Here is a 72089-nt window from a genome sequence, read left to right on the forward strand (position 1 = left end):
TTTGCAAGCAAGAAATTCTTTGTAAGTGCAACCAGACGTTGCAGCTTTTATTCTTTTTAGAAGTGGGACTTGTTGCGGATCATGATTGTTATGATTGCCGCCTCCATTTATGATGTTACTGCCGTTGTCTTCCAGAGTACGTTTACTAGGATTTAATTGTTGTGGTTCGGCAGGTTTATGAACAGCAGCCACAATTGCTGGAATAGCATGGGCTATCCCTTGGGCGATAAAGTGCTCGATATCCTGTCGAGTTATATATTGATCTTCCTGTTCTTGCTCAGATTGATTTACTTCATTAATTGGTTCATTGTTAGCGTTTTCCATCTGCTAATTGGTAGGAATTATTAGTGTCTAACTTATTAATAACAAAATTCGCACAGATGAACACATAGATTATTGCAACATACAAGTATAACCAAAATTGTCGATTTCTCGACTTTCACTTTGTTATGGTATATTGTATATGCATCCGTACACACCGTATCTTACAGAGTTTTATTGCCCATTTTACAAAGTTTTAAGTTACTATTTACACTAATATACAATACGGGTCCCTGACTTTTTCGTTGGTTTTGACTGACAGTCCTAATAACGATGTTCCCTCTCGTCGTACTTCCAAGTTAGATGCTCCCCCATTCCCTGATCCTATTACCCGTACCTATTAGTTCTTCACCGAACTGACGGAGTTCAGCCAGGTTTTCATTACTCATGGGAGGATTCGGGATTGGTTCTGGGTCAAATTGTGGAAGGAAACTATAAGGACTATTGACTATGTTTTGGAATTGCCAGTCGTTTGTCCACCATTCCTCCAGTTCGCCTAGGGGTCGGGTGTGGATTAAAGGTTCAGGAATAGCTAGTGCTATGTTTAAGGGAAATTGGACTGTAGCCGGGTAAGGATACAAATTTGTGTGGATTGGACTTATGACTTCACAGTTTCCTAATAGACGGTCTATTTCGTCTTGGAACGTAATTTCTTCTGGTTGTTTAGAACTTTCGCCAATTTCTATTCCTTTTTGCTTAAGATTTATTCCTATTTCCTTTTCTGGTGGTTTCGGACTTTCTCCAGTTTCTATTTCCTTTCCCTTGCTCATGATCACAGGATTTTCTATTTTAGGGAGTCTCCTAGTGGCTGGTTTCCTACGGCGTACTTTTCTCCATCCTACGTATCTTCTCTTCTTTTTAGGTTTGGCTTTTTCCAGCGGTGGAGCTTGGAATTCCACAGGTTCTTCTATGTCAGCAATGTAACCAGTAAAGTCGTAAGAGACTTCGATAGGCACTGGATATAAGTTGAGATTCTGAAATGCTTCCGATATCTCACTCATGCTGCATAGTATATATGCAAAATACAAAAATGCAATGTTAAAACTTTGGAACAAAGTTTAACAAACAAACACTGAAGTTTTATTGCATTTTAATTCATACAAAGGACAACAGAAATAAACATACTAGAATTTTATTTATTTACTGGATAGTGATTTTTCTTACTAGCCCCAACTTATCAGATATTTAGAGATTTGCATTTTCTGCTATAGTAGCTAGCATATAGAGATTTGCCCATTTCCCGTCTATTTTATCTTCCCAAGGTGCACTATTACCCAATTCTTGGACTTCTGGGTTAAACCTAACTCTCTTGGTTCGGGGTTTCTTTTTCTCCTGACTCTTTTTAAGTATCGAATCCCTTTTCTCTGGGGAAAGAGGATTTTCATAGTTTGCCTTGCGGACAAAGATTCCTTCTTCTAAGTTTACTGGGTTTTTAGAAGAAGATGCAACATCTAGTTTGTGATAGATGGCAGACAGCTTTTGTTTACCCATACTGTAACTAACAAATAATCAGTTAGTAAAACATATAATCACAGAATAACAACTAGTAGAATTAAGTATTTTTGTAAAATACTTAATCTAGTATTAGGCTTAATCAGCGGCTCGATCAGTGGCTCAATAGTTATTAATTATTAGCTCTGATACCACCTTAATTCTGTCACGGCCCCCGACCCGGTTTGACCCGTTCCAGGAGCCGCGGGACAGAATTCCCGTGGTATCTGTTTTATGCGACAGCGGAAGTCTTTTATTATAGGATCTTTTCACCGTAAAATGCTCGTTTAATATATTAAACAAAGTTTAAGGGATGAATCCCATAATTTACAATAAGTTGATTTCACACAGAAATCTTTATTTTCCAAAACATGTTTTATTGATTTATTCACACTGACCCACTTCTCTGAGCTTGATAGTGCTTTTACTGCACTTTTCCTGGATCACACAGATCACCTGAAACATGTTTGAAAAAGGTTTTGTCAGCGGGGAAATACTGAGTGAATCATTCCATTTTCTAAAACGACCCGTTAGTTATAAATTTACAGTATTAAGAGCGATTACAATGTTTCTATCAACCAATTATCAAGAATGGGTATTTGTCACTCGACCGGATCTGTGACTGTGGTCATACCACTATTGGGTCCCGTCGCCCCAATAGTGACGAGTATCAGGCTCACTCACCTAGAGTGATAAAAATAGTAATGTGCACAATACCCCACATACCAGCTGTAATTTGGTGATTACAAAGACTTAATCCCTGTAATTATAACTTTGAAAATAATTTGGAGTTTTGTAATACTTACTCACAAACTGTGAGAAACAGTTTAAAAAGAAGAATGACTCACATTGCAGATTAACGAGCAAATAGATAAGCCTACTGATTAGCCTTGATAACACCTAGTTTAACATAATGCACACACAGGCAGGTTAGTAACTAATACAGCAGTTACGTCAATTCACGAGATTAAACCCTCACAACGATTAATCAGTGCAATACTCGATAATTCAATCGGATTCACAACGAATAACAGAGCATAGTCTGAATTCGAACAGTACTCTAATATTCAAGTCGAAATCACGACGAATAATCAAAGTAAAAGCTCAATTGAGCAGCACCCGGACTATCGTTGGATAGTTATAACCGATCGGACGTTGAATCGTAATAGCGATCGAGTTATTACCCTGATTGTGGCAGCACCTCGTGATCGTGTGTGTGTGTTATGAACTGATTTCGAAATAAACGAACGTCCACAGAGAATTTGTGAATCGTTTTAACATCACAGTTTGCATGCCAAGGTCGGCTATTTATAGCAAAAATTTCGACATGCTTACGGACCGTATGCCGAACCCCTTACGGTCCGTAAGGCTGACCGGTATTCTTACGGTCCGTAAGGCTAATCCTTTACGGTCCGTAAAGGGTGCAGCCTACTTCCTAGCCTAGCTGAGTTCGGTTGTAGCCTAGATGAATCATCGATTTTAACAAATCAGAATTGTGCAACGAATTAATTAGGATAATTATCAACTAGGGTTTGCCCCCCTTGAGTTTTAGGGGCTCTGATCCTGATTCCGATTATTCCGGAAATTTCAGGGTTTATGCCAAATTACTTGGGTGTCTTAATTAAGGTTTTCTTATTGGATAATTATTAACCTAATTACCGGTTTTATTGACAGTTGTTACAAGTTGTCACCAACCAGCCGTAACCCGGTTTGTCTCCATCGACACGTCACCAACTATACTAAGTTATCGAGCGAACGGTGGTAAAAAGAACAATTTCTAGATTTGCCTTTGTGAACATGGGTGATTCTTAGTTTAGTATGAACTAATCTGAAGTTGTTCTATTTGTAGGGTAAAGGAGAAAATGGGAAACAACCATGGCAAGGGGTATATATACATCTTATCCCTTTTTCCTTTTGTAAAATAGATTCTACGAACACTTGATAGTTATAGTATAGGATAAAAAACATTTCAAACATGATCATTGTCGTTGTTAGGATTTTTATATACTATTTGGCAACTTTTGACGGCAGTTGAGGGAAAGATGTTAAAGCGAGTGGAAAGTGTTTCTAATATGGAATGGGTTGATAATGTAAAGGTTGTATTTCTATTCAAACATTTTGATTATAGTTCTATAATAATATTGTTTCTGTAATCGTAAATATTAAGTTAGTTACCTGATTCATGTTAACGCTGTAATCTTTATGACATCATGTCTTTGAGTACTTCACTGGACGAACATCACGTGTTCGATCACATTTCGAGCTTAGGGAGACATCACTTGTTTGGAACTACAAGTGTCCAAGCGTTTTCAATTTTCTTTATTCAGGTTTCATGTTCCTTTGTTATAATTATGTTCTTTTTTGGGTCATGAAACCAGGAATGCAGGTGTTGAATTTGGGAGGCTTCAACCAGAGACATGCTGCAGCATTTGTGGACAGGCCGTTATCTAATGCATCTGTTGATGTTGTACAAGAGAGCCATTCTGTTGATGGTCGCAAGGTCCGGTGGGTTGGGTAACTTTTGCTCAACAAAGTTAATTCTTTGATGTTATTAGTTTGTGTAACACCCCGAAAATATAAATCTTTATATTAGAAATTTAAGGATTTCATAAACAAGAATTAACCATCTAGAAATTTTAACCTAGTTAAAGTTACAAGCCTAGAAATAACTAACACTAGGTTAAAAACACTAGTACTTAAAGCTAGATGATAAGTGAGGGACTAAACTTGCCAAAGAATGAAAGTTAAATGCTGATTTGTAACAAAACTCACCAAACACACCATTTTGGGCGTGTCTGGTCGAACAAGAGGAAGGGGGGCGACCAGGGTAATCTCCAAACCCTAGCTTCACACTAAAATTTGCAAAATTGAAGCCTCAAATCCGTCCCAAATCGAATTCTAAACACAAATTAGTAATCACCTCGTCGTAAGGATCAAAAGGTATGTAAAATCTTGGTACTTTGATCCATCATGAATTCTAGGTTAATTGTGAAAAACTGAAATTGAGCCTAGATATGCCACGCATGAATGAATGTTGAATTAATATGATGTCTAGATGTAAGACCCAGTTTATATTACCAGATTTAACAACATAAAACCTCACATTTAACGCCAAAATGACGACTTAACAAAAACTTTTAACATTTTAACCATATCGTGACACATCATACATATATTGTTGTTACAAAACCACATTCAAGAAGGTAACTACCATTAGTTTACATAGTTTTTAAAACAAAAGTTCGGATGCGGAAGCGTTCTTAAAATGTGTGTTCGGTTCGTCTCGCTTGCTTGATCTTCATCCTTTACTTGGGTACCTGAGAACTAACATTTTAAACAAGCATTAGCACTATCATTCTTGGAAATTTACGTGTTCGAATCAGGTCCGACACTTGTTCGAGAAAATGATCAAAACAAATTTTATCAAACAGGGCTCCACCGTAATTTACGGTGTCACCGTAAATTACGGTGGCTTCTGGACATTTGGAGCCTACCGTAACTCAGTAGGAATCCACCGTAACAGAATTGCAGGCCACCGTAAATTACGGTACTACCGTAATTTACGGTGGACTCTGCACAAAACTCCCTTGTTTAAAATGCAGTTTTCTTGCTGATTCATTATGAGTCGAAACAGCATAATTTCGCATACTTCGTTAAGCGACTGGGCTAATACTTCATACTTGTATTTTGTTTATAACAATACTCAACTATATCTTAATCGAGCTTGTTTACGGAACTAACTTACACGCTAAATTACAAGACTTCTAGCTAATTGTTTGTAATATTATCATGCATCCAATCCAAACCTTAACTCCTATAATAAGAACAAGGCTTTTAAATTTGACTATGGTATTCACTGCATGGCCTACACCTCATGTAATATTCGCATAATCTAATAGAGTCATGCTTCGTGTTTACTACCAAAACTTGTTTGACCCGTTTGGGTGCGGAGAATAAGCACCTTACGGACGCTCAACTCCATGTTTATAACTTGTTTAGGGCAATAGCCAAATTCATGACATAATGGAAATTCTCGGTCATCATGCTTTCATTCCTTTTTAACAAACGCATAAAGCTAACGATATGTATAATGTAATGAAACGATAAATTTCATACCTTTAAAGCGCGCCTTTTCCTCGTGAATCCCCTCCGGCTTGCCCGCTAGAGGAACCGGACTCTTTGCCTAGAAAATTCAGTTTTTAACATGTTTAGAATCATTTTCATGACCATTTTCACATCAATTATGGACCATTATCAAATCTGCGTTTTTATCCAAAATTTCACATTTAATCCTCACTTAGGCATTTCAACAAACACCTAGTGGGTCGGATTTTTCTACATTCAAAAACAAGTTCGTGACTTGCGATTCAACATCTAATTTCACTATAATAGTAATTTTTGCATGCATCTTGACATCATCTTTTCAGAACTTATTTCCTAATTTTCAGATTATGCAAAACAAGAGTTATAATTTCAGCATTAAACAAGCTTCTTAAAGTTCTCTAATCACCTACAATGGTGATTATGTGACCCTACAAGTATCATACAAGGTTATGTCAAGAAATTATCTGTTGGTGCACTTATGTCTGTACTTTGTCTGTTTTCGGTCATGATGTAAAACGATGTCTTTGTTAGTCTGTAAGTTGACCAAGTCAACCGTCCTCCTGGTTTGACTTGGCCGAACAGTTAGAAAATGGTTGTCATACATCTCTGTCGAAGGATAGTTCATCGAAGGATAATGTAGATCCTTCGATGACCACGAAAGATATGCTTCGATGGATTCTGATGGACCTCGAAGGATACACCATCCTTCGAGGTATTTGTGGATCCTTCGATGGCTTTGACATCGATAGATGATCCTTCGATCATCTATCGGATCCTTCGGACAGGTAACCATTGCTGGGTATATATATACCCATGCAGTGTGTGTTCATTGGAGCAGAGTTGACACAAGAGAGAAGGAGAGCATTCTGTGAACACACACACTTTGAGAGTTTGCAATACAGATTTGTAAACATTGAGCTTGTAACCGAACCCTTCATTCGTATTAATACAAGTTGTGTTAATCGGTGAACCTTGTGTGTTTGTGTTTGTGCTTGTTTCATCCCGGTTTGCTCACTAGCTTGGATTCCGCACTTGCTAGTGTGTTAGTATAACAAGGTTAAGGTTGAACCTCATCCTCCGAGAGGGACCTACAAGTGGTATCAGAGCCTTGGCTCTTTACCTTGTTTAAAACCGGGTTTGTTCAAGTTCTTGGTGTGTTTGGACACTTGGTTTAGATCCCGTTTTTAGTGTTTTTCTTGGACTTCTTAGCATAAAAACGTGTTCTAAACCAACTGGGAGTGTTCAAGGTCGGGTTGGGTAACTTAAAACTTTGTTTTAAAAGGTTTGCTATTTTTCCGGCCAATATTCCGGCTAAACTCCGGTGCTTGGTTGTGGATAAGAGGCTTCCTTTTTGGGCAATTTTTCAAAGTTAAATCTGAAGTTGGTGAAAAGTTGGTTGCAGAACATCCCTTCTGCCGAAAGTTGGTTCACCAACCACATCAACCTGTCACCAACCTGTCTCCTTTTTGTCAGTGTGTCAGATCTGTTCGAAAGATATCCTTCGAAGTCGAAAGATCATCTTTCGATCAAGGAGTTTCGACAGATATTCATCTTTCGATCAAGGAGGTTCGACAGATACCCATCCTTCGAACATCTTTCGAAGTCAGTGAGTAATCTTTCGAGCCAAGGAATCTTTTCGAAAGATACATCGTTCGAGTTACTGTTTCCCTTCGAAAGATAAGGATCCTTCGTGTAGGAGAATCTTTCGAAGTTATTGTTCGAAACTCAACAGTGATCCTTCGAACACTGTTGATCCTTCGAACAAGTGTCATCTTTCGAGTATCTTTCGAGCCTTATTTGTTTAAGATTAACAGTTTGTGACTTTCAGGTCTTTCGATCCTTGATCCTTCGGCTGTTTGTTATACTTCAATTTTTAACATAGTTTGTGAAAATCAATATTTCTAAATCAATTTTCACTTAGTATATTAATTTTTATAAAATGGGAACAAACGGTCGGTGGGATCCATCTGCGTGGACTACAACAACGTTGACTCCACAATCATCAGCTACGCAATCTACATCAGATTTCGACAAAGCTGCGTGGATGCGAGCTATTGCCCCACCTCAAGCTGCAATGATAACTGCAAATCAATGGGCATTGGTCACAAATCAAAGCAGCAGCATTCAAGCAATGATGCAGAACGACATTGAAACTGGTACAAGCACAAAACCGCCAAAGCTAAATCACATAAATGATTGGGGATGGTGGAAAGAAAGGCTGAGAACTTATGTTCAGGGGCAAGGTCAAGATCTATGGATGTGTTTCTTTACTCCATTTGAAAATGAGTTGGAAGTTGCAGGATCTAATCCGGAAACTTACAGCACTATGTCTAATGATGATAAGAAGAAATATGAGTTAGAAAAGAAAGCATTCATGATTCTTACACAAGCTCTTCACAGAGATATTTACCACCAGTTTGTTTACTGCACAACCACTAAAAGCTTGTGGGATATGCTCACGCTACGATGTGAAGGAAATGCTCAATCTAGAAAGATCAAGCAAGAATTACTGAAGAAAGAGTTTGAAGGATTAACGTGTTTGGAGAATGAGACTTTGGCAGAGTTATCTACAAGGTTTCATCACTTGTTGAGCGAGATGTTCGCCTTTAAAGTCACTGCCACTCCACAAGAAATGGTGAAGAGATTTGCTGATAGCTTACCAGCAAAATGGAGCGGTTATCTTGAAATTCTCAAGGAAAATGGTGTTTTGGACACAATCACCGTTTATGAGCTAATTCAGAAATTGGAGAACAAGGATGTGGAAGAAAAGCTTAAGGCAAAAAGAACACTAACTCCACAAAATCCAGAAATGTACTTTGGGATTGCAGGAGGTATCAGTGGAGAAAAACCAGCCTCTCAACACGCGAAGCTTCAAACAGCCTTCATCTCAAACACCGGACCTTCCACAACTAATCAGTTTGATCCTTCAGCATACACGAAGATGTATTCAAGATCAGATTCTTCTTCTCAACAACAGTATGTGCAACCGCAACAGCAAGGGTTTTATGGAAGTTCTTCAAGCTTTCAAGCTACTTCTAATCCGAACACTGTCAGATTGGACACTTCCAACTTTTCAAAAGTCAGTGTCGAGATAGCCAAGGAGCATATGGAGATGTTGAACACCTTGGTTAGTGCTTACTGTGGGTTGGTTGCAGGTCAGATTGGAAATATCAATCTAACCAATGAAGATTATCAGCAAGTTGATAAAGAAGAATTTGAGATGATGGATATCAAATGGGCTCTTGCTAGTGCTATTCGAAGAGCAAAAGAGTTCATGGAAAGGACGGGGAGAACCAACTTGGAAAGCAACAACAACACCAAGTATGGTTTTGATAAAAATGCTGTCACCTGCTTCAACTGTGGTAAAAAGGGTCATTTCAAGCGGGAATGTCAGAATCCATCTAAGCAAGGCAATCAGAATCCTTTCAGGAATCAAAGACAGCCTCAACAACAACAGAACAACAATTCTGACAGACAAATAGTTCCTGTGGGAGGAAATACATCTGGATCCAAAAACACTAATTCCCACAGAGGGTTAGTGGTCCAAGCTGATGAGATATGTAACTGGAGTCTTCAGCTCGGAGAAGGAGGAAATGGTGGGACAGCATGTTATGCTAAAGTGGTTGAGAAGGTAGTTGAACCCGTGTCTGCTGGTGAATCTTCGGAAGATGAAGATAGCTCGGGTTACAGTGGAAGCATGAATGGGGAATCACGTGATGCTGGTGAAGCTGGTGATTTGTCAAGTGATGCTTTGGATTTGGAAGTTGAGGAGCTTTTGGTTGAAGCTGAAGCATTATGCAAGAGGAGATCTATTCTCTGCCAGAAATCTGCTGGAACTTCCGAGAAACTTGCTAAGTTTTTCTCTGAAGATGGATCTTTTTCTTTCCATACAGCCTTTATGGCTCACGCAGAAGGTCAAACTTCTCAGGTATGTGATACTAACTCTGACTCTACTTCTGCTTCTGTTGAATGTGCAAAGTGTTTAGAATATGCAGAAAAGGAGAGTTTGTTTGAAATCACACACAAACACAATCAAGAATTGATTGTGGATCTTTCTAAAGCAACCGAAGCTAACTTGTTTTTAACCAGAAATGAAAAGGAGTTTAAAGAAACAATTGCGTCATTAAAACATGATGTTTCTGAATTACAAAAGGCTGTTTTGCGGAAACAACATGCTAACAATAATCTTATTGACACAATTGAAAAACAAATGGTAGAGTTAGCAACAGCTCGATGTGAATGTGAGACAATCAAGCAGAAATTGGAAAGCTATTCCAATTCCCGCTATGTATTGGATCACATCATTGATGTTCAAAGGAAAAAGGGGGATACAAAATGTATTGGATACAAATCATGTCCTCCCCCAATGAATCACAATTATTCCAAATTGCCTAATGACGAGGATATGCCCCGTTTTGAACCTACTGTGCCACTCAGTCCAGATGACTTTGCAGCAGGCCTCGGGTTCACAACTGGTACATCATCCTCGGGGCAATCAGAATCTGAGAATGTGTCAGATCCATCGTGTGTTAAGGAACAGAGTCCTCCCATTATTGAGGATGTTGATTCTTCGGACGATGAATCTGAAGAAATTGTGAAACAACAGTCTAACTCGGTTAAAACAGATATTCCTATCGAGAATCACATTCTGTGTGATCCACCAGTGAAACCGAGTAAGACTGAAATGTCAAAGGCAATGGAACCCCTTGTAGCTAGCCCTGAAGGGAATAACTTGTTGTATACGCTCAAAGGAGATAGCAGAATCTACTCTGACAAAGATTTTTCAATTAAAAATGTAAATCAAGATTTAATTGAGCAAATTTTTGAAGTACGTACTGATAAGTTTTTGGGAAACAAAGGTAGCAAAGTAACCGTCACCCAATGTGATCCAATTCCGTGTGAACAGATCAGAAAACAATACGGAAACCAAAAACTACCAGTTGAGCGAAAACAACAAGTCAATTCGGGAAAGGGTAAGGGCCAGGTACAGGGAAAGAAGGCTCAAAACAAGAATGCTCAAGCACCAAAAATTCAGCAGCCTAAGACTGAACAACCAAAGGTTCAACAACCCAAAGTTGAGCAGTCTAAGGCTACTCAACCTAAGGCTACACAACCTAAAATTCAACAATCTAAGGTTGAGCAACCTAAGGTTCAAAGGGTGCAAAACAAAAGAGCTCCAGCTAAGAAAAGAGATCAGAAAGTGAACTTTGTTGGATCAAAGGGTACGGACAAACTTGAAACATTTCAAAATAAATCTAACATTGATTTTGTAAAACAAGTTAGAATTTTAAAACGAAATGATCAGAACAACTATACCCAACACACTAATGGATGTGACTTAGGTCCAAGCACATCTAGATCACAAAGTTCATTGTCTGGTTCTTCGTCTGGTCATCAACATGTTTCTCCGAGATTTGTAGAGCGGAGAATGTGCTTTGAATGTGGCACAATTGGGCACATTGTAAAATACTGCCCATATCTGCAAAAGTTGAAGGCAAAAATGAGTGCTCCCCAAGAAAACAATTACCAAAAACGACCTGTTTCCCCGAAACAAGACCCACGTGTCTTGAAAGAAAGGGAAAAGAAGTTTAAACAAAAGAATCAAAAGGTAATTGAGAAGGCCTTAAAATCTGAGGTCAAAGAAGAAAAACCTGTACAAGCAAAATCTACAAATGTAAAAGCAGTAAATGCAAAAACAATTAATACAAATACTGGTAAAGGACAACAAGCTTGGAAACAAAAACAGGTAATTCAATCAGGGGGAGCACCACAAATTCTTTTTCCTAGTCATCAAGTGATTGAGATCACTTTCCTTGATGATCAAGGACGACCCAAGTCCACAAAGGCTTGGGTCCCCCTCTCCAACTAATCTCTGAATGAGTGTGCAGGATGTTCCAGGAGGAACTATTGATAGTCTTAGGATTGTTGATAGTAGAGCGTCCATGCACAAGTTTGGCGACATAAGGATCCAAAATATTGATATATCTAGGAGAATGTTGTTGCCATTGATGGAGAGAGAGGAAAGAAAAAGAAAAGAAGAAGGATATGTTGGTGAAAGAATGTGGTTGAATGAAGTTGCAAAATTCGACAAAATGAAGAACGTGCCAAAAGTTGGTTGTTATTAGTTTTTGATCGGGTCTTCAGGAAAGAATACAATGAAATGTGTGCAGAAGCCCTGGCATGGATTGTACATCCGCACACCATTTCAGAAAGAGAAAGTCAAAGACCTTCGCTGGTGCAATATGGAAGACTAGCCGGACCCGGAGGTTTATGATCTTGTTGCTGTCAAGAGATTTCTCAGTAGCTGCAGATTCGACCTTGAAGTCCACACCGGGTGGATATCAAGTTTGGGAGAGCACTCAGATTCCTTGCAATGCACGAAGCAGTTGCAGGATACGGTTTTGAACTTCTAATCTCTCTTATGCTTGTCTCTTTATGAAACTCGTCAATGTTGTCATGGTCCACACCGATGACCAACGTGCCGACCTTTTTACCAAAGCATTTGACAAATCAAGATTTGACTTTTTATTATTGGTAAACGGCATTAAGGTCAAGCAAGAGTAAAACCAACATCGGAAAATCATTTTTGTAAATAACTTTGTGTTTTAAATTTATCTTAGTTTATTGATTTTAGGGGGAGTAAATCCAAAAATCTGAAAACCCAAAAACATCGAAAAATTTCAAAAACACAAAAACAATAGAAAAACAAAAATGAGTTTCCCGGCGAGCAAAAGAGAAAATGATAGTACATCAGTGGTCTATCCAAACCTCTTTAAACCTTAAATGAAAAACGATAAGCAGCTCTATATAAGATGTATCGGTAGGCTCACAATCATTTTAAAGGATGCAGGGCGATATAAATCTTAAATCGACTGAAGATCAGGTGGGAACCATTCATTGGCATATGGTCTTAGTACCGAAATTTCGTTTGATAGATTGCCGAGGTTCTGAGATATTCGGTCTTTATGCTGCTTATCATCTGGGTATCATGGTTGTATCTTTTACCAAAAAATAACGGGGACGCAAGTCTAGATCTTCCATGATACTATACATACGTGTACATATTACATACTGCATTCGACCTTAATAAGTGATAAACAATCACATGTCCATACAAATAAGTGATAAAATATCACATTCATCCGGGAGTCAAGTTCGTCTCTCTGCTGTACGGAAGTACTGACCTGTTCACGGACTTGCTCCTGTGCCCTCATGCATATGAAAATCAAGTTCCTCATCAATAAGTGATTATATCACATAGGGCTTGTTTTCAAATCAAAATAAGTGAGAATCTCACATCATATATGGTCAAACAGATGATAATCGGTATACTCACCGGTAAGATGAACCCTCGTGCATACCTTGATACGGGAATGTGTCGTGATGTGGATGAACACCGGTCGGTAAGTATAAATCATACCTTAACGTATCCCCTAAACATTATTACATCTGATAAGTTGAGCTTAAGTGGACAACAATACCGATAATTGTTATAGGATGCTTATCTTAATGTTAACTAATTGAACAACAGGAGCGTTTGGCATGACCGTACACTGATATGATTCTATTACCCTCGAAACTCGCAAAAAGAATGTCTGTATATATTTATTTACTGCTTTCAGTCTTTACATTTGAAAAAGTCAAAAATACCAAAAAGATTTTATTTCTGCTTTATTTTCGATCGTACGATGTTGGAACTCGAGTCTTTGCTACCTGAAACCTGAACAAAAACCGAATTGACAAAATCTTCATAAACGGTCGAAATTTGCAAGTTTTTGAAAGTTAAATCTAAATCTGACAAATTTATTAAACTTTCAAATTGTCGGACGTGTTTGATTGTGACATGGTCATACGTGTGTCATTTGTTTATACTAACTATATTCCAAGCAGTTGTTCTCATTACGCGTTTAGATTTCTTGCATGTGCAGATTCTAAAGGCAAGGAGAACATGGTCGATGACAAGCTTCGGAATGAAGACACGACGTGAAGGCACTCAAATGATGAAGTTGATCGAGTTGCTGCTGACCATCATCAACACCACAAGGATCTCAAGCTATAAAGATCAAGTCATTCACAAGCATAACTCAAGGGGGAGCTTATGTTAAGGGGGAGTTTGTCAACACACTTCCTACATGATATGGGTAGTTTGTTGATACACTCTCTGCTTTCAAGACGTGAAGACTTTGAAGATCCTCCGACATTGAAGACTTAAAAGGACATCAGAGTCTTGAAGACGCGAAGATAAAAGATGACCAAAATCGAGACAAAGCTACAGCCAAGGGGGAGTTTGTTGGTGCACTTATGTCTGTACTTTGTCTGTTTTCGGTCATGATATAAAACGATGTCTTTGTTAGTCTGTAAGTTGACCAAGTCAACCGTCCTCCTGGTTTGACTTGGCCGAACAGTTAGAAAATGGTTGTCATACATCTCTGTCGAAGGATAGTTCATCGAAGGATAATGTAGATCCTTCGATGACCACGAAAGATATGCTTCGATGGATTCTGATGGACCTCGAAGGATACACCATCCTTCGAGGTATTTGTGGATCCTTCGATGGCTTTGACATCGATAGATGATCCTTCGATCATCTATCGGATCCTTCGGACAGGCAACCATTGCTGGGTATATATATACCCATGCAGTGTGTGTTCATTGGAGTAGAGTTGACACAAGAGAGAAGGAGAGCATTCTGTGAACACACACACACTTTGAGAGTTTGCAATACAGATTTGTAAACATTGAGCTTGTAACCGAACCCTTCATTCGTATTAATACAAGTTGTGTTAATCGGTGAACCTTGTGTGTTTGTGTTTGTGCTTGTTTCATCCCGGTTTGCTCACTAGCTTGGATTCCGCACTTGCTAGTGTGTTAGTATAACAAGGTTAAGGTTGAACCTCATCCTCCGAGAGGGACCTACATTATCTAGGGTTTGATCCTAAACTTCATACTCCTTCTAATTTCAGCCATGCATCAACAATCAAGCTGAATTTCTCATGTTTCACAATTAACCTAGAATTTGTGATGTAACAAAATTACTGAATTTCACATACCTTTTGATCCTTACAACGAGGTGTTTACTAATATGTGATTAGAGCTCGATTTGGAACTGATTTGGGGCTTCAATTGAAGGAATTTTGCTTGAGTTAGGGTTTGGAAATGGGGATGTCGCCCCCTTGCTTGTTTCTTGATCGACCAGACTCCCAATTTGGGAGGTTTGGTTTATTTTGTTACTATTAGTAACATAACTTTGAGTTTTGACAAGTTTAGTCCCTTTAACTATGATTTTCTCTAGTTTTAATTATTTTAACCATAATATACATTAATTCAAGACTTTGAATTTAACTAGGTTAAACTCCTAGTTGGTAAACTCTTGTTTATCTATTCTTTGAACTTTATAATATACGGGTTTATGTTTTTGGGGTGTTACAAGTCCACCCCCCTTAAAAAGGGTTTCGTCCCCGAAACCGAATTACGTACCAAATAATGTAGGGTAGAGACGCCGCATCTCCTCTTCGGGTTCCCAAGTAGTGTCTGACCCTTTTCTGTGGTCCCATTTGACCTTGACTTGATTTATCACTTTGTTCCTCAAGCTTTTCTCTTTACGATCTAAAATCGCAATCGGTTTTACTGCGTAGTTGAGACTGTTATCTACCTCGATATCATCGTAGTGGACATGAGCGGTCTCGTCGGCCAAACATTTTCGGAGATGTGATACGTGGAATGTGTTATGAATCCCACTCAACTCTTCGGGTAATTCAAGTCGATAAGCTACCTTACCAACCCGTTCAATGATTCTAAATGGCCCAATGAATCTCGGGCTTAACTTTCCCCTTTTTCTGAATCTAATAATACCCTTCCATGGGGAAACCTTTATCATGACCATATCGCCAACCTGAAACTCAATTGGCCTATTTCTTTTATCTGCGTATGCCTTTTGCCGGTCTTGAGCCGCTTTCAAGTGTGCCCGAACTATGTCGATTTTCGCATTTGTAGCTCGGATTATATCAGTTGGTGCTAGCCCTCGAGGACCCACTTCTCCCCAACATACCGGAGTCCGACACTTTCTGCCATATAATAGCTCATACGGGGCCATTTTAATGCTCGCGTGATAGCTATTGTTATATGCGAATTCGACCAAGGGTAAATGGACATCCCAACTACCCCCAAAATCAATAATGCAAGCCCGCAACATATCACCCAATGTTTGTATTGTTCTTTCGCTCTGCCCATCCGTTTGTGGATGATAAGCAGTGCTAAGGAACAATTCAGTTCCCATCTGTTCTTGGAATTCACGCCAGAATTTTGAAGTAAACCGGGTATCTCTGTCTGACACAATGGATATCGGTACCCCATGCCTTGCTATGATTTCATTGGTGTAAACCTCCGACATTTTCTCAGATGTATAAGTCTCACGAATGGGAATAAAGTGAGCGCTTTTAGTTAACCTATCCACGACTACCCAAATAGCATCAAAACCACGACTTGTTTTAGGTAGCTTGGTCAATAGGTCCATCGTGATTTGCTCCCATTTCCAAACCGGAATTTCTAACGGTTGGAGTTTACCATACGGCTTTTGGTGTTCCGCCTTGACTTGTAGGCATGTCAAACACTTTTCCATGTATTTCACAGTGTCCCGCTTCATTCCGGGCCACCAATAGTTTTGCTTTAAGTCATGATACATTTTGGTCGCTCCCGGGTGAATAGAATAACGGGATTTATGAGCTTCATCAAGTAGAAGCTTTTTAACCCCACATGTGTTAGGAACCCAGATTCTATTAAAACGAGTTTTTAGGCCGTGACTGTCCACCTCAAGGTCCTTAACTTGGCCGATAATTCTTTCCTTTTTCCAGTTTTCCGCCTTTACAGCTTCATTCTGTGCTTCTCGAATTCGTTCTAGTAAACTTGAAGTCACAACCAGTTGCATTGATCGTACCCGTATCGGGGTATAATCTGTTTTGCGACTCAGCGCATCGGCAACTACATTGGCCTTACCGGGGTGGTAATGTATTTCGCAATCAAAGTCCTTGACGGTTTCTAACCACCGCCTTTGCCGCATGTTTAATTCCTTCTGGTCGAAGAAATATTTCAAGCTTTTATGGTCGGTAAAGATTGTAAACTTTACTCCGTACAAGTAATGTCTCCATATCTTTAAGGCAAACACCACCGCTGCCAATTCTAAGTCGTGAACCGGATATTTATTTTCATGAATCTTCAATTGCCTCGAGGCGTAGGCGATGACCTTGCCTCGTTGCATTAACACGCATCCGAGCCCCAATTGAGAAGCGTCCGAGTAAACCACCATGTCTTCGGTCCCTTCCGGTAATGTCAGCACCGGAGCGTGGGTCAATTTTTCCTTGAGTGTTTGGAAAGCTTCTTCTTGCTTAATGCCCCACACGAACTTTTCCTCCTTACCAGTTAATTTGGTCAATGGTAAGGCAATTTTGGAGAAATCCTGTATGAATCTCCGATAATATCCTGCAAGCCCTAAAAAGCTTCGGATTTCCGAGGGATTTCTTGGAGGGCTCCATTTCGACACAGCTTCTATCTTGGACGGGTCTACTAGTACTCCATCAGCACTAATAAGATGCCCAAGAAACTGTACTCCCGTAGCCAGAAGGCACACTTCGTGAATTTTGCATACAACTTCTCTCATCTGAGGGTGTCTAATATTTCCCGCAAATGACACACGTGCTCGGCCTCGCTCTTTGAATATATCAAAATGTCGTCGATAAATACAATTACCGACTTATCTAGCATGGGTTTGCAAACCCGGTTCATGAGGTCCATGAAAGCCGCGGGCGCGTTGGTCAATCCGAAAGGCATTACGAGGAATTCATAATGCCCGTATCTCGTACGGAAAGCCGTCTTGGGTACGTCCTCCTCCTTGACTTTCAATTGGTGATAACCGGATCGGAGATCAATTTTGGAAAACCAACTTGCTCCTTGTAGTTGGTCAAATAAATCATCAATTCTTGGGAGTGGGTATCGATTCTTCACCATGAGTTTGTTTAACTCTCGGTAATCGATACACATGCGCATACTACCGTCCTTCTTCTTCACGAATAAGACTGGTGCGCCCCACGGAGACACACTCGGTCGGATAAACCCCTTGTCAAGAAATTCCTGAATTTGAGACATCAATTCTTGCAACTCCGACGGTGCAAGCCGGTATGGCGCCTTGGCCACGGGTTTTGCGTCCGGAATCAATTCGATTCCGAACTCTACCTCCCGTTCTGGCGGTATCCCCGGTAGTTCTTCCGGGAACACGTCTTCATAATCTCGCACGACTGGTACATCCCCAATTTTGAGGAGTTCTTTTTCCGTTTCGCTTGCATATACCATAAAGGCCTTGCATCCATGTTTCATGAGCTTATGAGCTTCTAGCATTGTGCATATCACTGGGTTACCTCCTTTTTCTCCATATATCGTAACTTGTTTTCCGCTAGGAGACGTTAGCTTTATTTCCTTTCGGAAACAAACCACCTTTGCGTGGTAACGGGATAGCCAATCCATTCCCACTACCACTTGAAATTCTCCCATCGACATCGGGATCAAGTCTATTGTGTATTCCTCGTCATCAATATTCATCGTGCAGTTTTCACATACATCACAGACAATAAAGCTTTTATTATTACCTATCTCTACCTCTAAAGGCATAGGTAATTTTGTTAGAACAAATGAAGGGTGTCGAATAAACCCATACGAAACAAAGGATTTATTCGCACCAGTATCAAATAACACACGTGCGGGAATTGAATTTATAGTGAATGTACCTGAGACTACATCAGGTTCGACCTTTGCTTCAGCAGCGGTCAATTGAAAAGATCTTGCTTTGGCTTTTGTGGCTTCACCTTTTGAGTCTTGCCCTTCTTTCTTTCCTGCCAATTCTGGGCACTCCGATCTTTTGTGACCCGTTCGGTAACAGTTGTAACAAACGGTCACTTTTTCCAGGCGTGATATAGCCATATGTCCCGTTTTTCGACATATAGGACAAGGCTTATCTTTGAAGCGACATTCACCCTTATGATTATTGCCGCAGATTTTGCAACTTGGTGTACCGCCCTTTGCATCTGATTTCTTCGTCGTTTCACTCGTTCTTGCTTTCTTGGTAGGGCTTGGATTTATGTCCTGTGCCCTTCGTTCACCCCGCTCTATACTCTTTTTCAACTCAATCTCCCTTTCCCGAGCGGCATTGACAATCTCGGTAAGGGTCTCATACTTTGAAGGGGTTATGAACTCCCTATATTCTGCGCTTAGCATGTTATGGTAGTAATAAAATTTTTGCTCTTCGTTCGTTATTAGATCGTCACAGAACTTCATTTTGTCCATAAACATCCCCGTGATCTTGTCTATGGATTCACCCTTGTGTCTGAGTTGCATGAACTCTTCCTTGATCTTGTTTATAACCGCTTTGGGGCTATGGTGTTTAAGAAACGGCGTCTTAAACTCCTCCCACGTCATGGCCTTGGCCGCTTCGTTTCCAATTTCCTTCTTTTTATTATCCCACCAGTCTTTCGCTTGACCTCTTAACTAACCCGTACCATAAGCTACGTAGTCATTCTCATCACAATGGGTTCTCTCGAATACTCCTTCGATATCGCCTATCCATCGCTGACACACGATTGGATCAACCTCCCCATTATATATAGGTGGCTTACAAGCTATGAATTCCTTGTATGAACAAGGTTTTCGTTCCCCAGATTTTTCCTTTGCTAGACTCGAATTATCTTCTAGCTTTTTGATTCTCTCTTCTATCACTGATAAAACCGTGTTTTGAATTTTATCAATGAAGTTTGACAAGCTGTTTTCGATCGCCTTTCCAACCTCTTCGGCAATCACAATCCTCATTTGTTCGGTGACCCTTGGCACCGCATCATCATCACCTCCATCCGTCATCTTTAATACTGAAATGTTTACACACGTTGTTAAACATTTCATTTGTAATACATGTTTTACTTGTTTTGATTTAATCAAGTTCGTGACTTGACTCAATCATTCTTGTTTCGTGCCTTTCTTGTGTTTGAGTGTGCTTACACACTCTTGATTCTATCGTTCTTGTTTCATGCTTTTCTTGTGTTTGAGTGTGTTTACACACTATTTTCCATGCATATTTGTTCGTGAATTATTTCTATACTCCTTAAATTTTACTTAAGCAATTACCCTTACCGGATGTTGATAAAGCTTGAACCGAACACTTATTGGCAACCTGGCTCTGATACCAACTTGTAAGACCCAGTTTATATTACCAGATTTGACAACATAAAACCTTGCATTTAACGCCAAAATGACGACTTAACAAAAACTTTCATCGTTTAAACCCAAAACTAAGCACAACATACATGTATTGTTGTTACAAAACCACATTCAAGAAGGTAACTACCATTAGTTTACATAGTTTTTAAAACAAAAGTTCGGATGCGGAAGCGTTCTTAAAATGTGTGTTCGGTTCGTCTCGCTTGCTTGATCTTCATCCTTTACTTGGGTACCTGAGAACTAACATTTTAAACAAGCATTAGCACTATCATTCTTGGAAATTTACGTGTTCAAATCAGGTCCGACACTTGTTCGAGAAAATGATCAAAACAAATTTTATCAAACAGGGCTCCACCGTAATTTACGGTGTCACCGTAAATTACGATGGCTTCTGGACATTTGGGGCCTACCGTAACTCAGTAGGAATCCACCGTAACAGAATTGCAGGCCACCGTAAATTACGGTACTACCGTAATTTACGGTGGACTCTGCACAAAACTCCCTTGTTTAAAATGCAGTTTTCTTGCTGATTCATTATGAGTCGAAACAGCATAATTTCGCATACTTCGTTAAGCGACTGGGCTAATACTTCATACTTGTATTTTGTTTATAACAATACTCAACTATATCTTAATCGAGCTTGTTTACGGAACTAACTTACACGCTAAATTACAAGACTTCTAGCTAATTGTTTGTAATATTATCATGCATCCAATCCAAACCTTAACTCCTATAATAAGAACAAGGCTTTTAAATTTGACTATGGTATTCACTGCACGGCCTACACCTCATGTAATATTCGCATAATCTAATAGAGTCATGCTTCGTGTTTATTACCAAAACTTGTTTGACCCGTTTGGGTGCGGAGAATAAGCACCTTACGGACGCTCAACTCCATGTTTATAACTTGTTTAGGGCAATAGCCAAATTCATGACATAATGGAAATTCTCGGTCATCATGCTTTCATTCCTTTTTAACAAACGCATAAAGCTAACGATATGTATAATGTAATGAAATGATAAATTTCATACCTTCAAAGCGCGCCTTTTCCTCGTGAATCCCCTCCGGCTTGCCCGCTAGAGGAACCAGACTCTTTGCCTAGAAAATTCAGTTTTTAACATGTTTAGAATCATTTTCATGACCATTTTCACATCAATTATGGACCATTATCAAATCTGCGTTTTTATCCAAAATTTCACATTTAATCCTCACTTAGGCATTTCAACAAACACCTAGTGGGTCGGATTTTTCTACATTCAAAAACAAGTTCGTGACTTGCGATTCAACATCTAATTTCACTATAATAGTAATTTTTGCATGCATCTTGACATCATCTTTTCAGAACTTATTTCCTAATTTTCAGATTATGCAAAACAAGAGTTATGATTTCAGCATTAAACAAGCTTCTTAAAGTTCTCTAATCACCTACAATGGTGATTATGTGACCCTACAAGTATCATACAAGGTTATGTCAAGAAATTATCTAGGGTTTGATCCTAAACTTCATACTCCTTCTAATTTCAGCCATGCATCAACAATCAAGCTGAATTTCTCATGTTTCACAATTAACCTAGAATTTGTGATGTAACAAAATTACTGAATTTCACATACCTTTTGATCCTTACAACGAGGTGTTTACTAATATGTGATTAGAGCTCGATTTGGAACTGATTTGGGGCTTCAATTGAAGGAATTTTGCTTGAGTTAGGGTTTGGAAATGGGGATGTCGCCCCCTTGCTTGTTTCTTGATCGACCAGACTCCCAATTTGGGAGGTTTGGTTTATTTTGTTACTATTAGTAACATAACTTTGAGTTTTGACAAGTTTAGTCCCTTTAACTATGATTTTCTCTAGTTTTAATTATTTTAACCATAATATACATTAATTCAAGACTTTGAATTTAACTAGGTTAAACTCCTAGTTGGTAAACTCTTGTTTATCTATTCTTTGAACTTTATAATATACGGGTTTATGTTTTTGGAGTGTTACACTAGAGTCAAACCCTAGGTGATTCCTTGTGAAAACTTTGCATCATGTTTGTAAGGTTTGGGGTTTACATGTTAGGAGACTAATGAGCTTGAAGGAAACTTGACGAATACTAGAATTATGACTATTGTTATAGTGAAATCTGAATTGGTAAAGTAAATTCAGAAATATAGATGTCAAGATGTATGTGAAATTTACTAATTTAGTGAAATTAGATGTTAATTACAAATCATGAACTTGGTAATAATTATAGAAGAATCTGACCCGTTAGGTGTTTGTTGAAATGCCTAAGTGAGGATTTAAATGTTAAAAATAGGATGAAAACGCAGATTTGATCATGGTTCACAATGATGTAATTATGGTCATGATAAGAATTCTAAACAAGCTGTAAACTAAATTTTCTAGGCAAAGAGTCCGGATCATCAAGCGGACAAGCCGGAGGGAATTCACGGGGGAAAGGCGTGCTCTAAAGGTACGAATTTATCGTTTCGTTACATTATGCCTAATTGCTAGTTTTATGTAGTCATTCTGAGACATGATGATCAAGAATTACCAATATGTTACGAAGATGATTAGTATCTTAAACAAGTGAACGGGTCAAAACAAGTGATAAACATGGAATCTTGCATGTCCTGAATGGTGTGTAATTCAGCACCCAAACGGGTCAGACAAGTCTTGTTGTAAGCATGAAGCTAGACACCATTATTTAATGCATGATTGTGAATAATGCGTAAGCCGCGTGGCGGACATGCTAAGCAAGTTGAGAAACTTTACTCTTAATATAGGAGTTAAGGTTTAGAAGTTGTAAGTATGACAAGTAAGATAAAAGAGTAAACTTGAAGTCTAGAAACAAGCTTGTAGGTTATTCCGTAGACATTCCCTCGTGAGAATAGTCAAATCTTAATGTTGGTAAAATCCGGGTTTGGGTAATTAGCTTAGTCGACTATCAACCCTATGCGAAAGTAAGCTGTTTTGTCGCAGGAAAAGAATCGGCAAAACTGCAAATAAAACAAGAAAACTAGCACAGCAGACACCGTAAATTACGGTGGTACCGTAATTTACGGTGGCCATTAAATTGCTACGGTGGGTTTCTACTGAGTTACGGTAGGCCACAATTGTACAGAGGCCACCGTAACTTACGGTGCTACCGTAAGTTACGGTGGAGCCTAGTTTAATGATATTTTAAATTTTTTTTTATGATTTCTTGAATACGCTTTCGGACCTGTTTTCGAATACGTAAGTTTCAAGGTTCATAATACTAATGTTTGTTTAAAAATTTTTCAGTCTCAGGTAATTCATGTAGTAGGGTGATGATCAAGCAATCAAGACGAACCGAACACATAATTCAACGCTTCCGCACTTGATCTTTTGTTTTAAAACTATGTAAACAATTGTAGTTTCTGTCTTGAATACTGTTTAGTGGGATCAATAAGTGAATGTTGTGACTAGTTATGGTTTTCAAATCTCGAAAGTTTTTGTAAAGTCTAAATTTTGGCATGAAATGCATGGTCTTATGTTATTAAATCTAGTATTATAAACTGGGTCTTACAAGTTGGTAATCAGAGCTCAAGGTTGTCAATAAGTGTTCGGTTCAAGCTTGATCAAACATCCGGTAAGAGTTAATCGTTTAAGTAGATTTAGAGAATATAGAAATAAATCATGAACGAATATGCATGAAGAAGAGTGTGTAAGCTCACTCAAATACAAAGAATGCATGAAACAAGAACGATTGAATCAAGTTATGAACTTGATTGAATCAAAACAAGTAAAGCATGTGTTATAAATGGAATGTTTAACAATCTATGCAAACATTTCAGTAATAAAGATGACGGATGGAGGTAAAGATGATGCGGTGCCAAGAGTCACCGAACAAATGAGGGAAGTGATTGCCGAAGAGGTTGGAAAGGCGATCGAAAACAGTTTATCGGGCTTTATCGATAAAATTCAAAACACAGTTTTGTCGATAGTTGAAGAGAGAATCAAGAAATTGGAAGATGATGCAAATCTAGCAAAGGAAAAGCCCGGAGGACGAAAGCCTTGTTCATACAAGGAATTCATGGCATGTAAACCACCTATATATAATGGGGAGGTTGATCCGATAGTGTGCCAACTATGGCTAAGTGATATCGAAGGGGTATTCGAGAGAACTCATTGTGATGAAAATGACTACGTAGCCTATGGTACGGGTCAATTAAGGGGTCAAGCGAAGGACTGGTGGGATAGCAAAAAGAAAGAGATTGGAAGTGAAGCGGCTAAGGTCATGACATGGGAGGAGTTTAAGGCACTGTTTCTTAAACATCATAGTCCCAAAGCGGTCATTAATAGAATCAAGGAAGAGTTCATGCAACTCAGGCACAAGGGTGAGTCCATAGACAAGATCACGGGAATGTTTATGGATAGAATGAAATTCTGTGATGAATTAGTAACGAATGAAGAACAGAAGATATATTACTACCATAACATGTTGAGTGCAGAATATAGAGAGTTCATAACCCTTTCAAAATACGGGACCCTTACCGAGATCATTAATGCTGCTCGGGAAAGGGAGATCGAACTGAAAAAGAGCATCGAACGGGGGAACGGAGGGCACAAGAGGTAAATCCAAGCCCTACCAAGAAAGCACGAACAAATGAAACCGTGAAGAAATCGGATACAAAAGGTGGGACGCCAAGTTGTAAAATTTGCGGGAAGCGTCACAAGGGAGAGTGCCGTTTCAAGGATAAGCCTTGTCCCATATGCCGAAAAACAGGACATATGGCTATATCATGTCCGGAGAAAGTGACTGTTTGTTATAATTGCTATTGGCCAGGTCACAAAAGATCAGAATGCCCGGAACTGGTTGGAAAGAAGGATGGGCAAGACTCGAAAAGTGAAATCCCTAAAGCAAAAGCAAGATCTTTCCAATTGACCGCCGCAGAAGCAAAAGTCGAACCTGATGTGGTCTCAGGTATATTTACTATAAACTCGATTCCCGCACGTGTGTTATTTGATACGGGTGCGAATAAATCCTTTATTTCATATGGATTTATTCGGCATCCTTCATTTGTTCTAACGAAATTACCTATGCCTTTAGAAGTAGAGATAGGTAATAACAAGAGCTTTATTGTTTATGACGTATGTGAAAATTGTAAACTGAACATTGTTGACGAAGAATACACGATAGATTTGATCCCGATGTCAATGGGAGAATTCCAAGTCATTATAGGGATGGATTGGTTGTCCCAATTCCACGCAAAAGTAGTTTGTTTCCGGAAGGAAATAAAACTAACATCTCCTAGCGGAAAACACGTTACAATATACGGTGAAAAAGGGGGTAATCCAGTAGTGTGCTCAATATTAGAAGCCCACAAACTTATGAGGCACGGATGCAAGGCCTTCATGGTATACGCAAATGAATCAGAGAAAGAGCTCCTTAAAGTCAAAGAAGTGTCGGTGGTACGGGATTATGAGGATGTGTTCCCGGAAGAACTACCGGGAATACCACCAGAACGGGAAGTGGAGTTCGGGATCGAATTGATTCCGGGCGCCAAACCCGTGGCGAAGGCGCCATATCGACTCGCGTCGTCCGAACTACAAGAATTGATGTCTCAAATCCAAGAGTTGCTTGACAAAGGGTTTATCCGACCAAGTGTGTCTCCGTGGGGCGCGCCAGTCCTGTTTATGAAAAAGAAGGACGGCAGTATGCGCATGTGTATCGATTACCGAGATTTAAACAAACTCACGGTGAAGAATCGATACCCACTCCCAAGAATTGATTATTTGTTTGACCAGCTGCAAGGAGCAAGTTGGTTCTCCAAGATTGATCTCAGATCTGGTTATCACCAATTGAAGGTCAAGGAGGAGGACGTACCAAAGACGGCCTTTCGTACACGGTACAGGCATTATGAGTTCCTTGTAATGCCCTTTGGGTTGACCAATGCACCCGCGACTTTCATGGATCTCATGAACCGGGTTTGCAAACCTATGTTGGATAAGTCGGTAATTGTATTTATCGATGACATTTTGGTGTATTCAAAGAGTGAAGCTGAGCATGTACATCATCTGCAAGAAGTGTTAGAGACACTCAGACGAGAGAGACTATATGCAAAATTCTCAAAGTGCACCTTCTGGTTACGTGAGGTGCAGTTCCTTGGACATATCATTAGTGCAAATGGTGTACTAGTGGATCCGTCAAAAGTAGAAGCGGTGTCAAATTGGAACCCTCCAAGAAATCCCTCAGAGATCAGAAGCTTTTTAGGGCTCGCGGGATATTATCGGAGATTCATACAAGATTTCTCCAGAATTGCTTTACCATTGACCAAATTAACTCGCAAGGAAGAGAAGTTTGTATGGGGCATTAAGCAAGAGGAAGCCTTCCAAACGCTCAAAGAAAAGTTGACCCACGCTCCAGTGTTAACATTACCGGATGGGACTGACGACATGGTGGTTTACTCGGATGCTTCGCATTCGGGGCTCGGATGTGTTTTAATGCAACGAGGCAAGGTCATCGCCTATGCCTCGAGGCAATTGAAGATTCATGAAAAGAAATACCCAACTCACGACTTGGAATTGGCAGCAGTAGTGTTTGCTTTAAAAATATGGAGACATTATTTATATAGGGTAAAATGTACGATCTTTACCGACCACAAAAGCTTGAAATATTTCTTTGATCAGAAGGAATTAAACATGAGACAAAGGCGGTGGTTGGAAACGGTCAAGGATTTCGACTGTGAAATACACTACCATCCCGGGAAAGCCAATGTGGTGGCTGATGCGTTGAGCAGAAAGGTAGATTATACCCCTATACGGGTACAATCGTTGCAGCTCATTGTGACCTCGGGCTTGCTAGAACAAATCCGAGGGGCACAAGATGAAGCAGTAAAGACGGAAAACTGGAAAAAGGAAAGGATTATTGGCCAAGTAAAAGATCTCGAGGTAGGCAGTCATGGTTTGAAGACACGTTTCAATAGAATTTGGATTCCTAACACATGTGGAGTTAAAAAGCTTCTACTTGATGAAGCTCACAAGTCTCGTTATTCCATTCATCCGGGAGCGACCAAGATGTATAACGACTTAAAACAAAACTATTGGTGGCCCGGAATGAAAAGAGACGTCGTGAAATACGTAGAAAGGTGTTTAACATGTCTACAAGTCAAGGCGGAGCACCAAAAGCCATACGGTAAACTTCAACCGTTAGAAATCCCGGTTTGGAAATGGGAACAAATTACAATGGACCTATTGACCAAACTGCCCAAAACAAGTCGTGGTCATGATGCAATATGGGTAGTTGTGGATATATTGACTAAAAAGTGCTCACTTCATCCCGAGTCGTGAGACATATACATCTGAAAAGATGTCAGAGGTGTATACAAATGAAATCGTGGCACGCCACGGAGTACCTATATCCATTGTGTCTGACAGAGATACCCGGTTTACGTCAGATTTTTGGCATAAGTTCCAAGAGCAAATGGGAACTAAATTGTTCATCAGCACTGCGTACCATCCTCAGACGGATGGACAGAGTGAAAGAACAATACAAACGTTGGAAGACATGCTGCGGGCATGTGTAATCGACTTTGGAGGCAGTTGGGATGTCCATCTACCCTTAGTTGAATTTTCATATAATAACAGCTATCACGGGAGTATTAGAATGGCCCCGTACGAAATGTTATATGGAAGAAAATGTCGAACCCCGGTATGTTGGGGAGAAGTGGGTCCACGTGGACTAGCACCCACGGATATAATCCGAGCTACGAATGAGAAAATCGACATGGTCCGAACTCACTTAAAAACAGCTCAAGACCGACAAAAGTCGTACGCTGATAAACGGAGATGCCCATTGAATTTCAAGTCGGTGACAAAGTCATGCTCAAAGTGTCCCCATGGAAAGGAGTTATCCGGTTTAGAAAGAAAGGGAAGTTGAGCCCAAGATTTATCGGACCATTTACGATTATTGAGCGGGTAGGAAAAGTAGCTTACCGTCTTGATCTACTGGAGGAACTAAGCAGAATTCATAGCACATTTCATGTGTCACATCTTCGAAAATGTTTAGCGGATGAGACATCTTATATTCACTACGATGATATCGAGGTGGATGACAGATTAAACTATGTGGTAAAACCTGTTGCGATTCTGGATCGTAAGGTGAAAACCTTAAGGAATAAAAAGATCAATCAAGTAAAGGTCAAATGGGAACACAAGAAGGGTGCAGATACCACATGGGAATTCGAAGAGGAAATGCAACGGCTTTACCCTACTTTATTTGTTACGTAACTTGGTTTCGGGGACGAAACCCTTTTTAAGGGGGGTGGACTTGTAACACCCCGAAAATATAAATCTTTATATTAGAAATTTAAGGATTTCATAAACAAGAATTAACCATCTAGAAATTTTAACCTAGTTAAAGTTACAAGCCTAGAAATAACTAACACTAGGTTAAAAACACTAGTACTTAAAGCTAGATGATAAGTGAGGGACTAAACTTGCCAAAGAATGAAAGTTAAATGCTGGTTTGTAACAAAACTCACCAAACACACCATTTTGGGCATGTCTGGTCGAACAAGAGGAAGGGGGCGACCAGGGTATTCTCCAAACCCTAGCTTCACACTAAAATTTGCAAAATTGAAGCCTCAAATCCGTCCCAAATCGAATTCTAAACACAAATTAGTAATCACCTCGTCGTAAGGATCAAAAGGTATGTAAAATCTTGGTACTTTGATCCATCATGAATTCTAGGTTAATTGTGAAAAACTGAAATTGAGCCTAGATATGCCATGCATGAATGAATGAATGTTGAATTAATATGATGTCTAGAGTCAAACCCTAGGTGATTCCTTGTGAAAACTTTGCATCATGTTTGTAAGGTTTGGGGTTTACATGTTAGGAGACTAATGACTTGAAGGAAACTTGACGAATACTAGAATTATGACTATTGTTATAGTGAAATCTGAATTGGTAAAGTAAATTCAGAAATATAGATGTCAAGATGTATGTGAAATTTACTAATTTAGTGAAATTAGATGTTAATTACAAATCATGAACTTGGTAATAATTATAGAAGAATCTGACCCGTTAGGTGTTTGTTGAAATGCCTAAGTGAGGATTTAAATGTTAAAAATAGGATGAAAACGCAGATTTGATCATGGTTCACAATGATGTAATTATGGTCATGATAAGAATTCTAAACAAGCTGTAAACTGAATTTTCTAGGCAAAGAGTCCGGATCATCAAGCGGACAAGCCGGAGGGAATTCACGGGGGAAAGGCGTGCTCTAAAGGTACGAATTTATCATTTCGTTACATTATGCCTAATTGCTAGTTTTATGTAGTCATTCTGAGACATGATGATCAAGAATTACCAATATGTTACGAAGATGATTAGTATCTTAAACAAGTGAACGGGTCAAAACAAGTGATAAACATGGAATCTTGCATGTCCTGAATGGTGTGTAATTCAGCACCCAAACGGGTCAGACAAGTCTTGTTGTAAGCATGAAGCTAGACACCATTATTTAATGCATGATTGTGAATAATGCGTAAGCCGCGTGGCGGACATGCTAAGCAAGTTGAGAAACTTTACTCTTAATATAGGAGTTAAGGTTTAGAAGTTGTAAGTATGACAAGTAAGATAAAAGAGTAAACTTGAAGTCTAGAAACAAGCTTGTAGGTTATTCCGTAGACATTCCCTCGTGAGAATAGTCAAATGTTAATGTTGGTAAAATCCGGGTTTGGGTAATTAGCTTAGTCGACTATCAACCCTATGCGAAAGTAAGCTGTTTTGTCGCAGGAAAAGAATCGGCAAAACTGTAAATAAAACAAGAAAACTAGCACAGCAGACACCGTAAATTACGGTGGTACCGTAATTTACGGTGGCCATTAAATTGCTACGGTGGGTTTCTACTGAGTTACGGTAGGCCACAATTGTACAGAGGCCACCGTAACTTACGGTGCTACCGTAAGTTACGGTGGAGCCTAGTTTAATGATATTTTAAATTTTTTTTTTATGATTTCTTGAATACGCTTTCGGACCTGTTTTCGAATACGTAAGTTTCAAGGTTCATAATACTAATGTTTGTTTAAAAATTTTTCAGTCTCAGGTAATTCATGTAGTAGGGCGATGATCAAGCAATCAAGACGAACCGAACACATAATTCAACGCTTCCGCACTTGATCTTTTGTTTTAACACTATATAAACAATTGTAGTTTCTGTCTTGAATACTGTTTAGTAGGATCAATACGTGAATGTTGTGACTAGTTATGGTTTTCAAATCTCGAAAGTTTTTGTAAACTCTAAATTTTGGCATGAAATGCATGGTCTTATGTTATTAAATCTAGTATTATAAACTGGGTCTTACAGTTTGACCCGTTAAAGATAAAACATAACCAGAACTTACGCAACCATACGTTAACGGTTCAAAATATAATAAATATTGAAACAATTTCAACAAGGTATCACAATCGTTTGTAAATTAGGGGAGATAGTTCATGGCAAATCCGTTTCAATGGCATTATTTGCTCAGTTACTCAGATCATGATATCATGTGTTCCGATCCTAATCGGCCATGTGTGGGTGGAATGACAACTTTTTTTTTTAAAATATGATATAAGGGCAAAAAAGTGGTTCATAATTATAATTATACAATGGGTCTCATTTGAACCTCCCTTGATATACCAAATCTTTTTGTGTTTTGCATTTATATCTATAACTAGGTTTTTACCCGGGATTGCTTCCCGGGCTCGGGAAAGTTATTTATATTAATTAATTACTATTTGTTTTTAATACAACCACATTAAATCAACCATCTCATTCGATTGAACATCAATGTCTTCAAATCACCGGATTAGATCATGAACTCATATTAAAGGACAAACAAAAGCACAACAGGACCATATGAATAATATCATTTCCACTTTTACATCAATGCACTTACATGATAGGGTGATTTGGAATTTTGAAAAAATCTTTGTTTTTGTACCTCTTTTACAAAATAAGGTGTTGACCAAATTTGAAACAGATGTTAACCAAAAGTCAATAACATATTGACAAATAGTTAAACAGATGTGGAGCTTAAACAGATGTTTGGTTTAAGGCCAAACATCTGTTTATGGCCAAACATCTGTTTAAGGTCAAACATCTGTTTAAGTCCAAATATCTGATATAGAAGAACATCTGTTTAAGGCAAAACATCTGTTTAAGGTCAAACAACTGTTTAAGTCCAAACATCTGACATAAAAGGCCAAACAAATGCCAAACATCTGTTTAAGCCTTAACAGATCTTTAACTTGTTAAGATCTACTGTCTTCTAACACAGTTTTCTTCTTTAAAACACTGTTGAACCTAGCATGGGTTTCCATTAACTATTGACCAAAAGGAAAACAGATGTTGAAACCACTATTTGTTATTGAAGTTCTTTAAAAAATTAGATAGAATTCAAGAAAATGAAACAATGACTTAAAGGACTATAATTTAACACATAATTTAATTGGCCAAATTTAAAACATAAAGTGCTAATAACAGTGTTTTATCATCTTAGCCATACATAGCAACAAATCATCAAGTTGCTACAATATAAATTATGAGATAAGATAATAAGATTAAAATTGCTTAAAGATTACAAATGTTTGTAGATAAAAAGTTGTTAATTGGGTATATACAATATATATTATAAATTGTTGCTACTATTCATACACATAAGTTTTAAAAATAAATAAATATTGACTATTGAACATCTTAATATTTATTTAACAATATACATTATAATAAGCAGATAAGTTTTTAGGAATTCAAAACCACATAATCAGTCCAAAACATAACCCACCAAACACCCAAAAGCAACAAAACGAAAACCATAAGTTCAACATGGCAACAGCATATGGAATCAACACGTAAATGTATTTGAAAATACGGAAGACACTATTTCTCAATCTTTGGAATCAAAAGCGTTGAAACACCAGCATCTTCATCCTGATAGAGTTCATCACTAATGCGGCGCTTTGTCGGGGAGCAACCTAATGCATCATCCACATCTAACACTTCACGAATATTACGTTTTGTTTCATCAGAAGACGGATTCTCAGTGCCTACAAGTGCTTGGGATGCATGTGTAACATTGTCACCGCAGTATGACATCTCATCCTGATATAAAAAGACAATAAGTACTAACGTTTAAAAAAATTTAGTACAAATAAGGAAATTCTCATATTACCTTCATAAGGTCAACAGGAGTAGATAAACTGCAGGAATCTGGAACATCCAACGATTCGGACTGCTCATGCTTTAAGTACATAATACACAATAACATAAAATACACACAATTGTATAAATATATTTTAAAACGATATGAATATCAATCTAAAAGAATGACATAATGAAGATTTAGACCTGGTTAAGATTGAATTTGGCGCAGAGCGCGGAAAGGATCTCATCATCGTTAGTGGCCATTGAAATACCATAGTTTTCAACCTGATGCTCAATGTTATAGTCTTTAACACTTATGATGAAAGCATACCTCTTTCCAATCAATGTGTCAAAGATCTCAGGATATGGGTTCGGTATCTCTCCAGAATTAACAACCTATGATTTTATAAAAATTAATATAAATTACAATGAGCAGATTGATTCCATAATTGAGAACATACAATTTTATAAAAATTAATTTTAAATTATATATAGTACATGGCCAAATAACTGAATGCATGTATTTGTTACCTGATCTTGAATTGAAACTAACTCTTTGGCAGTTTTCTGAAGAATCTTGTAAGCTTCAAAATCAAACAGTGTCAAAGACACAGTACCGGAAGAGTCTTGCACCCTAATAGGTATCTTGAACCTAACAAAGTTAAAAACAAATGAAAACATTAGTATTACTAATAGAAAAAGTGTGGTTCATATTAGTATTTAGTATTAGGAAATAAAACAGTAATCTCAAACCGGGGAATAGAATAGATGTCGACTCCTTCACATTTATCATTTGTACACACCCACGATTTTTCATGATAAACATCAGATGAACCATCCGGATTTTGTTTCGTTACAAATCTTTCCTCCACACCTGACTTACAGTGGTTACAACTATTGTAATACCAAAGTTTATCAGTGCATATAGCTGTAATTGTTCCAACAACCAAAACCTTCTTTGTCTATCAAAATCAAACAAAAATAATTACACTTAGAAAAGACTTTTAAAAAACTCAGCATGTAGAGTACTTATAAGAAAATACACACCGTTGATATGGTTCCAAGGAAACCAATAAGCATGAAATCAGGGTTATTAAGAAACTCATCTTGAACACTTGAGATAACGATTGAACCAACATGATCATTTGATGAAGATGAAGCAGAAATTTTCTCTACATACCTAAACAGATTCATGTGATCAAATTAAAACGTAAAAAATAAATGTAAGTACAAAATAATACTGTTCAATATTTATATGCATATTACTAACTATACCTCTTCCTAAAAGAGGATATCTCTTCAATGTCCGTGTCAATAAAAAGTCTGCTTAGCTCAAAGCCGTTTGCAACACCACGCTTGCCTGAATTTAAAAATAAAACCAAATATAGATCAATATAAATAGTGTCAAATTTAAAACATATAAGCAAATCTAAAGATAAATCTATAACAATAAAAAAATTAAACTAATTAAGTTTAAATTGTACCTTTGTAAAGGTTGACCATACCAAAATGACAAAGGATAACAACATATTTCTCTCGTTTCTTATCATTCATGTAAGCAAACATGTCAATAGCAAAACCATCCCACAAAGTAACCGGACACTTTTGGCCTCTAAAATATTAACATAAAACCTAATAACATCAAGCAACCTTAAAATGGTTTATACGTGAAAATGCAACAACTTAATAAAAAGAACGCACTCAATGTCTTCAAGTCTAAGATTAAGTCTCTTGCCCTTGCTCCCATCCTTCTTTGACGTATCCTCTAGATTGAAACATACATCCACATAATTAATCCAATCTATTCACAAAAATATATTATGAAAATAAAACAGCATTAAGAAGTGATAACAATAAAAGAAAAAAAAAACAATAAGACAAAACAATAGATATATATCATTTAGTGGTTTACATACCAATAACTATATTAACTTCAAATTTATTTTTAACAACATCCTTGAGGTTAACGAAATTAAAACGGTATTTCGGTCCAGACCAGTCAAAGCATTTCTCAACAATAGTATAGAAATATAGTGATATTTTGTCATTTCTCTTGGTATACTTAGCAGAGGACTTATTAGTAGCAAGAGAAGGTTTGGTGATAAGAAGACATTCATCCAAGTGAAGAAATTCCTTGAATTTTCCTAACATCTTATGCAAACAGCTGGCTTGAATCATAGTTCCCTAAGAATATAAAACATCGGATTAAATAAAAAAGGTGTTATATTCATTTGGATATTCATATGTCCAAAAAAATTATAAGACAACTATATCCCGTACCATCTCATCCATGAAGATCATATCAAGACGATATATTTCATTTTTGTTATTATTCATCATCTTCTTCGAAATGCTAACAATCTTCACTCTAATCGAATAGTTGTTTGAGAATGTATTAAGATCGTTAAGCATACTAACCTTTGCAACCTCCATTTTAAGACTGTACAATAAAAAAAAAAGAATATGCAAAATATAAGTATTGTTAAACGTAATATGATAGTACAATAAGCATGGATGTTCTTAAAAAAATATCAAGGTTGGAATTCAAGTTTACCTATTATCCAATAAAAATTTTAACTGAATGCAGTGGCAAATGTAATTTCAAATGTAAGGAGAGCATATATTTATATGCTGGTTTATTAAAGTAATAAAATATTAGAAATGATATGCAAAGTAGGCAAAAAAAAGAGAAAGAACGTCAATTTTAAATTACCATTTTCTATATTTAGAATTTCAAAATTCAAAATTACTGACTTGATTTCAAAGCAATTGTCATAATTTCTTTTCTATATTTTATTTTAAATTTAATTAAGAAATAATAACCGTGAATTTGAAATTCACATTTTGCTTAACTCAAATGTGCAAAGCTTAAGAAATTAGCATTAATTACTGATTTGATTTGCAACAAATAGTCATTAACATCCAAGTGTATAGGAATTTTATTTGAAATTCACATTTTGCTTAACTAAATATAAACACTTAAACACTGTTAACATCCAAATGTTTAGAAATTTTATTTTATTAAAATAAAGATGAAACAACTGTTCAATTATTAGTACAGATGAAACCACTGAAGTGATGTGATAAAAACAACTGTTCCTAAACACTGTTACATATAAACACTGTTGCCATAAAAATGGTTACATATAAATCACGTCAACTAACAACCTAACAGTATATAAAACATTCATGGGGAAAACACTGTTACATATAAACACTGTTAACATAAACAAATAAACAAACATAGAATAACTAAAGTTGATGCTGAACCACTGTTGTAGTTTGACACTGTTGTTGGACGTCATAAATTTGAGATTTAATTTCAAAAGGAAAAGTAGTGTATATTCTTACATGTTGCTTTATTAAAGTAATTAAATATTAGAAATGATATGCAAATTAGGAAAAAAAAAAGAGAGAGAGAGAACGAAAATTTGAAATTACCATTTTGAATATTTTGAATTTCAAAATTACTGATATTGTCGGTAACTACTGACTTGATTTGAAAGCAAATGCCATAATGACTTTTTTAAATTTTATTTTAACTTTAATCAAGATATAATAACCGTCAATTTGAAATTCAAAATTTGTTTAATCAAATGTCCAAAGCTCAAGAAATCAGCATTAATTAATGATTGAGTAAACTTCCGTTTTGCTCCCTGTGGTTTGGTCAGTTTAACGGTTTTGCCCCAAACCTTTCAAAATAGCCATTTTGCTCCCTGATCTATGACGTCATTCTCCAGTTTGCTCCCCGGCCCTTAACCTCATCCATTTATCCAGTTAACCCATGTCACGTGCAAATCACCTGAGGGGCATTTATGTCTTTTCCCAACCATCTCTTTAATAAAACCCTAACTACTCCTTATTATAATCTTTATCACCCTTTTCCCCAGACTTTCACCCTAATCGATGTTCATCTCCCAACACTGATAAATCAAAATCAAGTAATGGTGATGGGTTTAAGAATAGTTCGACACCTGTTAACCGACTCATTTATAAAGATTGAAGCTTTAGGTGTTGCGGTGGAATCTTCTAACCATAAAAAAAACATCAGTGTTGGTGGAGTAATAACACCTAAAGCTTCAATCTTTATCTCCAAACCTTCCATAAATCAAAATCAAAGGGATACACGCACAAGTGTTGCGGTGGAATCTTCTAATCGGACACCACCACCATCCTGCCGCCGCTACCTGCCATCATCACCAGTCCACCACCATCCTCCATCACCACCACCACCCATCAGCCACCTCCGCCGCCATCACCACCCCACCACTAAACTTAATGTTAAACCCTTATCATCTACCAAAACTAACTCTAGAATCAAACCCCAACTTTTATAATCAAAATCCCCAAATTAAAAAAATATATATATAAGAACAGGGGGAGAGAGAGAGAGAGAGAGACGGTGGTCTTGGCTGGTGCTCGATTAGGGTTCCGGCGGCCGACCACCATCCATGGCAGAGCCTTGGTGGTCATCGGCGGTGGTCTTGGCTGGTGCTCGATTAGATGACGGCGGGATTAGGGTTCCAGTTTTTAGGGTTCCGCCGTGACGATTCAGATCAATGTTGTAGTGGTGGGGGTTGGGTGGATTCGGTGGTCGTAGGAGGTGGTTGTGGTCGTAGCAGGTGGTTGGCTCAGATCCATGATTTGATCTATGGTGGGGGTGGTTACGGAGGTGATGGTTGGGGTATGAGCTCCGATTCAATGGTGGTGGTTGTGTGGGGGGTGTAAGAGATGAAGGCCGAAGGTGGTGGTGATGGTGGCGGTGGCGGTGGTCGGGTGGTGGTCAGAGATGGAAGGATGAGAGAGTGTAGAGAGAGATAAGAGAGAGGGTAAAGAGAAACAAAAGATTTTGGAGTTTTGATGATGAAGATGATGATGATGTTATATATTATTATTATTATATATAATATAATTTTTTATTTGTAGTTTTACTAAAATACCCCTACTTTTATACTTGAAGTTACCAAAATACCCTTTTAGATAACAGACAATTTAACTGAGTTAGAGCTGAGGAGCAAACTGGAGAATGACGTCATAGATCAGGGAGCAAAATGGCTATTTTGAAAGGTTTGGGGCAAAACCGTTAAACTGACCAAACCACAGGGAGCAAAACGGAAGTTTACTCAGTCATCAAGAATTTTTTTTTTTTTTAATTTAACTTTAAATTTTATCATAAAAATAATGTTGGTGGAACTCTTATGTAATTGGAATGTAAAGATTAGGTAAAATGGTAATTTGATTGTAATTCTAGTTTTCATTTGATAATTTCAATGTATCACAAATTAACAACATCAATAATAAAAATGTGAGCACTGACTATTTTTTAGGGAAACCGCCGATGGTCAATATCAGTGAATGTCAACAATGTAAAAGTGAATAGTGGCTATTTTTTCGAATCAGTGGATACCAAGCATTTTTCGAAACCCTGATATTCGGTCAGTCAGTCGTCAACATGGAGATTGAAGAAACAGAGGTTGTATTTCAGCAGTGGAATACATGAACAATCAAATGTGATAAATAGTGTTACATATAAACACTGATGCCATAAAAATGCTTACATATAAAACACTGAGGTGATGACATCTAACAACCTAACAGTCTTTAAAACATTGATGCGGAAAACACTGTTACATATAAACACTGTTAACATAAACAAATAAACAATAGAATAACTAAAGTTGATGCTGAACCACTGTTGTAGTTTGACACTGTTGTTGGACGTCATAAATTTCAGATTTAATTTTTAAAGATAAGTAGCGTATATATTTATACGCTGCTTTATTAAACTAATTAAATATTAGAAATGATATGCAAATTAGGAAAAAAAAGGAGAGAACGAAAATTTTAAATTACCATTTTGCATATTTTGAATTTCAAAATTAATGATATTATCAGTAACTACTGACTTGGTTTGAAAGCAAATGCCATAATGACTTTTTTAAAATTTATTTTAACTTTAATCAAGATATAATAACCGTCAATTTGAAATTCAAAATTTGCTTAATCAAATGTCCAAAGCTCAAGAAATCAGCATTAATTACTAATTTGATTTGAAACAAATAGTCATCAAGAACTTTTTTTATTTATTTTTTATCTTAACTTTAAATTTTATCATGAAAATAATGTTGGTGGAACTCTTATGTAATTGGATGTCAACAATGTAAAAGTGAGCAGTGGATATTTTTCCGATCAGTGGATACCAACCAGTTTTGGTAACACTGATGTTTGGTCAATCAGTGGTCAACAGGGAGATTGAAGAAACAGAGGTTGTATTTCAGCAGTGGAATATTTTGAACAATCAAATGCTTGAACCAATTTCAAGAATACTATATCCAAACAATCAAGATGAGGTGCTTAATATTCATCCAAGTGTATAGGAATTTTTTTAGTATAAAAATGAAACAACTGTTCAATTAATAGTACAGATCAAAACACTGAAGTGATAGGATAAATTTTGTTACATATAAGGACTGTTAAAATAAACAAAGATAGAATAAACACTGCTAACATAAACAAAGATAGAACAACTAATGTTGATGGGAACCACTGTTGTTGAAGAGTGTTTCACATTTAGTTGATCAGTGCTTGTCTGGACTTTGGTCTTGATCAGTGGTTTTTCATAATTGAACAGTGGATGATGTTTATGAAACTTTATGTAGAACCATCATTAAATCCAACACTTGTTAGGCAGATAATTGAACAGTGATTTGCCATATTGACTTGTTATAACCACTGTCATTGTAGGAAACTTAGCTGGGCTGTGCCTATTGTAGGAAAGTTCAATTTACCTACAAAAACTGATGAATTTAGAATAAATAACGAAAACTATTGTTAAGCCAAACAGCTGATGGAAAACTTTTTAAGCACTCCGTTTAATTGCTAAAAATTGACATGACGGGAGATCTGCAAAGGATTACAAATGAATCAATGCACCAATAAACAGTAAATCAAAACGTTAGAAATACCAAAATATAAATCACACCAATTTAAGTTACCTTGCTGATGTCCTAAACTTTTGTACTGGTATCACCTATCAAGACACTTGGTATCACCTTTCACATTTCTATCTCCTCAACAACCGTCCGGCAGAGGTTGCTTCTAATCAACAAACTCTATAAACCAACAAAAAAGCTTTAGAAAGACAAAGTACAAAACATATCAAAATAAATCTACTCGTAATCACATGATACAACAAAGCAAAACATACCAGAGTTCCCGATTAAGAGGAGCTTGTACAAAAGCGTTCATCGAGTACGATAAGAAACCCTAGGAGATCTGTTTCTTCTTCTGATGATAGAAAAGGTGTAATCATGTTCAGTATGAGAAAATAGATAAAACGAAATAAAATTTCTGAATAAAAAAATAGATCTTACATGATTATTCTCTTCTTCAACCACTCGACGGTTCATGATTTAGGGTTTCAAACGCCGATGTATCCAATAGAAGTAACCTCTGCCGTACATTGTTGAGGAGATGAATATGAGAAGAAGAAGAAGAAGAAAGATAAACATCAGAGAGGATAAACATCGATCGGAATAGAGCAGAGCAGAGAGAAAAAGAAAGCATTAGCCCTAAATGAGTAAATGAGGAATGATATAAATAGAGGAGGGCAGTGGTACTGTTGGGCGGGAAAAGAGAACTGAGGATGCCCTAATTAAGTGACACGTGGCCCAAATAACTTTCATTTATTATATATAATAGATAACATGCATTATACATATGCAGGTCTACTTATCATTATACACAGCCATTGCGTCTATGGCAGATCAGGTTATTAGTGGTACGACGGCTATAAACGTCCTCAATTCCTCCACAGTTTAGAGGCAACGTTTATTTTCCTTGATCTCTCTTTTGTAAAATTTTAAATTCGAGAACACAATTTAGAGCCATTGCGTCAACACACTTTATTTTGCACGCAACTTCACTGGCTTACAACGAAGCTCTACTAAAGGGACGACTCTTGAGTTCAAGAGGTAGCATTGTTCGATTGACATTTTTAGTGGTAGTGGTCAGTGACTTTCTATAAAATGTGCTTTTAATAAAGCATTTGTATTGTTTTATGTAATAGTAACTAAAATTATGAAAAATATAACGACATTTTATGAAATTAAGTTTATAATAAGACTTGTTACAATACAAGCTAATGTATTACATAGCAAAAAAACAATCTTCATCATAGAATACATGTTAATATGGTGTTTGGATTTGCATTTTGATATATTTGGGGTTCTCTTTCTTTTAATCAACAACATTTTCTTTTATTCCAGCCTTTTGTCTTAGCTAAACTCCACTTATCTGCACCGGAAGGATAACGCGATGTTGTTTGTGCATGGTGGTGGTGAGGGCATGGTTAATGTGATTTTTTTTGGGTCCGAGTAGACTTTAAATTTGATGACCAAACTCCAACTCACATTAGGAACACATACATGTTCGTTAGTGCTAGAAGAATTTTTAAACACAGCTTCCAACCACCAAGCCAAAAACTTCGTGCGTAAAAAAAAAAAAACTAAAAAAACCCGCAGCAACGCGCGGGCATTCCCACTAGTTTATACATAAAAAGGTGTGAAATTAACATTATATATATAAAAAAATATAGATAGCTATTTTTATTTCTTAAAATTTTAACTACCTTATCGCTAAACACGAAATGGCGGGCGTTATTATATCGCTATCGCCACGTAGCGTATAGATACTTTCTCGATATTCGTTATCAATAACTATGTCGGTATCATGTTGGTATTGTAATGAACCGAAGCGATACTAACTGAAAGCCGGCCGCCATACGCAAGGAATCCAACTAGTTATTAAAATTTCAGGTAATAATAAAGAAAAATTATTTAATAAAACAACAAATTAAATTAAAAATAAAAAATAATAATATAATGGTGACCCAAGTCCAATACTATCCCTCATATATTCCCCTTCATATACACGCAAAAACAAAAAACAAAAAAGAACTCACAAATTCATAAAACGCAGAGAACAAACAACACTCCCCCTATTACCACCTCCCGCTTCTGCAAATTCCGTCAACCGGTTGCCGGAAAACATGGCCGGCGCGGCCTACGGTCAGCTTAATCTCGAGGAATCACCGTCGTGGGGATCTCGAAGCGTCGACTGTTTCGAAAAACTCGAACAAATTGGTGAAGGAACCTACGGGTGAATATTCTGTGCCCTAATTTCAACATTATCGTTTTTCGTTATGATATTTTGTTCCTCTGTTTGAATCGGTTATTCGTTTGTGTATTTGGATGCATAGTTTGTGTATGTAGGGTTTCTGTTCACCGATTGTGCGAAATCAGTCGCTTGATTGAAGTTTTTACTGATTAATTAGTTGTTAATGATTGTATAGTGTTGTATAATTTGTTGTTTAGGGTTGTATAGGTTAGAAACTTGTTGACACTTGATTATATGTTAACTAGATCCAGTGTTAATAGAATATAGTGGTTTTGAAAGGGCTAGATTTGACATTTAAATTTGAATTAGACCTCATCTAGTTTACCTGATTAGTAGAAATATATATATATATATATGCATGTGTGTATATGTGTGGGGAGTTTAGGTATTATTAAATGTCATATCATATCTATAAAATCCTGTATCCTTTTTGCAAACTGGTGGTTAGTTATGGATATTAATGCGCATCTACGTCGTTAGGAATGACTTTCCTAGTTTCCTACCATGTTTTTTTATAAAATCGGAGTTATCATAGTAACATGCTAGTGTAAATGATTATATTCCTGGAGGCCGGTTATTGTACAAAATGCCTTAACGTACGCTGCATACGAGATTCAGTATCAACATGCGAAATTTGGTTTATAACATGCGATTTCCCTTTTTCTTTTTCACATGTGATTTCAATTTTTTCTTGTACATGCGATTTTGGGTTATTTTAAACATGCGATTTCCTTTTTCCTTTATGTACATGCGATTTCCAGGTTTTTTTGAAACATGCGATTTTCATTTTTTGGTAACATAACGTGCGATTTTGCCATCACGTACGCAGCGTACGTTAAGGCATATTGTACGATATACTTTTTCTATATTCCTGTTGAGGAAAATCTTGTGCATATACTCACTAGTCACTACTGCCGGCGATTTGCTATGTTGGAGACTTATCTAGTTTGAGTTGGTGTAGGTGGTGGTGGTGGTGGTGGTATAAACCGTGTATATTGTTCTTCATGTCTATCAGGTCAAAGTGATGGCTGCAATCACATAAACACGTAGGGTCCACAGGCTTGAAGCTCTGTGGACATTTCAACGCTCGAGTCAGTTGGGGCCATCATGAGAGGCACAAGTATATATGTATATGTAAATATCATCTAGTACTGTAGTAGTAATACTAATAGTATGTATTACGGTATTACTTCTCATTCTTACCTTTTAGGTCTCCATATATGTAAGTGTCGGTATTACATTGGGAAGTTGTGGTTACTAAGTACTAACATGTGTAGTGGGAAGGTGGAAGAGCTCCCACTAATGTGAGTCGCTCCCTCCATATGTATATGTTCCACACTTAATGCTACTAATAGATATAGCGAAGATAGCGCTCGCCATCGCGCGCTTCGTAGCGAAGCGCCCATGTCTCGCAATCTATTAAGTAGCGACTAGCGACTCCATAGCGTGATTATAGCGGATTCCAACGACGAATTCCGGCCGGAAACTTGCTGGAAAGTAGGTAGAAGAAGAGCGGCTGCGTTTTTGTTGCGTTTGAGCTGTTTTAGGGTTAAATAAGTTTATGGATTTTAACTTTTAACCCATCTATCTTTCATTAAGTTACATTTAGTCCCTAAAACTTGTAAAATTTACATAAAAAGTGTAAAATTAGTTTGTGCATTTTAACATTTAACCCCCCTATTTTCACTGGCTTACATTTGGTCCTTAAACTTATAAATTTATACATAAAAAGGTATAAAATTAACATTATATATATATAAAAAAAATATATATATATAGATAGCTATTTTTTATTTCTTAAATTTTTAACTACCTTATCGCTAAACACGAAATAGCGGGCACTATTTCATCGCTATCGCTACGTAGCATATAGGTGCATTGTCGCTATTTGTCGCTATTCGCTATCGTTAACTATGGTTCTACGGATCTTTTGGCTATAAACGTGTCATTAGTTAGTTCATTGTTTTCCCTCTATATGTATATGTTCCACACTTAATGCTACTAATAGGCTTGTATACTACATGCTTTGTGTTGGTAGTTGTGCTAATAGAAGTTGTTACTTCTGGTAGTTCTACGGATCTTTTGGCTATAAACGTGTCATTAGTTGGTTCAATGTTTTCCCTCTATATGTATATGTTCCACACTTAATGCTACTAATAGGCTTGTATACTACATGCTTTGTGTTGGTAGTTGTGCTAATAGAAGTTGTTACTTCTGGTAGTTCTACGGATCTTTTGGCTATAAACGTGTCATTAGTTGATTCAATGTTTTCCCTCTATACGTATATGTTCCGCACCACAACTTGTCATTAGTATTTAATTTTATATGTGTTGTAGGTTTTTAATTTTTCAGTTATTTTTTTTATTGTTGTAGAATAGATCTGCTTTTATGTATTGATATAAGCATCTTACCACTTGATTAGAATTGCGGCTTTTTCTTATTTTTCCTTTCTGTTTTCTCAGTCAAGTATACATGGCCAGAGAGATAAAAACCGGAGAAATTGTTGCTTTAAAGAAGATAAGGATGGACAATGAGAAGGAAGGGGTACATTTTTTCCCTTAGTAAATTTTTATTAGATGTGTGTTATTTTGCATAAAAATCTTGTTGCAAAACACTCTTTTAATTTTCTCATCACTGTTCCATTCTTTATGTAGTTTCCTATAACTGCCATCCGTGAAATTAAAATTTTGAAGAAGCTTCAGCATGAGAACGTTATCAAGCTAAAAGAGATTGTGACGTCACCAGGTACTAAGGTTTTTGTTTATTTAGTTATTTATGTTGCCGTTTTTAAGCTTGAAATCTTACTTTTTCCAACATTTTAATTCTGTGTAACAGGTCCCGAGGTGGATGAGCATGGGAAATCAGGTGATTATTTCTATCTGAATCTTTTTTTCCACTTGTCGAATTTCATTTTTATCTTAGGGTTTTCACTTATTATTAAAAGAGTTTGTTTTTTTTTTTGAAATAAAATGAACATTTAACTGAATTTGACACATGAATTGTTCATGATATCTTTTTTGGATGAATGCGTGTTTCGAGTTAACCAGACCGACTCATTTACTATCCATTTGCCACCTGTATATACGTGTTTGCTATTCTTCTGAGTTTTGTATTGCACCAACAGTATCTCACATGGATTATTATACATTTCTTTTGAGGCTACAGGTGGTCACAAATACAAGGGCAGTATTTACATGGTTTTCGAATACATGGACCATGACTTAACGGGCCTTGCTGATCGTCCTGGACTGAGATTTACGATTCCCCAAATCAAGGTAATTAATAAAAAAAATTATGAAATTAACGTATGTAAGCAAGTATTCAATACAATTAACTAGATTTGGAAAAATAAGTGGGTTTGATAACGCCATAACAGGTCAAAATTGGTAAAACATTATTGGGTTGTGTGCAGTGTGCACCTATGCAGTTAATATCAGTTATTGGTACCCATGTAAAATGTCGGTGTCAAATATCGGTACCGATATTATCAGCGATATTGACCGATATATCACCGATTTTATGGATTTCAGTACCTTTCATCTTAGATCTACCATTCGTCTTTCTTCTTATTGCTGCTATCAGTGTTTTAAGTCTTAATTGTTAGTTGTTAGTGTTTTAAGTCTTAACGAGTTCCTACTTGCTACAATTGTTAGTGTTTTGCAAGTTGCAAAAGGTTAATTTGTTAATGGTAGGAGACTATACTGAATTGTTAAGTGTTAAATTGCTATATATATATATATATATATATATATATAATTTTTGCATGATATTAAAATTAATATCAGTCCTTGACCAGTATCCGATTTTTACCGCATTAACTGCTTAGCTGTGTACATAAAATATTAATATAAAATGTTATGTTATTGGTTGGTTGACCAGAAAAAGCTATGAATCTTTTATAAACAATTAGTGTGTCAATACGATCACAAAATTAATATTATTTTTAATAGCAACCTATTTTTTGTTAAAACATGTTTTAAGAGGCTTTATACGTTAAGAGTCCATGTTGGAGAACTTTTGAGTTTCGGCCCCAATCCGTGGTGCATTGGTTTTAAGCCATTTTAAAATTTACCGTTTTGACCCGCTAGATATAAAACATAAGCTGTATCAGCCTTTCATAAATAAATGGGCCATCAAGATACCCAACTCATGACGGTGTTTATGTTTACTTGCAGTGTTATATGAAGCAACTACTAACAGGGCTACACTATTGTCACGTCAATCAAGTACTTCATAGGGACATAAAAGGTCAGTGTCATTATATTTTGTTTAGAGTTAAATGCCATTTTAGTCCCTGTAGTTTCGGCTATTTTGCCAGTTTAGTCCAAAGGTTTCATTTTTAACCTGTGGGTCCAAAAAGGTTTCACAGTTGCCATTTTAGTCCACTGGGTTAACTTCATCTATTTTTTCTGTTAACGAGAAGGCCAATTTGGTCATTTTGTATGTAATTCTGTTAACTAAAAGGGTAATTCAGCCATATAAAAGGACCGAATTGGCCTTCTCGTTAACAGAAAAAATGGATAAAGTTAACCCAGTGGACTAAAATGGCAATTGTGAAACCTTTTTGGACCCACAGGTTAAAAATGAAACATTTGGACTAAACTGGCAAAATGGCCCAAACCACAGGGACTAAAATGGCATTTAACTCTTTTGTTTAAATACCAATTATATCGTCCTCTTATTTGTTGTTTATATGTTAAACTTTTCTCTCAGGTTCTAATCTTCTTATCGATAATGAGGGGAATTTAAAACTTGCCGATTTTGGATTAGCGCGGTCATACTCCTCTGACCATAAGGGCAATCTCACAAATCGGGTTATTACGTTGTGGTATAGGTAAGTTTTTAATTGCATCAATACACTAAGGGTGGCGACTTGTTTATGACTCAGACCCATTTCGCCTGAACAATAACTGTACTGTATTTACCCTGTAAATCAAGTATCTGTAACTTCTCAGTTTTGTGACTGTTTTTATTAGGCCTCCGGAATTATTGCTTGGAGCTACAAAATACGGTCCATCTGTTGACATGTGGTCAGTTGGTTGTATCTTCGCTGAACTTCTGCATGGAAAACCAATCTTAACTGGAAAAAATGAGGTCAGTTATACAATTAATAATTTTTTTAAACATGTTATTTCTCTAGTGATGTGTAAAGGTAACCACTCCCTCTCAAGTTACAGTAACTATACATATGCTGATTGCTGTATTTGTTTTATAATGAGCGTATATGTATTAAAGTTTGAATAATAAACCTATCTTATGAGTTGTGTTCATGATGTGACATGTATCTCATAGAAGGGGGGGGGGGTATAGGATGGTATTTTTATGGGAAAATGTCACAGAATAGTAACCAAGTTTTAAAAGTGTTCTAATTAGGTCACTCGTATCGTTTTTGTCCCAATTAGATGACTTAACATTCAAATCGAGTCATGTCCTTTTTTCTATGTGTCAAGAAAAAAATAAAGCATAAGATGTTGGGGTTGGATTTTTTTAATATATGAAATTATATTTATTAAAAATAAAAACACTTTAATTACATTAAAAATTAAAAAAAAACAAGTTACAATCCACGTCATCACTCGAAGTTAGCATCAAATAAAAGGGAAAAAAGAAACAAAAATCCACATCACCGTGGTTACTTATGAAATGGATGAAAAAACCCTTAATTTTAATGAAAAATGAATGTTGAGTGACCTGATTAGAACACTTCTGAAACTTGAGTGACCTAATTGGAACACTTTTAAAACTTGGTTACTATTCTACAAAGTTACCCCTACTGCACTGATCCCTAAATGATGTCTGTCATGACTACATATTGATGAATTATGGACATAAGATAAGATATAGAATCTATGTATTAATTGATTATACACTGGTTGCTCTGTCCATTCACTTGGATAATATGTGTGTATAGATTCAGGCTCAAATAGGAATCACTGAATATTAAGGAACCATTTTCTTCACATGTATACGCATATATGTGTGTGTGTTAATACATGTACCAACTAAAATGGTTCTTAAATATTTGGCTCTTCCTATTTGTATGTGTGTATACATCTTTATGTTTATTGTTCTATGCACTATGCAGTTAATGCGGTAAAATATCGGATATCGGTCAAGGACCGATATTTGAAATATAGGTTACCTTGGTGAGATATCGGTGGGATATCGGTAATTTTAATATAATGCAGAATTTATATATATAGCAATTTAACACCAATAATTCAGTGATATGTCAATGATATATCGGTCAAATATCGGTGATATATCGGTTATATTGGTCAAATATCGGTGATATATCGGTCAAATATCGCCGATAATATCGGTACCGATATTTGACACCGATATTTTACTAAGGGACCGATATATCACCGATATTAACTGCATAGTCTATGCATAATCTCTATAGGTAGGACATGCTAGGGTTGCAGTAAAAGGATACCTTCAGTGTATAAAGAGAACAGTAAAAGGAAAAATGGAAACTGAATACCAAGAGTGCATACCTTGGTGGGAACAGTGAATACCATTTTCAAGTAATCCAAATATCGTATCTTTGAGAAACGTTAGTTTTCCAAACCAAAATCACAGTGAAACTCCAAAAACTAAAACACAGTAAATTACAACTACTAGCAAACCAAATCCAAGTAAGTCATGGCCTTCTGAGACTTTTATTCACACACCCAAAACTTACAACATATAAGTCCTAAACTTTTGCTACTAACTATTAGCTCCATAATCTTAAATGACATATATAATAGTTTTTTTTTAATTTTATATGTGGAATCTTATTTATTTTCAAAGCATAACATATTTTTTTATATTTTATTCTCTATGTGCGTTTTTCTTAAAAAAGCCCACGCTTTTTTTGCGCCTTGCGCCTAGGCTCCGGGCGAGGCCGATGCGCCTCGCCTGCGCCTTGCGTCTTTGACAACATAGGTTGATAGTATAAAAAGTAAGCAAAAATGTGTATTGATGTTGCTGTATACGGCAAGTTGGTAAGCAGAGCCACAAACTCTTTTTTTTTCTTTCTTAATTACCCATATCTACTCAATCCCTTCATTTAAACCAATTTATTTAGTTTTTATGTAAATTGTATTACTATAACGAAGACTAAAAAGCACTGTTGCAGAAATCGGCCTAGGCGGCCGATTAATCGGCGCCTAGGCGCTAGGCGGTCACTTACTGCCTAATTTTGAGCTAGGCGGTCAATTAATCGGTCATGGTCAAAAAACGGTCAAAATCGGTCCTAGGCGGTCAAAAATCGGATTAATCGGACAATATTAGTCGGTCAAAATCGGTCCTAGGTGGTCCTAGGCGGTCAAAATTGGTCAAAATCGAACCATACTATCTGAAACTTGAAGTATTTATGTGAATTTTGAAGTATTATTTTTATATTATTGGGTATATATATATAATTTTGAAAAAATACATACAAAAATCCCATTCCGATTAATCCCTAGGCTGTACCTCACCGCCCGACTAGCGCCTAGCGCCTTCTACAACATTGCTAAAAAGATCACATTTGACATTATGGCAATTCTTAGAAAAGGAAAAGTCTTTGAATTTGATTTTTCACAAACGTCAAAACTGCAACTAAGAAACTCACGTAAAACTTGAATATTTCTGTGAATTCTATTTTCATTGGAAACTAATCAGTCTTTCTATTTTGAAACCAATTACTAGTTATAGGTCATATTTTATATTGACTTGCATGAATTTATTTTTCTTCTTAAATCTCACTGGCTTTTAGACTGTAAGACACCACCAACACCCCTTTTATGTTGATCCATGGTTTCTGAAACTATAATTTTTAAGTTTTGACATAGATTAAGAAGCTTGTTTCATTAGATTAAGAAATTACTACCGTTGGCTATACACAGGAAAGAGATGGTTGAAAAAACTTAACATAAGAAGCTTGTTTCATGTATGGTTTTATTCGTTACCGAGTTTTTTTTTTTTTTTTATTTGTATGCATCACTTCATTTGTTTCTAGTTTCTTTTCATCATGTTGCTTTAATTTTATATGGGTTGAAAGGCAGGCATGAATTTAGTGGATTAGTGTGAGGTTCATTAGGGAACACTAAAAAAGTGGGGAACCGACTCAAACGAACTCTGATTGGACTCATTCCAGCGGCGTTGGAACCGGCTCGTCGAACCCTAACTAGGATCTTTTAACCCTGAACCCTAAATCATAACCCCTTAACCCTAAATATATTAGGGTTTGGCTTTTAGGGTTTAGCTTTAGGATATAGGTTTAGGGTTTAGCTTTAGGGTTTAGATTTAGGGTTTAGCTTTATGTTTAACCTTTAGGGTTTAGCTTTTAGGGTTTATAGTTTAGATTTTACGGTTTAGCTTAGGTTTTAGCCTTATTTATTAGCTTTAGGGTTTAGAGTTTAGGAATTACGATTTAGGGTTTAAGGTTAAGAGATCTTAGTTAGGGTTCGACGAGCCGGTTCCAATGCCGCTGGAATGAGTCCAATCGGAGTTCGTTTGAGTCGGTTCCCCGCTGTTCCCCACTTTTTTAGTGTTCCCCAATGAACCTTCCCCTAGTGGATTAATCTTGCCTCATATATAATATTTTCTTGTGCCTTAATCTTTCCGTGTGAAAGTTTTAAACTTAATTATCTGTAATGTGTCCATTGTTTTTTAATCCTATCTTCTTACTTGTTATAGTAATAATCATCTCAGAGGTGATTATTTTTTTTTTAATTTTCATGCGTAAAATTGTCACCTTTAGTTTGGCCTAATTATCGTCCTGTTTTTACATCATCATAAATATGGATTGAAAACTTTAAACTTCCGCTTATATTTGTTGCAATTTATTGCAGCCTGAGCAATTGAACAAAATATTCGAGCTTTGTGGATCTCCCGATGAGGTGAATTGGCCTGGAGTTTCTAGAACTCCGTGGTACAACAAGTTTAAACCGAGTAGGCAGATGAAGAGGCGAGTTAGGGAGGTTTTCAGACAGTTGAGCACATTCCATACTTACTTTTGAGTTACAATTTTATTTTTGTAATTGCAAATTAAAATGTATGAATTTATTCTGGTTAATTTCTTCCACGCAGCTTTGATCGTAATGCCCTTGAGTTATTAGAGAAGATGTTGACTCTTGATCCCTCACAGGTATGTTTTTTTCTTGGATAAACCCTAGTTTTGGACACTTAGTTGCAAAGTTTTATCTTAAGTTTTTTTTTTATTTCTTTCACAACCATATTTAGAGCTATGCCCAATATTATCGGCGAATTGACCAATATGTTAGGATCGTTAGGATTGAACACACACTAATGGATGAAACGAAAATGGGCCAGATGTGTTGAATGGGTCAAAAGGGTCAATAGTCAACCAAAGTTTATTTTAGAGTTAAATGCCATTTTAGTCCCTGTGGTTTGGGCCATTTTGCCAGTTTAGTCCAAAGGTTTCATTTTTAACCTTTGGGTCCAAAAAGGTTTCACAGTTGCCATTTTAGTCCACTTGGTTAACTTCATCCATTTTTTCTGTTAACAAGAAGGCCAATTTGGTCATTTTGTATGTAATTCTGTTAACTAAAAGGGCAATTCAGCCAAATAAAATGACCGAATTGGCCTTCTCGTTAACAGAAAAAATGGATGAAGTTAACCCAGTAGTGGACTAAAATGGCAACTGTGAAACCTTTTTGGACCCACAGGTTAAAAATGAAACATTTGGACTAAACTGGCAAAATGACCCAAACCACAGGGACTAAAATGGCATTTAACTCTTTATTTTAAATATAAAACCATCTTAATCTTTATACAAAAGACTAATGATTATTAAAATTTCAGTTATTTAATCATATTTGACCCAGTAGTTATTTACAAAAAGAACTTAGAAGATACTGTTTGGGTCAATACAACATTTTCATCTTCTGATATTTTTCAAATTTTGTTTTTTTATAGAGGATATCTGCCAAAGATGCATTGGATGCTGAATATTTCTGGACCGACCCGTTGCCTTGTGACCCTAAAAGGTATGTCAAGTCCATTCATTGGAAAAAAATGTATCATATTCATAATTCATGGTTCAAACCTTTTCGACCCATACCCATTAATTTCTGAAAACCCAGTACAATTTGACAAAATGCATGTTGGGTCAACCCAGAACTTCCCGGTCTGTTTTGACCCGAACCACTAAAAATTTGTTTATGTTGATCTCATCAGTTTGCCCAAGTATGAATCCTCACATGAATTCCAAACCAAAAAGAAACGACAACAACAACGTCAAAACGAAGAACAAGCCAAAAGACAAAAACTCCAACATCCGCAACAGCATGCCCGCCTGCCACCCGTTCAACAACCGGGCCAAGCCCAAGCCCATTCTCAGGTCTGGGCTGGCGGTCACAACCATCCCATGGGTAATTCAGGTCAAGCTCCCCTTGCAGCAGGTGGTCCTACACATCATCAATTTGGTAAGCCGCGTGGACCCCCTGGTGGGCCCAACCGCTACCCTCCAGGTGGCAACCCAAACCCTGGCGTGGGTGGATATTATCCAGACCGGTCAACGGGTCAAGGTGGTGTAGGGTTTAGTGGCGGACAGTATCCGCCACAGGCTCGTGCCCCGTCTGCTAGTGGGCCTAGAGGATCTTCTGCTGGTTATGGTGTGGGCCCGCCAAATTATTCACAAAACGTTCCGTATGGCGGTTCTGGAGCCGGGGGTAGAGGCCCGAATGTGGCGGGTAACCGAAACCCGCCGTACAACTGGCAGCAGCAGTAGTGTATGGTAGGTGAAAGGAAAAGATGAGTTTTGAAAAGTCGTTGACTGTGGTTTGACTTTTGACTGTTGCGCAGACTGCAAACATGTACAGTTAGTTTTTAAGTATAATTATTTTAGGAGGTTTAATGGATTATATTTTATGATTGCTTTTTGAATCATTTTCGGCTCATTGGTCATTTCTCAGGTATTTATTTCATTATATTCAAATTGTTTCTTCCACCTTTTTTAAATAAAGAGTTAACTGCCATTTTCGTCCCTGTGGTTTGGTCACTTTGGCCATTTCAGTCCATTTTTCAAAAATGCGCCATTTTCCTCCCCGACGTTCTGGAAAGGTGCCATTTCAGTCCAAAAATCATAACCCAGTTAAGTCAGTTAGTAAACAAGGACTGATTGTGTAAATTTGTAACATAAAGGACTGATTGTGTAAATTTGTAACACCACCACCACTAGCCCTGCCACCACCACCACTCCGCTGCCACCACCACCACCGCCACCACAGCCACCACCGCCACCAGTTAGGCGTTGGATTCCTCCAATCCTCCGATGTATACCGAGTCCGAAACATGCTATATATACGACATCCTCACAAGCCACTCTCGACACCATCCTATCTCTCTCATCTCCCTGTTTCGATAACAATTCGGCGGAGACAACCGGAGAGGAAGCTCGCAACATTAGAGACGTCGCTGGAACTCGAATTCTCGTCGAAGTCGTCACGTCGGAACTCACGTTATACTTTTGTTCGGTATACTTTCTTTATTTTCTTGTTCCCTCGATTTAGCCACTGTTAGAGTATCTAACTTTGATTTTAAAACTTTGATTTTAAAACGCCTCCTCTCCCTCGCTATGTTCTCTTCTTTATTATAAGAATTGCTTAAACAGTCATCTCTCACCAACCTGTTGATTTCATTATTCTAGTGATCTTATGATAGCACATGCCAACATAAAATTAATGCTTTTAGCTCTGCTCTATTCAAAAAGATCCTTTAAGTTCTCTCCATATTAAAATGTCATTAAGTGCCCAATTTTTTAGCTCTCCCAACACTAAAATCTCATGCTATTTTTTTTCATAAATTGGATAATGGTTTGAAATGCATTACTGGAAACAATTAAAATTTCATTTGAATTCTACTTCATCTTTATATGACATCTAACTGGATGCAGCGGTGATCAAAGTTAGATAAACCGATGCAGTTCAGTAAATATATGCATTGCTAAAGTTGTAAGGTACACTTACATAACTTATTTGCTTGCTCTAATAATCTAAAAACAGTTATTTTCATAGCGATAAGTAGCGGAAATCAAAGTTAGATACTCTAACAGTGGCTAAATCGAGGGAACAAGAAAATAAAGAAAGTATACCGAACAAAAGTATAACGTGAGTTCCGACGTGACAACTTCGACGAGAATTTGAGTTCCGGCGACGTCTCTAATGTTGCGAGCTTCCTCTCCGGTTGTCTCCGGAGAATTGTTATCGAAACAGGGAGATGAGAGAGATAGGATGGTGTCGAGAGTGGCTTGTGAGGATGTCGTATATATAGCATGTTTCGGACTCGGTATACATCGGAGGATTGGAGGAATCCAACGCCGTTTAACTGGTGGCGGTGGTGGCTGTGGTGGCGGTGGTGGTGGTGGCAGCGGAGTGGTGGTGGTGGCAGGGCTAGTGGTGGTGGTGTTACAAATTTACACAATCAGTCCTTTATGTTACAAATTTACACAATCAGTCCTTGTTTACTAACTGACTTAACTGGGTTATGATTTTTGGACTGAAATGGCACCTTTCCAGAACGTCGGGGAGGAAAATGACGCATTTTTGAAAAATGGACTGAAATAGCCAAAGTGACCAAACCACAGGGACGAAAATGGCAGTTAACTCTTAAATAAATTTTAGAACTTCCAAACGATAAATAACAAATGTATTATCAAGTAATTTTATAAAGTAAATGGATGGTCCCTGTAGTTTACCAAAATTTTGGATTTGATCCTTAGCTTTTTAAAAGTACACAAATGGTCTATGTGGTTTTTTCTTTGTAACGTATTTAGCTCCCAACTTTTTTCAAAAATACGTGGATGGTCTCTGTGGTTTGTATTTTGTAACAAATTTAGTCCCTAACTTGGACATGCTAAAATCTTTAGATTTCTTGGTTGTGGAGTAAATGTGTTACAAAGTTTTGAGGACTAAATGCTAAAACTATTGGGACCATCTGTATACTTTGGGATAACTAGGAACTAAATCCAAAATTTTGATAAACCACAAGACTATCCATGTACTTTACTCAATTTTAGTTGGAATTTCGTTAATGTTTTTTATATGTATGGCATATGGATTAAGGTTAACATAATGTGGATAAAACTAGTAAGGTGTTGTTTGTTTTAACGTATATAGACTTCTAAAATAAACTGGCACTAGTGTACGGACGGTGGTGGTGGTGGTGTTGGACGGTGGTGGTAGGTGGTGGACATGGACGATTCGGTGGGTAGTGGGTGATGGACGGTGGTGGTGGACGGTGGTAGTGGTAGTGATGGATGGTGGTGGTTGGTGGACGGTGGTGTTTAACGTTCTGCACCACGAAGAGCTCGTGTAGACGTTTTTTAATGAAACGTTTTTTGGAAAAACAAACAGTCTGTAGATAGCAATGTCTGCGCGTGGTCTGCATTGCGCAGACAGAAGAGCCTGCGCATATCTTTTAAAAAAACAAACACCACCTAAGTAAATGGAAGTGTAAACCAAAGGCGTAGTACTCTAGCGGTATCAAGGTATACTAATCAAGTGGTTGAGACTTGAGAGTGCTAGTCCTATGGTAAATACTCTTGTAAATTTAAGAGTAAGTTTAGAGAAATAAAGGGTATGTGAATTAGCCTAAAAAAATAATAAAATCATAAAAAAGATGTTTATTTCTAATGGTTACAAAGCATCAAAACTTCATCTTATAAAACTACAACACTACACTTAAATTTCAAATTCTTTTGTAAGAATAAAAATTGACAATTTATAATTTAAATGAGAAATGTGAAAGACAGAATACCAAGAATGTAACAAGCATTGAACATAAGGTGAAATGGTTCCATAAAACAAACATAAATTGATGTGTAGAAATCCAAATGGATCCATCAATACATAACTCTTGATCATTAGCATAGAATGAGTTGGGTGAATTTAATTACTCATCCTCTTCTTCACCTTCCTCATCTTCTTCACCTGGCCCGTCATCCGCGGTAGCATCCTGGTACTGCTGGTACTCCGCCACCAAATCGTTCATATTGCTTTCCGCCTCGGTGAACTCCATCTCATCCATCCCTTCTCCAGTGTACCAATGCAAAAACGCCTTTCGCCTAAACATGGCTGTAAACTGTTCACTCACGCGTTTAAACATTTCTTGAATTGAAGTCGAGTTTCCAACGAATGTGGAAGACATTTTCATCCCGGTTGGTGGGATGTCACAAACGCTTGATTTAACATTGTTTGGAATCCACTCAACAAAATACGACGAGTTCTTGTTTTGAACGTTGATCATTTGTTCATCAACCTCTTTGGTGCTCATTTTACCTCTAAACATGGCCGATGCAGTGAGGTATCGGCCATGTCTAGGGTCAGCAGCACACATCATGTTCTTAGCGTCCCACATCTGCTGAGTCAGTTCTGGGACGCTAAGAGAGACATACTGCTGGGACCCACGAGAAGTCAAGGGTGCAAATCCCACCATGAAGAAATGGAGACGTGGGAATGGGATTAGGTTAACCGCTAGCTTACGTAGGTCAGAGTTCAGTTGACCTGGAAACCTCAAGCAACACGTTACACCGCTCATTGTTATCGAGATCAAATGATTCAAATCACCAACTGTAATGTAAACCCATCAAATATTTAATTAGTTTTCAAACTTTAACATAAAACAACCCATGATGTAATAATGTTCATGTCATGTATACTTACAACTTGGTGTGGTAAGCTTCAAAGTCCTAAAGCAAATGTCATAAAGCGCCTCGTTGTCAAGGACCATACATTCGTCGGCATTTTCGACCAGTTGATGAACAGACAACGTTGCGTTGTAGGGTTCAACAACCGTATCTGAAACCTTAGGCGAAGGGAAAACGGAGAATGTGAGCATCATCCTATCGGGGAATTCCTCTCGTATCTTAGAAATCAAGAGTGTCCCCATTCCCGACCCAGTGCCACCGCCAAGCGAGTGACATACTTGAAAACCTGTCACATTAACAGCCCAAGACAGAATGTATAGAGCATATTTAAGATTATATATGTTGCATCATGATCATATGATATTATGATTCAATGCTCTTACAAAATATGTGATATACATAAAATTTCCACTTGTTTGGTTATTTTGGTACATATTAGGATGTCACAAGGAAAACAAAAAGTTTTTTACCATGTTTGGTTGGACCAAGGGCGGATCTAGAGGGTGTCCGGGACACCTCTCAACTTTCTTGGCGAAGTGCACCAAAAATTGATAAATAAAATTTTTCATTTTATGTAGATCTGCTCCTGTATACACTGATTTTTTTTCTTTAAATTCGCCACAGTATACACGAACTTTTATACCTCTGAATGTTTCTTGTAGATCCGCCACCCGGATCACCAAAATTTAACGGATGAACCGTTTACGATCAAGAAATGCATACAATACGCATAAAATAAAATAATAAATAACGTCTTATAATTCAACTCATGTTAAAAATTTAAATTATACTTATTTAAGTCGGATTATGTTATTCGTTTTGTTGGTAAATAATTCAACATCTGCTTATATATTAATTTTTTTATTTGATTCTAAATTGCACGAGTTCAATTTCTATATTTGTTATAATTATAATATTAGAAGTTATATAACACATATTTTTTAAAGGGTTATTGGATTTTAATAATCCCAATGTTCACCTGTTGGCCGGTAATAATCATAACTTTAAAAATTCCCTCCAACGATCCCAACTTGTAAGAATTTGGCCCCCATCGATCCTTTCCTAACTGCAGTGCACTTGAATCTATTAAGGAGACCGCATGTGCACTTGAATCTATTGAGGAGATCAAATTCTTATATCTTAAAAAAAGATTAATGGGAGCCAAATTCTTACAAGTTGGGATCATTAGAGAAAATTTTTAAAGTTGTGATTATTATCTGCCAACAAGTAAAACTTATGTTTATTAAAATTCAACAACTCTTTTTAAAAAAAATACAAACGATATACATAATATCCCAAAAAAAAACATGAAAAATACACATACGTAAGTGGCCAACCATTGGACAAAGAATACTACTTTTTTTATTGTGATAAAGATATTATATTTACTAACATAGGATGTCACTCCAATATTATTAGATACATACAAATATAATATATAAATTATTTTTAGTCCCTATAACCTATAGCTAGCTCTCCCATGCATGCATGAGTATGCATATACCAATATACGTATACATATTATACGTATACAATAGTGTTCAAAACATTTTATATATATCCACACCCATGATCAGGCAACTCACGTAACATAACATAATATAACATAGCATAAGATACCTTGCATGGCATCACAATTCTCAGCCTCCTTCCTAACAACATCAAGAACCGAATCAATCAACTCCGCGCCTTCGGTATAATGCCCCTTCGCCCAATTATTCCCCGCACCCGACTGCCCGAAAACAAAATTATCGGGCCGAAATATCTGCCCATACGGGCCGGCCCTAATACTATCCATAGTACCAGGCTCCAAATCCATAAGCACAGCCCGGGGAACATAACGACCGCCGGATGCCTCATTGTAGTACACATTAATACGCTCGAGTTGCAAATCCGCGGTCGAGCCATTGTACTGCCCGGTTGGATCGATGCCGTGCTCGTCGCAGATGACTTCCCAAAACTTTGCACCAATTTGGTTGCCACATTGGCCTCCTTGAATGTTTAGAATTTCTCTCATTTTGTGGGAGTTTTGTTTGAGGTGAAAAGGGGGTATAGGGAGTATTTAAAGGGTCATATTGGCCTTATGGTTGGTTGTTATTAACTATAGGATTTCCATTTTTGGTGGTGGGTCTATGCTTTTTTTAGGTTGGTTTTAGATGGATGTAAAAAATTATGATATTTTTGTTACAATATCAAAATATATATATTATATTTTTTTGGAATATTGGATTTAAATAACCCTAACTTTCATCAATTGGCCGATAGCACTCTCAACTTTCGATTTCTACCACACCACTCCCAACTTTCAACTTATTGGCTGATAAGACTCTCAAACTAACCCAACCCTAACCCAGTTTGCTGACATCAGCTGCCACGTCACCAAACCAGTGTCACGCCATCAAAAAGCCATGTCAGCTGCCATGTCATCAAAAAAGCCAAGTTAGACGCCATGTCATCAAAAAAATCCACTTCAGCTGTCACGTCACCACACAAGTGCCACATCAGCAAAAAAACTAACTGGGTTAGCGTTCAATTAGTTTGGGAGTGCTATCGGCCAATAAGTTGAAAGTTGGAAGTGGTGTGGTAGAAATCAAAAGCTGGGAGTGCTATCAGCCAATTGGTGAAAGTTGAGTTTATTTAAATGTAATATCCCTATTTTTAACAAAGTCTACTAAATCACCTATAATATGGATTGATTGTGGAACCTTGTGAATTATGTGAGTCATCTGGATTCAAAGTCTATTTAAAATATGTTGGTTCGTCAGTTTAAAATATGTTGATTCGTCGATAATTATCTAAAATTACCGATAAGCACTGTAAAATTTTTATTTTTGCGTTGTTAAAAGTAACTTTTCCGGTAGTGAATTTTAAAAGCTAAATGTAACCTTTTCTAGTAGTGAATTCACGTTCTTAAAAGATTGAAGATAAATTTAAAATTTTTTTGTCACGACTATCCGTACTAAAGTAGAATTTGTTAGCAAAGTTTCATGACAATATCTTATTTTTTAGTAATGCTAGGTGATAAAATTACAAAAAATTAAAACGTGAAGAAAAAAAATGAAACACAAAGCTCCTTATGTTAAGTGTTAAATAACCGAAAGTCTAACAGAGTTAATAGTTAGAACGAAACAATATATTCTAAAATTCTACGCATTCGCCTGGGCACATCGCCTATGTCTGACCAGCAGCGCACATCTCGTTCACAATTTTATAAGATACACCCCTTGCATACGGCATGGTGATTTTCGTGGGTGTTAAAAGTAAGCCGACAACACTCCTAAACAAGACGACATAATTGCACGACATGCTCGATCTTTGGCTCAATGGAAAGAGCTTCATACAACTCTAAAAGAATAACCTTACAAACGCCAACTTGGAACATTCACCCCATAGTTATTGATAGCGAATAGCGGTCAAGAGCGACATGCTACCTATATGCTATGTAGCGAAAGCGATGAAATATGTACGCTATTTCGTGTTTAGCGTTAAGGTAATAGAAATTTTAAGAAATAAAAAAAATATCTATTTATAATTTAGGGTGAGGTTCGGCTACAAAGTCCATTTTTCCTACAAAGTGTATAAAGTCATAAAGCACCACAATTTCAGTCATAAAACACACTCAAAACCCATAAATAACATAGTGAAGATCACTAAAACACAATATCCAAACCCTAAAAGTCCTTAAAAACTTCAAACACACTATCGTACAACTAGGAATATAAAACACAACATGATAATTAACATAAAACACACTAATATTAGTAATTCGATAATTAAAGCCTTATCATCCAAAACACAACACAAAACCTACAAATATGGTGTTTTAGACTTTTAGCTACTCTACTATGTTATTTGTGGGTTTTGAGTGTGTTTTATGGTTGACATTAGAGGTGCAAACGAGCCGAGCTACTCGCGATCTACTCGAGTTCGGCTCGAAAAAAAGCTCGAACGAGCCGAGTTTAAACGAGCTCAAGCTCGAGTCCGAGCCTAAAAACAAGCTCGCTTAGTAAACGAGCCCGAGCCTCGCTTATCGAGCTCGAGCCAGCTCGCGAGCCTAAACGAGCTTTCTATTTATATATTTTTATTAATATATTAAACATAAATTTATATAAGAGTAAACTGCCATTTTGGTCCCTGTGGTTTGGTCAATTTTGCCACTTTAGTCCAAAACTCAAACTTTTTGCATCTAGGTCCCTGTGGTTTCAGTTTTATTGCCATTTTGGTCCAAAAATGAAATCAAGTCATATTTGTCTTATAAAATCCTGTTATTTTGTCATTTTCCGCATGGGCAAAATGATCATTTCTTTTTTATAAATAAATACCATATTTTATAAGACAAATATGACCTGATTTGCCCCTGAGGAAAATGACAAAATTGCAGGATTTTATAAGACAAGTATGACTTGATTTCATTTTTGGACCAAAATGGCAATAAAACTGAAACCACAGAGACCCAGATGCAAAAGGTTTGAGTTTTGGACTAAAGTGACAAAAATAACCAAACCTGAGGGACCAAAATGGCAGTTTACTCTTTATATAAATTACCATTTATGTAAATATAAAAAATAACTAAATTATATGTATAATAATAATAATAATTAATATAAATTAATTAATAAATATACTAAACGAGTCGAGCCCGAGCCGAGCTCGAGCTTGAATAATAACCTTCGAGCCGAGCTCGAGCTTTAGAAATAAAGCTCGAATCGAGCCGAGCTCGAGCTCGAGCTTTCATATGTTAAACGAGCTCGAGCTCGAGCCTGATCGAGCTCGGGCTCGGCTCGGCTCATTTGCACCCCTAGTTGACATTATGGTGTTTTATGACATTTTACACTTTGTAGGAAAAATAGACTTTGTAGCCAACTCCCATCCTTATAATTTATATCTATATATAATGCTAATTTTATATTTTTTATGTATAAACGTATAAAGGTTAAGGACAAGATGTAAACTAGTTTTACACTTTTATGTAAAGTATTTCAAGTTTTAGAGACTAAATATAAACTACTAAAAATGTTGAAATAGCAAAAGTTATTTAAACCTAAAAGCTAAAACACACTTGTTACGCAGCCGTCGTCTTCTCCATCTTCTTCTTCCTGGTTTCTGGCAAAAAGCAGCACCTGTGCCAGAATTTTCGCCGGAATTCGCCGCCAGAACTCGCTATCTGGCCGATATGTGGTCGCGAAGTACCTTATAGCGGCATATGGCCGCCACGCGACGCTATTCGCTAAAGCGGTCGCTATGGCCGCTATCGATAACTATGATTCACCCGACATCTATAGATTCCCTCAAACATTTGGTCAATGGTAGACGCACCTATCATTGACCAAAGACATTCTCTACTTATATACTCGACGGGCCAGGGACCGTGAGACACATTGGTCAAGACATCCTTTCAATATCGCTTTCCCTCCTGAAAACACTATACCAAATAATACAAAGGCATAATTGTATATGAAAAAATGCAATACAACAGCTACACCATCTTTAATACAACAAGATAACAACATAAAAAAAAAAAAAAAAGAGTAAACTTCCATTTTGCTCCCTGTGGTTTGGTCACTTTAACGGTTTTGCCCCAAACCTTTAAAAATAGCCATTTTACTCCCTGGTGTTTTGGTTTTGTTGCCAGTTTGCTCCCTGTGGGGAGCAAAATGGAAAAACAAACAATTTGGATGGAGTTAGAGGCGGGGAGCAAACTGGCAAAAAAACCGAAACATCAGGGAGTAAAATGGCTATTTTTAAAGGTTTGGAGCAAAACCGTTAAAGTGACCAAACCACAGGGAGCAAAACGGAAGTTTACTCAAAAAAAAAAAAAAAAACCTCGCTAAAATTTTACATTCAAAACGATACTAACCTCAAACAGGATGGACATGTATCGGCCCATGAAGTTACTAACACAATTTAACATCTAAAAGTTAAAGAAATTAGGAAATCCGGCACACGCTCACATACATACATACTTACATGCATACATACATACTAATAAAACCTGAATAAGATTTCATGTTTTTAACTTTGGAACTTTGAATTTGGATGTAAAAAGTCTCGGTGCGGTTTCAGTTGCTTTTCTCTTGGAGCTTCTTACTTCCTGCAAAAAAAATGAAACCGCAGTTATCATTTACAAATTCAATAATAATAGAGGCCTGGATAACGGGCCGAAATAGTTGGGTCCCACCAAACATTTTTTGTCAAGAAAGTTTAGTGCTTTTAAGAAAGAGTAAATTACAAAAATCGTCCTGTGTCGCTTATTGCAAACTGTGTCCTTTGTCTTCAATAATTACAGAAAACGTACTCGATGTTTGCAAACCCTTGCAATTTATGTCCGTTGGCCCTAACTCAGTTAATTTTTGTGGTTAAATCTGACCAAATGGACCCCACATGAGAGTAAAATGACCAAAATACCCTCATGTGGGGTCCATTTGGTCAGATTTAACCACAAAAAGTTAACTGAGTTAGGGCTAAAGGACATAACTTGCAAGGGTTTGCAAACATCGAGTACGTTTTCTGTAATTATTAAAGACAAATGACACAATTTGCAATAAGTGACATACATAAAGGACGATTTTTGTAATTTACTCTTTAAGAAAATTATTGTGCATCAAGTATGATTATAATTACAACAATATATTTTACTCTAATCTACCCTTTACGAATAAAATAGATTTAAGAGGTTCTTTTATTGTACTTGTTTGACACGTTAGAAAAAAAAAAAGAAAAAAAAAAAAAAAAAAAAAAAAAAAAAAGAACATAACCCGATCAATCCGTTCATAATTTTAGTTGATCATAACAGGCCTGGTTGACTCACAAAACACATTTCGTAAAAAAAATTATAATGTATTTTATATAAAAAAAAAGTTATTCCTCAAAAATGATTACAAAAACTATATCACTTCAAAACCAATCTGAATTTTTTAAATAAAATATTTGGTAGGTTTTATTAGGGCTGCAAACGAACCAAACGTTCGGCGAACAGTTCGTGAACTGTTCGGCGGGAAGTTCGTTTGTTTATTAAACAAACGAACACGAACAAGAAATTTCTTTCATTTAGTTAAATAAACAAACATGAACAGAGGTCGTGTTCGTTCGTTTATGTTCGTGAACATTCGGTAACATGTTCGTTTGTGTTCGATAGTTCATTAGTGTTTTTAGTTTTTATATTTATTTAAATACTTAAAAATTTTGACAAATTAAATATTTAATAAGTGCCAGTGTATTATATATTCTGTTCATGAACGATTGTTTGTGTTTGTTTGTTTGTTTCCATTTGTGTTCATGAACATTAGTTTGTGATCATTTATGTTCGTCAACGTTTGTTTTTGTTCGTTGCCTAAAATTAACAAACAAACACAAACGAACACGAACAAGTTCATTTCCTTAACAAACAAACACGAACATAAAATCTCGTTCGATAAGTGTTCGTGAACGGTTCGCGAACACATATATTTCTTAACAAACGAACACGAACAAGGTTAACAAACAAACACGAACATAAAATCTCGTTCGATAAGTGTTCGTGAACGGTTCGCGAACACATATATTTCTTAACAAACGAACACGAACAAGGTCTTATTCATGCTTGTTCGGTTCGTTTGCAGCCCTAGGTTTTATGCATTAAAAATACACTTTGGTGATTTTCGACCCATTTTTTCTTTTTTTTTTTAATACTTTTCTGACCCATTGAAAATAAGCATAACCTGATCAACTCATAAGTGAACGGCTTACTTCAATCCCATCTGACCCGTTCCCTTTTCCGATTCTTTTTTTTATTATATCCATATGACTCATCTCCGATTCATACGATTATAAGTCAACATTAGTTACCTTATCAACGATCGCCATGTGGCCCATGTCACCCAAACGACTATTTTTCGACGATTTCACCATACAACGACGTAATACCGGCGTCAAAGAACTATCGGAATCACCTCTCAACAACTCCAGTTCTTTAGTGAGTCGGGAAATTTCTTCACTTTTTTTCCTTGAATCGAATTCTAGTATAGCTATGTCGTCTTGTAATGCTGAAATCCTTCTGTTTTTCTCCATGTTTAACGACTGTGATTGTTCTAGGTCCGTTATCAGTTTCTGTACTTTGTCGTTAGTGGTTTGAACTTCGGATCTAGTCTTTTTAATGAGTTCTTGCAACTTGTCGTCGGTTTTGTTGAACTGGTTCCATGCAAAATCCCTCTCGGCTTTTAACGCTGACTCAGCATTATCTTTGGTATTACTTCTGGTTACTCGCTGGTAAGAAAAACGAAACGTCAGTAAACTTTTAAATGAAAAATCATAAAAAAATAAAACACTAGTGGGATTCCTCTGGGGAAGTCGGTAGTATTGGTTCGGTTCGTTACATCACCGGTACGGTACCGATAATTAGTATAGTTTATGATACCAAATTTGTATACAACTCCGCTTTTAATAAAAAAAAAATATATATGTATATCGAAATACAGTTGCATATTTAGCCTTTTTTTTAAAGGGGAATTGGCCTGTAATAATCACACCTAGACCTTATTGGCCATTAATAATCCTACCTCAGAATATTTCCCCCACCAGTCCCACCTTTCACCTATTTTTCCTACAATGGTCCCCCGTTAAAAAAAAAAACTAAACAGAGTTAAGCTTTTTTCCAAATTACAAACAGATTTTTAGGGCTTTTGATCAGAACGATGATACGAGTCCATTGATGTAAAACTTACTTCGAAATGGTGCTCCAAGTGACTTGATTTTGGTTAATTGGAAATTTAAACACCCGAATTGAAGCGCCGTTTTCATCGTTTGGAGCACCTTTTCGAGGCAAGTTTTACATCAATGGACTCGTATTGTCGTTCTAATCAAAAGCCCTAAAAAATCTGTTTGTAATTTGGAAAAAAGCTTAACTCCGTTAAGTTTTTTTAACGGGGGACCATTGTAGGAAAAATAGGTGAAAGGTGGGACTGGTGGGGGGGAATATTCTGAGGTGGGTTTATTAATGGCCAATAAGGTCTAGGTGTGATTATTACAGGCCAATTTCCTTTTTTTAAAAAGGGGAATTGGCCTGTAATAATCCCACCTAGACCTTATTGGCCATTAATAATCCCACCTCAGAATATTCCCTCCACCAGTCCCACCTTTCACTTATTTTTCCTACAATGGTCCCTCGTTAAAAAAACTTAACGGAGTTAAGCTTTTTTCCAAATTACAAACAGATTTTTTAGGGCTTTTGATCAGAACGATGATACGAGTCCATTGATGTAAAACTTACTTCGAAATGGTGCTCCAAGTGACTTGAGTTTGGTTAATTGGAAATTTAAACACCCGAATTGAAGCGTCGTTTTCATCGTTTGGAGCACTGTTTCGAAGCAAGTTTTACATCAATGGACTCGTATCGTCGTTCTAATCAAAAGCCCTAAAAAATCTGTTTGTAATTTGGAAAAAAGCTTAACTCCGTTAAGTTTTTTTAACGGGGGACCATTGTAGGAAAAATAGGTGAAAGGTGGGACTGGTGGGGGGAATATTCTGAGGTGGGATTATTAATGGCCAATAAGGTCTAGGTGGGATTATTACAGGCCAATTTCCCTTTTAAAAAGTTAAGGGGTAAATTTGACACTTAATTAATATTAAATAAAAAAATATAATAAAACTACTATTCATTCCCCATCCTTTTATGTAAGTAGTATAATATAATATAATTACTAAACAGAAAACATGCCGAAATTACAAAAGTGTATTATACTACTTATATAAAAGTGTATTTTTAAACCTCTTAAAATCAATTTACTCAAGAAAATCATATTAACATAACATGTGTAATCATACATGGCACTCTAATTATTTAAAGAATAATTTTTTCGACAACAAGTGTGTAGGATCAGCCGATCAGCCCGACCCATTCAACATGAACAAAAAATTAACCCGTTTTGATCGTTACCCAACCCTGCTACTTGTATCAATGGCGTCGCAGTAGTATATATGAAATCTCTTGATCAATTTATTTTGAATATTAGATTATTCTTGTAATAATATAATCCTTGTAATATTATATCAATGACGTGGCATTTAAATAAACTTACTTTTGGCTCAGCCAAAAACTGAGAGAACTCTTCAAAGAGAAGTTTCAGATCAGCCCGTTCATCATCCGCTTCTTCTGCAATATATGTAAAGTTAAGCATGTCAGATAATTAAGTTGCATAATAAAAAAGGTAACGAACTTGAATGGCGTTTGTTTTATGTAATTAATAGAAATGTCGGAAATATGTACTATAAAATCAGGAATACTTGCACCCCACCAACAAAAATCATATCTCGAAAAACGCTCATTGATTCAAATATTAGGTCTGTAAGCGAACCGAACGTTCATGAACTGTTCATGAACTTGTTCGGCGGGAAGTTCGTTTATGTTCGTTTATTTAATAAATGAACGAACACGAACAGAAAAGTTGGTTCGTTTAATTAAATGAACGAACATGAACACACCTTGTGTTCGTTCATTTATGTTCATGAACATTCGTTCATTTATGTTCGTGAACGTTCGCTTATTTACGTTTGTTTATGTTCATTTAATTTTTAGTAAATACATAAATAGTTATATTTATATAAATATTAGGTTTTCTAACTACTTGTATAAATATAACTCATTAATATATCTATGAATCCTAATTTAGATGTGTTTTCAGATGAACTGCAATATGTTAGACTTGTTGTTCAATCATGCTAATTTATGTTTGTTTCTGTTTATTCAAATACATTCACTTAAATTTTTTTTGTTTATGTTCGTTTGTGTTCGTGAACTGTTCGTTAAGGCTTTAAACGAACGGACATAAACGAACACGAACATGCTCAATTTCTTAATGAACGAACAGGAACAAAAAAATGTCAAAAAAATGTGTTCGATTATATGTTCGTGTTCGTGTTCATGTTCGGTTAAAGTTAAATGAACGAACACGAACATGCCTGTGTTCGTGTTCGTTCGGTTCGTTTACAGGCCTATCAAATATGAAGCTAGTGAAGAACATGGTGCGGAAAAAATTAATAAGCGAAGAACAAGTGAACTAACCAAATTTAAGATTGTTCATAAGTGCTTCCTTTTGCTTCATAGAGATGATTAAATTCGCCTTTGCATCGTCAAGAAAACGAGACATATCTTTGATTTTGGACTCTCTTTTCATCTAAAAGACACAACAAACAATTCATATCAAAATTAACACATAGACAACTCCCAAAAGATCAACAAACATATTAAGAAGCCACACTTCACTAAAACTAACAACAAGATTGATAAATTTAGGGTTTTTTTTAATTTTATCATGAGCCACAATTCAACTCTTTTAAATAGTGTAACCGAATTACAAGATAATATAACTAACAAACAAACAAGATAAATAATAAATCAAATAATGCAAACAAACAAAGCCAGTAATAGAATCCCACTCGTAGCAGAGCTGTTGGTAGGGTCTGGGGAGGGTGGAACGACCGCAAACCTTTCCTTTATCACCCGGGCTCCAAAAACCTCTTTTTAAGTTTACCGGATAACATAAAATGTGGCTAGTACAATCAAAGCAACCACCGCACAAAAATCAAATAATAATAACTATAACAGATAAATAGGGGATGGATCACGAGAAAACTTTATCCAACCACACTAAACTCTAAACCCCAAAAAACTAAACCCTAACCCCTAAATGTTAAACCCAAAAAGCTAAACCTTAAAGATTAACGTCTAAAAGCTAGAAACTAAATGCTAAAGCTAAACCCTAAAAGTTAATCTCTAAACTCTAATAATTAAAACCCTAAGAGCACTCACAATGGATTTCTTAAATTTATATAAGTGAGTTAGTTATGTTATAAGTAAGGGTTCTGAGTGGTTTTGAGCGGTTGTGAGTAAAGAAGAGAGAAAATGATAACGTTCCTATGTAAATATAGGACCAACTCTTGCCTCTCTGTCTGCATTGGTGTGGCTGAGCTGTAAATACACGAGAACACTGTTCACTCAATATATTTTTTTTTTTAATATTTTTGAAAGTGGTAGTGAGTGGAGGAAAAAAAAATGTAATGGTAAAGGTATAAAAATATTATTTAACTAAAAAGCAGAAAGAAAAAATAGTGATTTTTAGTAGGGCTGTCAAATCGTGTCTTAGCAGGCTTAACAGGTATCTGATAACGCGAACAACAAAAATTTTAAACATGAATACGACTCGTTTAACTACTTTATATCCAATGTTTATAAGATTTAGAGTAAACTTCCGTTTTGCTCCCTGTGGTTTGGTCATTTTAACGGTTTTGCTCCAATAGTTTAAAAATAGTCATTTTCCTCCCTGATTTTTCTAACTTATCTTCATTTTGCTCCCAGCCTCTAACTCCATCAGGGAGGAAACTGGCGACAAACTCGAAAGATTAAGGAGCAAACTGGCGATAAACTCGAAAGATCAGGCCATCAGGGAGGAAAATGGTTGTTTTTAAACTATTGGAGCAAAACCGTTAAAATGACCAAACCACAGGGAGCAAAACGGAAGTTTACTCTAAGATTTATGTATATTTTATGCACCTACAAAGAGAAATAATGGATCCTAACTTTCAAATTTTGATTATTTTTAAAAACGTAAAAAATCACATGGTGTACTTTTCTGTTATCGTTATCGTGTCCTAGCAGGTTACCTACATGTTACCTATTGCCTATTGCCAGCCCTAATTTTTAGTGTAATTATATGGACAGGATAAAAAATTCACTATGAATGCTCTTAAAACCCCACAAAAATTCAACATAAATATCAATCATTTGATAAGAGTGTTCTCGAGCTTCCTCACGACACGAATAAAGAGTTTTCTCGTGATCATCTCCCTAATAAACTATGCTAACAAAGATATTCAACACTAGAACACAAAAACTAATAAATCAAAGATTAAACATCTTTTTAGTAACACCCACCTGAAAAATATGATCTTGCAACAACTTAATGTCAAAAATCCATCTATCCTGCTGGGATTTAAATCTTTTTTCAAGAAATTGTCTTTCCTCCACTAAAGCTTCAAGTTTTCTCTGTTGATCTTCTATCATGTCAACGAGTCCTTTAAAGATCTTCTTCCAAGAATCTTCTCGGTCTTTTGCCCCATTGTCAGCCGCAGAAACGGAAACTCTCCGTTTCCCCATAACTGATGCACTCCAAGTGTTCGATGAAATGCGTCAAAGAAAGAAAGCCGAGATTCGATGTTCTATGCGCGAGTTGTTGAGTTTTGGGGTTGAAGAATTGTTGTGTGTGATGGGAATTTGATGGAGATTGTGAGTAATTGTAGAAAAGTAGAGAATTCAAGACGATTTGAGGTGTTTGTAGAAAGGGGGAAAAATTAGGGTTTTTTTGTGATTGATGAAATTGGGAAAGTGATGCAACGGTCGAATGGGTTGGTATATATACCACCACTCGATGTTAAAATATAAACGTTAGGCTCCGTAGATACGATATGGGTGAACGAGATGAGTCTAAAACGTTAGGGCTTCGTGACATGTTTTTTGGTCGGTATCAGTTCGGTTTATTACAGTACCAGCATAACTCCAACACTCGGCATAGCAATTGACTTGTGTTTTACATGGATTGAAAACCATAAAAACAAACACATGTACATGTGTATCAGGGTTGTTCGGTTGATATTGGTTTGATTTGTTACGATATTGGTATGGTACCTACACTCGATATTACTTATGATACTAAAAAAGTATTTTATTACGAATACAACTCTGTGTTCAACGAATTTATACCGTCATGTTGAGATAAAACAAAAATACGAATATGGTATCAGTACCGATGTTGACCCCAGTGTTGCGAACCTGAGGGTCTTAAAACCGTGCTAAGTAGTACGTAAACGATGACCAACACCGCGAAAAATCGTAAAACAAAAACACGAATTCATACTGCCACGTGACGTAAAATGTAAACAAAGACAAACACGAAGTTGTACCGCGAGCCGTTGTAAAACACAGACAACTCACTACAAGACAAAAAAAATCACTACAAGACGAGTTATAAAAGACAAAAAAACACTATTCATAAGATGTGACAACCCGAACTTTCAAGGTTAGTGACGTTAATCTTGTGATTGCGCCGTTAACTTCAGTTATGTTAAGCCTGTTTCGTAACCTTAGTAAACTTAGTAAACGTAAATTATGATAGTACTAGATTATTTCTACAGGCCGTGCGTTGCGGCGGCAACACGTTAGTTGTTTATAGGTAGTGGCAAGTTATGTGATCCATTAATTGTATGAAAACGCATGTTTCAATGTATCTTGTCTAACTCAGTATAACCTATATAAGCATTGCAGTTACAAAAGAAACGGAATCGAACTCGGATTGGTTCGTTTAGTGAGGGTTCCACCTAACCACTATACCACCCTTAGCTTGCACCAAAACTTATCGGCGTCAAAACTTACATTAACTCAAATTTCTACCGTCAAATGAAAACGTATTATATTTGACCCGACTCGTTTCCGAACACAGTTTACCTCAAAAAGTAGACCAACCAAAAAATATGTAAAAATAAGATGTCGGTATGTTAATTTATACAGACATGTACGTTAACACGTACACCAACCCAAAAACGTACATAAAAATAAGAATGAGTACGCATTATATTTGACCTAACTACGTCTAAACGTGAAATTATAACGACACGTAACAAAAATAACGTCGTTAGAAAATAGTTTTTTTCCTTTTAACATAATGATGAAACTGGGATGAAAATAATATTTTATAAAGTTTTTAAAAAATTGTAGGAAGTGTAGACGTCAATTATTGGAATTTTGATGTAAAAGAATATTATTAAAGAAAATTTAAAAAAAAGCATTTGTTAGATGATAAGAAAGGTAGTAATAAAAATAAAAATTCGGACACTTTATGTATGGGTTTTTGTTAGTGTCATGATGCCATGTGTTAAAGCATTACTATGGTATTCACATTACAACTACATTTAGAGACTAAAAAGATTACTTCAGGATCGAACACCTGACCTCTTCGTTAAATGTGAATGCAGCAACCACCAAAGCAAAATTTCATTTTGGTTAGAATTACGTGAACGAATATTATATATAGAAAAAAGGCGGTGGCTGTGATTTGACAGCCACCGACCTTCTATTTTAAGGTTATACAAGCAGATGTCTGAATGGTTTAGATATTTGCCTCTGAATGATTAAGATTTATACAGTCTGAATGGTTAAGACCACTAATCTGAATTGGTCAGAAATTTGCCTCTGATCGGTTAAGTATTATAAAGGCCGTTAATGATTCAGATCTTTTAGTGATTCAACACTTAATGGTTCAGACCTCTTACTGATTCAGCACTTAACTATTCAAATATTGACAAACAGCCCCAAAAATATAAATATATATAAATACTTACAAAAATTTCAATTTTCAAATTAAAAAAATAAATAAATAAATAAAACAAAAATAGAAAACCCAAACCCAACCGTCCCACCCCACCCCACCCCAATTGGTGCCATCCGTGAAGAGATACATATATGTAAAAACCATCCACAGACGTGTTACGCAATAGCAGGGCCGGCTCTGGGCTTGGTAAACTCGTGCCGACGGCCAATGCCCAAAATTTCAAAGGGCCCGAAAAGTCTTTATAAACTTGTATATATTCATTAAATTATATATTTAGTATATTCATCCGTTTATTATGCAAAAAAAATATTGGTGGTAGTGGGAAAAAACATCTCAAAAAATGTAAAGGTCTCAAATTTGAGTCTTTGCTCTATCACGAAGTTTTTATTTTTGTACTTCATTTATCCTTAATCATGATTTTGGGCCCAATGTTTTATATTTTTTTACTGAACAAAACCTTAAAGAATGCTCAATGCTAAAAATATGTGGTCAACATCCATTCACCTTTGGAGGTGGACTTCAAGATGGATTAAATTTCAATTTATAGAAACTGTGATATTACCCCCTCAGTTGTACCCAAAATCAAACCCAAACCCCAGACTCGTTC

At 36.7% G+C, this 72089-nt stretch overlaps 6 protein-coding genes across 8 annotated transcripts in view; 2 read left to right on the plus strand and 4 right to left on the minus strand.

Annotated features, from left to right (window-relative positions):
* Positions 1-24909: 24909 nt before the first annotated feature.
* LOC110887567 lies at positions 24910-28407 on the plus strand. The gene is made up of 2 exons (XM_022135146.1): positions 24910-25102; positions 27986-28407. The coding sequence occupies exons 1-2, from the start codon at positions 24910-24912 to the stop codon at positions 28405-28407; spliced, it is 615 nt and encodes a 204-aa protein (XP_021990838.1).
* Positions 28408-32047: 3640 nt separating this feature from the next.
* Positions 32048-36548, minus strand: LOC110887566 (replication protein A 70 kDa DNA-binding subunit E-like). The gene is made up of 12 exons (XM_022135145.1): positions 36499-36548; positions 34592-34751; positions 34228-34495; positions 34013-34112; positions 33796-33923; positions 33587-33671; positions 33359-33491; positions 33065-33273; positions 32843-32963; positions 32516-32707; positions 32340-32408; positions 32048-32269 (listed from the first exon to the last, which is right to left on the minus strand). The coding sequence occupies exons 1-12, from the start codon at positions 36546-36548 to the stop codon at positions 32048-32050; spliced, it is 1737 nt and encodes a 578-aa protein (XP_021990837.1).
* A 4692-nt stretch (positions 36549-41240) lies between these two features.
* Positions 41241-52372, plus strand: LOC110889233 (cyclin-dependent kinase C-1). The gene is made up of 12 exons (XM_022136737.2): positions 41241-41470; positions 43951-44032; positions 44143-44233; positions 44324-44353; positions 44654-44763; positions 45664-45736; positions 46202-46322; positions 46465-46582; positions 50314-50453; positions 50552-50609; positions 51401-51471; positions 51662-52372. Exons 1-12 carry the CDS (start codon positions 41361-41363, stop codon positions 52212-52214), a joined length of 1557 nt encoding a protein of 518 aa, XP_021992429.1. The 5' UTR covers positions 41241-41360; the 3' UTR covers positions 52215-52372.
* A 2910-nt stretch (positions 52373-55282) lies between these two features.
* Positions 55283-58146, minus strand: LOC110889232 (tubulin beta chain). Its single transcript, XM_022136736.2, has 3 exons — positions 57750-58146; positions 56146-56415; positions 55283-56052 (listed from the first exon to the last, which is right to left on the minus strand). Exons 1-3 carry the CDS (start codon positions 58144-58146, stop codon positions 55376-55378), a joined length of 1344 nt encoding a protein of 447 aa, XP_021992428.1. The 3' UTR covers positions 55283-55375.
* Positions 58147-61944: 3798 nt separating this feature from the next.
* On the minus strand, positions 61945-69871 carry LOC110889231. Its single transcript, XM_022136735.2, has 5 exons — positions 69034-69871; positions 67165-67276; positions 66182-66255; positions 63954-64370; positions 61945-62220 (listed from the first exon to the last, which is right to left on the minus strand). Exons 1-5 carry the CDS (start codon positions 69253-69255, stop codon positions 62134-62136), a joined length of 912 nt encoding a protein of 303 aa, XP_021992427.1. The 5' UTR covers positions 69256-69871; the 3' UTR covers positions 61945-62133.
* A 2069-nt stretch (positions 69872-71940) lies between these two features.
* LOC110889230 overlaps positions 71941-72089 on the minus strand; it is a 5704-nt gene continuing 5555 nt past the window's right edge. For all 3 annotated transcript variants that reach the window (XR_004871902.1, XR_004871901.1, XR_004871900.1), the window contains one exon: positions 71941-72089. This exon is cut by the window's right edge and continues 390 nt beyond it. The gene's annotated coding sequence lies outside the window, so the exon portion shown is untranslated.

The sequence above is a fragment of the Helianthus annuus genome, chromosome 11 (assembly GCF_002127325.2).
Source record: "Helianthus annuus cultivar XRQ/B chromosome 11, HanXRQr2.0-SUNRISE, whole genome shotgun sequence".
Lineage (NCBI taxonomy): Eukaryota > Viridiplantae > Streptophyta > Magnoliopsida > Asterales > Asteraceae > Helianthus > Helianthus annuus.

What these genes read in the sequence shown, in the direction of transcription:
- LOC110887567 (XM_022135146.1), top strand. Translation starts at nt 24,910, where the DNA reads ATGGCTATATCATGTCCGGAGAAAGTGACTGTTTGTTATAATTGCTAT. An exon ending in CGAACCTGATGTGGTCTCAG is followed by an intron (nt 25,103 to 27,985) that starts GTATATTTACTA and finishes TTGAATTTCAAG; the next exon opens with TCGGTGACAAAGTCATGCTC.
- LOC110887566 (XM_022135145.1), bottom strand. Translation starts at nt 36,548, where the DNA reads ATGGGTGGTGGTGGTGATGGAGGATGGTGGTGGACTGGTGATGATGGC. An exon ending in TGGACTGGTGATGATGGCAG is followed by an intron (nt 34,752 to 36,498) that starts GTAGCGGCGGCA and finishes TTTATTGTACAG; the next exon opens with TCTTAAAATGGAGGTTGCAA. An exon ending in TAGTTTCAATTCAAGATCAG is followed by an intron (nt 32,708 to 32,842) that starts GTAACAAATACA and finishes ATAAAATCATAG; the next exon opens with GTTGTTAATTCTGGAGAGAT.
- LOC110889233 (XM_022136737.2), top strand. Translation starts at nt 41,361, where the DNA reads ATGGCCGGCGCGGCCTACGGTCAGCTTAATCTCGAGGAATCACCGTCG. An exon ending in AGAGATTGTGACGTCACCAG is followed by an intron (nt 44,234 to 44,323) that starts GTACTAAGGTTT and finishes TCTGTGTAACAG; the next exon opens with GTCCCGAGGTGGATGAGCAT. An exon ending in GGATGAGCATGGGAAATCAG is followed by an intron (nt 44,354 to 44,653) that starts GTGATTATTTCT and finishes TTGAGGCTACAG; the next exon opens with GTGGTCACAAATACAAGGGC.
- LOC110889232 (XM_022136736.2), bottom strand. Translation starts at nt 58,146, where the DNA reads ATGAGAGAAATTCTAAACATTCAAGGAGGCCAATGTGGCAACCAAATT. An exon ending in GAATTGTGATGCCATGCAAG is followed by an intron (nt 56,416 to 57,749) that starts GTATCTTATGCT and finishes TTAATGTGACAG; the next exon opens with GTTTTCAAGTATGTCACTCG. An exon ending in GAAGCTTACCACACCAAGTT is followed by an intron (nt 56,053 to 56,145) that starts GTAAGTATACAT and finishes TTTACATTACAG; the next exon opens with TTGGTGATTTGAATCATTTG.
- LOC110889231 (XM_022136735.2), bottom strand. Translation starts at nt 69,255, where the DNA reads ATGGGGAAACGGAGAGTTTCCGTTTCTGCGGCTGACAATGGGGCAAAA. An exon ending in TATGAACAATCTTAAATTTG is followed by an intron (nt 66,256 to 67,164) that starts GTTAGTTCACTT and finishes CATATATTGCAG; the next exon opens with AAGAAGCGGATGATGAACGG. An exon ending in AGTTTTTGGCTGAGCCAAAA is followed by an intron (nt 64,371 to 66,181) that starts GTAAGTTTATTT and finishes TTTTCTTACCAG; the next exon opens with CGAGTAACCAGAAGTAATAC.